This window comes from Amblyomma mixtum, chromosome 4 (assembly GCF_055824585.1).
Source record: "Amblyomma mixtum isolate Tamu chromosome 4, ASM5582458v1, whole genome shotgun sequence".
Taxonomy (NCBI): domain Eukaryota; kingdom Metazoa; phylum Arthropoda; class Arachnida; order Ixodida; family Ixodidae; genus Amblyomma; species Amblyomma mixtum.
The window spans coordinates 123866070-123937383 of record NC_143015.1 but is presented as its reverse complement, the minus strand read 5'-3'; the positions used below and the strand labels follow the sequence as shown (position 1 = coordinate 123937383).

The window sequence follows — 71314 nt, the reverse complement described above, 5'->3', positions numbered from 1 at the left end:
GTAATCCGCTGCTTAAGCGTTTCTTGTGACCAAAACAAGAAGCTCATCACAAGAAAAAGATTATAAGCTCTAGGATTTTGACATGGGGATTGTTTGAGATAGTCAATCATTAAAAAGCTGATTTCGTTTACAGTTGCGGTTGGCCAGCGGAGTAATACAAGACGCCGCGAACCGCGGCCCAGTGTTAGCAACTGCTGTTTTTTTAAGTGGTATCCTACTATATAGTCGGATACAACTTAAGTCTGCAGTGAAGCTCCGCCCACATTCAGCCTACGCGCGCAGAATTCCTCCACGACGAAAAAGTAGTCTGTGGCTGAAACGTTTCTTGTTACGTAAACAAGAAGCTTAGCACAAGAATAAAGTTACGAGCTCTACAGTTTTGATACGTCGATTGTTTGATACAGTCAAGCATTAAAAAATTGATTTCGTTTACAGTTGCGATTGGCCAGCGGAGTAATACAAGACGCCGCGGACCGCGGCCCAGTGTTAGCAACTGCTGTTTTTATAAGTTGTATCCTACTATAGTAATATGCTTCGCATAAAACCAGCAGCGCGCGTCGATACTGTCGGAGAAGCACGGCGGTCCGCAGTACGGGGGAACTGCACTGACCTTGCAAACTCTGTCGAGGCGCAGGCGGCCATGGTCACTGCGCCGCGTGACATCGTTCAGCGGATCCAGTGCCATAGTATCGGCGAAGTTATTGGCGAGGTTTGGCCCCTTTCGCGTACACCAGGGCAGCAATGGCTACGCGCGGACTCGGCACCGCTATTTGCATGGCAACACACTTCGAAACTACAGCGGGGCTGGCAAATATAGAAAGGCCGCACTCCGCCTGCCACGATCGCCTAACGCGAACATTCATGCAATGTCACTCGTTTAAGCGCTGAGCAAGAGGGAAAAGGATATGCGGTGTAATGCCCAGAAACTGCTGTGGGAGATGCCGCGGTAGACGCCCTCGGACGGGCTTTGATCTCATTCCCCTCGACATGCGACGACAGCGACCGGGATTTAGCTTCGTGCTGATCAGAACAACGCTTTAACTGAGCTACCGTAGCGGGCATGGTTGGTCTGGGTACCACCAGTCCTTGCAGCCTCCTTAACCATGCAAGTATGTGATTAAGCGACGCTGCATACTAAACACGACAAACTGTCCGCGGTCGTTGGGTGCAATTCTTATCCTAGCCAACAGGCTTTGACAGGACAACTAGAGGTGGTGGTGGTGAAAACATTTATTGCCAAGCAATGCAGAGGGGGGGGGGGGGGGGGGGCAAGCTATCCGCTTCAAGGCGTCGGTAATTATCCGGCGCTGGTCAGCAGCAGCGGAGCTGGCCAGGAGAGTCTCCCAGAAAGACTCCGCCGTGGTTGGGGATGGGGGGTGTGGGAAGGTAGGGCATGTGAGGAGGACGTGAATGAAGTCTCCCGGTTTCCTGCAGAGCTTACAGGAGGAGAGGAACTGGTTGGGGTAGCGAGCATGAAGAATAGCCCAACAAACGCAAAACCTCCTCAAAATCTCCCAAAAATGACCCATCGGGACATCTGGAATCTCCACAGGAGGTGCTCATTTTTCCCGAACACATCTAAAAAACGTCCCCACAACTAGCAATGTCCAAAAAGTTGTGCATCCCATGGAAAGCCCCAAAAGGTTAATGCTCGATTTCTCGGCTCTGGTTCAATAAAATTATTCCTCCTTTTTCATACAGCCTGCAGGCATCCAAGCGCACATAGGTGCCGAATTTCAGGCGCATACGTATACGTTACAGGTGGTGTAATACACCTTTTCACTCGTGTGAATGCGTGCTGGCTCGGCTGTTCTGCACTTATCCGTTTACGTGAAATGTCCTAGCATTGTACACACTGTAAAGACGAAGACGAACATTCTGTGCAGCGGCGGCAGTGCCATCGCTGCGCGTGCTTTGGGCTCGCTTTGGCTGACCGCAGACTGTTGCCGCCCTGCTCCTTCAATAAGGTCCCAGTGCCTTTAATAAACCCCCGTCTTATATTTGGTGGAGGTGCTGGGTAACTATATCGGCTCTGGAGCTCCGTAACCGCACTCTTCCAACACCTGCTATGCCTGTGGACACCCCAAATCAAGCCGTGCAAGCAGGCCCACCGACTGTCATCTGTGCCGGCTCCCTTCGCCAGCGGGACCCGGCTGTCTTCAGCGGAACAGATGAGCAGGACGTGGAAGATTGGATCACGTCTTACGAACGTGTGAGTCTCTATAACAAATGGGACGACGAGACTAAGCTAAACAATGTCATTTTTTATCTTACCGGTGTCGCCAATTTATGGTACCGCAACCATGAAGGGGACGTTGGAACTTGGTCGGCCTTCAAGACGAAGTTTCCCGAAGTGTTTGGTCGCCCAGCCGTCAGACAACTCCGCGCCGAACAGCGCTTGCGTGAACGGTCGCAGCAGGTCGGCGAAAGCTTCACTAGCTACATAGAAGATGTAATCGCCCTCTGCAACCGAGTGAACGTCAGCATGCCGGAAGCTGACAAGATAAAGCAGATCCTGAAAGGTATTGATGATGACGCCTTTCAAATGCTGCTAGCGCGGGACTTGCGCACCGTTTCAGAAGTCATCACGCTGTGCGAGAGCTTCGAGGAGCTGCGGAAGCAAAGGGTCCTGACTCGTCAGCATACAGCTCATGTAGAGTCACTTGCTGGACTGACACCCGCAGCTGATAACTCCTCTCTGCTGCAGCAAGTCAAAGACTTTGTGCGTGAGGAGGTTGCCCGTCAGCTTTCTCTTTTGCCTAGCCCTCAGGGGTCGCCACCATATTTGGCCCCGGCTCTCCAACATGCTATTCGCGAGCAGGTTGCTGAGGCGCTTCCGTCCGCCCATTCGCCATCACATGTCGCTGCTCCACTGACGTACGCTGACGCCGCTCGCAGACCTGTTGCCACGCCTCTGAGTTATGCCAACGTCGCCCCAAGACCTGCCGCCCGTCCACTGACTTACGCCGAGGTCGTTGCTCAAACTCAGCCGCCTACGTACCCTACAGTGTCAGTGCCCGTACCAGCGCCGGCACCTTATATGCGACCCTCTCCACGAGGCCGAGACCCCTGGCGCACGACGGATAACCGGCCTATTTGCTACACCTGCGGATTGCATGGGCACGTAGCCCGCTATTGTCGTCGCCGTCTCCCAGTCACGACACCGCCGGCCGGGTACTGGCCTCCAGCGCATCAGTACTCTGCGTCTGCTGAGCCCCGTCCGTCGACTCGTCCGTTCTCCCCCGACCGCTCACCACTTGCCGATCGCCGTTCCCCTTCGCCGCGACGCCGCTCCATCTCTCCGATGCGTCGTCGACCTAATAATTCTCAAGAGGAAAACTAGATGCCGCAGTTCCTGAGGCAAGAACTGCGCATCCCCATCGAACTACCAAAGACCTCAGCTGTCACCTGCGAACCTTATTGACGTTTCGGTCGAGGGAATTTCTGTCATGGCCCTTGTCGACACTGGCGCCGCAATTTCAGTGATAGACGCACAACTTTGTCGCCGCTTGAAGAAAGTTAAGATGCCAATTGCCGGTCTCTCGCTGCGCACGGCCAGCGCTCAGTACATCAAGCCGTCAGCAGCTTGCACAGCACGAGTTTTGATTCAGGACGTCCTATATACAATCGAGTTCGTCGTCCTGCCGTTTTGTTCCCACGATGTTATTTTGGGCCGTGGCGAATGTGTGGGCAGTGTCCAACCCATCGCGTCTATTATAACCCGTGAGGAGACTGACGAAACATCGCACATCAATCTCACTGCGCTCAGCCCACCATCTTCTACGCCCACTCCTTCCTCTACAAAACTGTTTCTCCGCTCCATCGACGCAGATCTTCCTCCGCCGCAGCGCAAGCAGCTTCTCCACTTGCTCCACCAGTTCAGCGCCTCCTTCGACTGCCAATATCACAGCTCCCTTGGCCAAACCTCGACTGTCACACATCGCATCGACACAGGTACCCACGCTCCTCTACGGCAGCGCCCCTATCGTGTGTCGACAACCGAGCGCCAAGTCATTGAAGATCAAGTCGACCAAATGCTCAAGAGCGGCGTCATTCAGCCCTCAAGCAGTCCTTGGGCTTCGCCAGTTGTGCTTGTCAAAAAGAAAGACGGCTCCATCCGTTTCTGTGTAGACTACCGCCGCCTTAACAAGATCACGCGCAAGGACATATATCCCCTGCCTCGCATCGATGATGCGCTAGACTGCTTGCAAGGTGCCGAAATATTTTCTTCTTTAGATTTACGCTCCGGGTACTGGCAGGTACCCATGGAAGAGGCCGATCGCCCCAAAACAGCCTTTGTAACCCCTGACGGCCTATATGAATTTACTGTGATGCCTTTCGGCCTTTGTAATGCTCCTGCCACCTTTGAGCGGATGATGGATACCATTCTGCGTGGGCTGAAGTGGAAGACCTGCCTCTGTTACCTCGACGACATCGTCGTGTTTTCGCCTGACTTTGACACTCACCTCTCCCGACTGAAGCATGTTTTGACCTGCCTCTCTGACGCCGGCCTTCAGCTCAACTTAAAGAAGTGTCATTTTGCCGCCCGCCAACTTACCATTTTAGGCCATGTTGTCTCTAAGGACGGTGTCCGTCCGGACCCGGCTAAACTTCGTGCTGTGGCTGCGTTTCCTCGACCTACTTCTATCAAAGATCTGCGCAGCTTCCTGGGTCTGTGCTCCTACTTCCGTAGGTTTATACGCAACTTTGCCTCAATTGCTGCACCTTTGACACAACTTCTGTCCTGCAGTTCCGATCTTTCTCAGTGGTCCCAAGTTTGTGACGACGCCTTCGATTCTTTGCGCCGTATCCTCACCGCACCGCCGATACTGCGCCATTTCGACCCAAACGCACCTACCGAGGTCCATGCTGACGCCAGTGGGGTAGGCATCGGCGCCGTACTCGCACAACGCAAATCTGGCTTCATCGAATACGTCGTTGCTTATGCCAGCCACACGATAACAAAGGCTGAACCTAACTACTCAGTCACTGAAAAAGAGTGTCTGGCGATAGTTTGGGCCCTTACCAAGTTCCGCCCTTACCTCTACGGCCGCCCGTTTGAAGTCGTGACCGACCACCATGCGCTATGCTGGCTTTCCTCTCTGAAAGATCCATCCGGTCGCCTCGCGAGGTGGGCCCTTCACCTCCAGGAGTACGATATCCGCGTCGTGTATCGTACTGGTCGCAAACATCGAGACGCCGATGCTCTATCCCGCTGCCCACTTCCAGCCAATATTTCCAGCCTTTCCGCCTTCGACGCCTCCTCACCTATGCTTCACATCAGCGCCATGCCTTCCTCGCAGCGTGCCGACCCATGGATCTCTTCTCTTATTGACTTCCTCACCAACCCTACGGCTGCTTCGCCTTCGCGCGCTCTTCGCCGCCATGCTTCCCATTTCTCAATACGTGATAACCTATCGCCGCAACTACACCTCAGACGGCCGCAAGTGGTTGCTAGTTATTCCTCGTCACCTTCGCTCGGAAGTCTGCGCCCATTTTCATGCTGACCCGGAGTGTGGTCATGTCGGAGTGTTCAAGACCTACGATCGCATCCGACTACGATATTATTGGCGTGGCATGTACACATTCATCCGCAAATACGTGCGGTCATGCCTTACCTGTCAACGTCGCAAGCCACCTCCTCATCGTTCTGCTGGAGAATTGCAGCCGCTACCTTGCCCGCCACGCCCATTTGACTGCGTCGGCATTGACTTATACGGTCCCCTCCCGTACACTTCGGCCGGCAACCGTTGGGCTATCGTCGCGGTTGATCATTTGACAAGGTATGCCGAAACCGCAGCCCTTCCAGCCGCCACAGCCTCAGAGGTGGCCTCGTTTATTTTAAACCGATTCATCCTTCGTCACGGCGCCCCTCGCGAACTGCTGAGCGACAGAGGCCGCGCCTTTCTGTCGGATGTTGTGAAAGCACTGCTCACCAAGTGCAATATAATTCATCGAACCAGCTCCGCATATCATCCGCAAACCAACGGTCTCACCGAGCGCTTTAATCGTACGCTCGGTGACATGTTGTCTATGTATGCCTCTTCAGATCAGTCAAACTGGGATCTTGTCCTTCCATACGTAACCTACGCGTACAACACCGCAACGCAGTCCACTACCGGATTTTCTCCCTTCTTTCTCCTTTACGGCCGTCACCCTTCTGCTACCATCGACACCATTCTCCCGTACCAACCCGATGCTTCCGAGTATACGCCTCTATCTGAAGCCGCCCAGCACGCCGAAGACTGTCGCCGCATCGCCCGTGCTCTCACGACTGACGCCCAGTGCAGAGAGAAATCCCGCCACGATCTCAGCCAAACAACACCACACTTCGCCAACGGCTCCCTTGTGTGGCTCTGGATTCCGACGAATACTCCGGGTTTGTCATCAAAATTTCTTGCCAAGTACCATGGCCCATACCGCGTACTGGAGCGCACATCTCCAGTTAATTACACTGTAGAACCTCTCAACCCATCTTCTGATCGCCGCCGCCGTGGACGCGAGACTGTTCACGTCCAGCGCCTCAAGCCATTCTACGACCCAGCCGTCCTGCCTGCGCCCTGAGTCGCCAGGTTGGCTCCTTTTCTCCCCGGGGGCAATTGTAAAGACGAAGACGAACATTCTGTGCAGCGGCGGCAGTGCCATCGCTGCGCGTGCTTTGGGCTCGCTTTGGCTGACCGCAGACTGTTGCCGCCCTGCTCCTTCAATAAGGTCCCAGTGCCTTTAATAAACCCCCGTCTTACAACACAAAGGAAATATGAATTCAAAAAGTCACCCGATTTGGCCCATATAAGAGCAAATAGCAGTTTACTAGCTGTGCTCTTAGCACGAATTGCATCCTGTCGTCCATATCGGCTACCGCACCATACGCCACCACAATCAAATTGCAGTCATGTTTCAGAGAAAGAAAAGCAATACAGACCGAATTGAAAGTCCGTGTCGAACAAAACTTGCGCGTAACGGCGCAAATCTCAATGAATACAAACAGCAGACGCAAACGTATGCACCATTTAATACACAGTGTATACATAGCACTACGGCACCATGCATATAATGATGGCCACTTTTTTTCTCCAGCACTGAGAAATCTGCGAAATGAAGCAAGTAAAACAGAATACAGGCTGAAAGTTGATGCACCTTAAACGAGCAATCTAAGGGCTACAAAAGCAGATATGCACACGCAAAAGCAAACGTATGTAAAGAGCAACTTGCGTGACAAAAGAAAAGACGAGATGGGCGTACGCTGCAGACACGCAGTTTCAGGTCACAGATTTACTGCAAGTTGAAACCCCCCTCACGCTTAGAGACTCGGAGCAAGCTTCAGCGCCGTATTATCAAAAGAGAAAAAAATATTAGTTCTACTAGGCGAAAATAAAAAAAGTGCGAAAAGGGCCTAATAAATAAAATAAATAAATAAAATAAACCATTATACCTTCCCAGTAAACCATAAAACGTACCATAGACATCAGCAAGATATTTACGCTGGACATTAGACACCTCCATTAGACATCCATATTAGTACCGTTTACGAAAAATCTACGTACCTACAACATGAAAATTGGGGTCCAGTTCACGTTGTAGGTACGTACTGCAGACATCACGCTCTACATTTATCAGATATTTGTGAACATGTAAGTACGCCCAGTCTACGTAGCCTAGACGTCTATATAAAGAGAATATGACTATGCATAGATCAATATCCAGGTGAAAATTTCTAACTGGTTCCAGTCCTACTGTTTTAAGAGACACATTTCCAGACTGGAACCAGCTGCAATACGAGATGCAGCTGACACCTGTTACAATTCCAGATGGAATGGAGACCTACTGCAGCCCAGCCACAGACTTCCCTATGGAGTCGTCGGGACGTCCAAGCACTCCAGCTAGCTCAAATACAGTTGAGTAAGCGAGTACATGGCCATCATGGGAGCCCAAAACACTGCAGATGACTTCCTAGTGCGTCAGTATTTTATTGCGCTCGGCGCTTTTACTGAATCTTCTCGTTGAGCATAATCGTCAGGTTAACAGCTGCGGTGGCATCAATACTCTTCAGCCGAGCCCAATAGGCCAGGGTTGCTGCAAAAGAAAGCATAATTGTTCACTTTTACAGGTGACAAGAGAATGGCACAGCAACCACAACAAACAAACCCAGTAATTTACGCCACTTTTACCGACGCAAGTCTATGAAGCGTGAAAGGTTGCCCTTGCAGCACTAAAAGGCAGTCGTGCTGAGCGGAGTGTGCTTGCACACGCACTTCGGCACACCATCCGAACGCATGCCCATATTTCGGTAGTAGAGGCCAGTTGCATACATCACCAGCCTTTGTTTCAATACACAGCGAGTTTGGCAAAACAGCCAAACGAGTGAGCATAAAAATATAACGTGCCGATAAATGCGTTAGAATTTCTTCATTACGAACGCAAAAATAGCATAAAATACACTTCAATGAGTAAATTGAGACTGAGTACGCACCAAGAAAGGTCACGATCCCAGCCGGTGAAAACGACTTGTAGTCCTAATTCGTACTGACGGGTCCACTTCGCCGAGTAGTAAAAGCAAGCAAACTGTCTTCCTTCAGCTCCATCAAGGAAAGAACGGTTGAACAATCTCGCCAGCAATAATAAGGGAATAATTAATTCTGTGTCGAGGTTCTTCAAACACAATGTTCCCACGGAACACGATTGAAATCGCACACGCGCTGCGCTCTACCACTGCCGCCATGGCTGAGCCTAGCCTCGTGCGGATGTGCGAAACTGTCACATATTTTGTATCGTCTCTTTTTTGTACTTAGTAGCAGGCTTGGTGTGGCATGAAAAATAAGTTAATTATTTTTAAATTGTAGCATATTACTTTTTTCACAGCTGCAATCGCCATGCGCAGTTTGCGCTATTATTGATAAAATACGATACGAACTACAACGCGATGGCGGCTTAGACAATTCACCACACTTTCCCCGCCGCCGCCTGTCCGCAGCATAGAACAGGCATATGGGCAGCGCATGTAGCATGAAGGCAAGATGACCAATTATCATTAGGGTAACGGGCTGGATTCAGAGAGAATGCAAGCACAGCAGAGAGGATCAGGGCAGGTGGGCAGATGAGGTTCGGAAGTTTGCTGGGATAAGGGGGCCGCCGCTGGCACAGGGTTAACGGAGAAATTTTTGGCCGGCAGTGGACATGATTACAGTGTTGACATGATGATAAAAAGCGGGACTCAAGAAGTTTATTCTCAAGAAATATGAGGTCACACATTCAGCAACACAAATGCCTAAGCTTTCCTCAGCTCACCATTCCAATAGTTATCATTGCTAGCGCGATTAGCAGATTTAAGACATTTTTGAAAAAAAAAACTCCCAAAAATTGAACTGAACCAATTCTTGTATCTTAAATAGTTGGATAAGTTGAATAAAACATGCTTAATCAGAAAAAATGGTTATTATATAGTCCTGGCTGCTAAATAACATCTTGTAATAAAAACAGCGCAAGGACACAGGACGAGAACGGAGAGTAGACACACACGGAGAGTAGACACGTGTGTGTCTACTCTCCGTTCTCGTCCTGTGTCCTTGCGCTGTTTTTATTACAAGATGCTTAACCAACTCGCCCAAACTGCCATTTTGGTTTGGTTTGGTTTATGGGGTTTAACGTCCCAAAGCGACTAAGGCTATGAGAGACGCCGTAGTGGAGGGCTCCGGAAATTTCGACCACCTGGGGTTCTTTAACGTGCACTGACATCGCACAGTACACGGGCCTCGAATTTCTCCTCCAAAGAAATTCAGCCGCCGCGACCGGGATCGAACCCGCGTCTTTCGGGCCAGCAGCCGAGCACCATAGCCACTGAGCCACCGCGGCGGCCCAAACTGCCATTTTACTACTGCTAAATAACAAACAAGTTTTTTAGTGTGTCCTCACTTTTCAGTGTGGTTGAGATAGCTTGCAGGCTGTAGCACAAGGTATAAATTGAATGTAAGAATAGTAATGAAATAACAACGCGAATCCTGACCAAAGTGACTGGCATTTCAAACCAACTGCGTACAGTTGAGTCAGAAACCTGATGCATGTGCATTCAGATTTGTCTTTACTACTTCCCGTATTTTTCTTCTTTCTAGGCAGGATAATGTTGCCGTGAAGCGAGCACGAAAAAACACAAAAACACAGGCAGCGCTGGTCATGCCTCCAATTTGTAGTCAACAGCGATTTCAAACTTTAAATGCAGTAAGGCAACACGAAATATCGAACGATTGAAAAATATGGAATTCTTAAATTATATATCTCGCTTACATACCCAGGACGTGACAAGTAATATCTACGAGAAGTCTAGGTTAAGGCAGATATGATGTCGTGGGTACGTCTGCAGCTTTTCCACGAAAAAAGGTTGGTAGATAAGACGTCTGAGAGATTTTGGTTTGGTACATAGACGTTCAGACTTAATCTGGACATCTATGGGAGGTTTGTGGTTTGCTGGGTTGACGACGTTGCCTACGGAAACGCAGGGATGAAACAGGCTGCAACAGCTTTAACCATGAATTAAACGCAGCCTTCTGTCCTGCGCCTTCTCACAGCACAGCAAACGCTCAAACATACGCGTTACACCCCCGTAACGATCCTGGGAGCTTTATTTTCTTGTGACTAAGTGTGGGGATAAGACTGCTTGGAGCCAGGCGGGAAGATGAACGTGCTCAGGTACGTGCGGTGGCGCGCTGCATCCATGGTGCGGCAGACCGCGCATGCGGCACAGTCCAGCGTGGGAGTCGAGATCAAGGCACGTTTAATCCGGCGGGGGGGAGAGTCAATACAACCACTCGAATACTGCACAAACTATACCGCTGCAACAGAATGGCTAGGCGGTGGCGAAGTAGGTAGAGCAGGCTAATCCATGGGCACTCGCAGAAAGAGAGTGGTGGGTCTCCGAAGGTCCTTCCCGCCTCAGACCGTAGTAGACGGCCACGCTGCCGCCACCAACGCGCTGCAGTCGTCGAAGGCGCTGAGGAATGCAGGGTGCGAACGAGGAGTCGCCTATTGCCACGAACTCCGCTGCCGCGAACGTCGCCTCGAACAGCGGCATCAGTAGGGCCGTGAAGCTGCGCAAAGGACTTGCGATGCGCCGCCGCGGCATCAGTTCCAAAAGGAATGGTATGGGCCCGCCGAGGTGCGTGGGAAAACTGCCGTGAATCCGTAGCTACGATGTCCACGACAGCCCAGTTGGCGCAGTGACGAGAGCAAGAACTGCCGCGCTCTGGGGCTTGTGCTCGAACGTCTGGGGCAGCGCGAATAAACGCGCGCAAAATGGCTTCCGTCCAGCGAGGAAGCCGGGCGAGCGACGGGAGGCCATTACTGCACTTCTGGTAGACAGCGGCGCAGCGAGGAGTGCCGATAGTCGGAGACGCCTGGAGGGACCACCACACAATGTTGAAGTTCGGCGAAAGCTGGGAAAACGCTAGAAGACGGGAAAGCTGGTGACCGCCGCTGCCGGCGGCGCGATGAAAATGCAGACCGCCGTCGCCTGCCTGCAGCATGGAGCCGACGGCCACGTGCGAGAAACGCATGCGCCGAAAGAGATGCGGGGTTTACCGTTTCCTTCGGCTGTTCGAATGAAACTGCTGTTTCATCTCTCAAAGCCACGAGTGCAAGATCAAAACCTCTCCCCGCAGCTTGTGGCGAGAGGGAGAGAGAAAAGAGAGCGAGGAGTCGATTTTTTTTTTGTTTCTTGTTGAAAACCATTGGTCCTGAAAACGTTATACCCAGTTGCCTTTCTGGGACCAAAATGCATTAATTCGTTTTTGTTGCTGCTTAAAACTGTCGAAAAAACGTTTCTAGACCTTTAGTGGGAGCACTGCCTTTTTGCTTGTTTCTATGTCTTGCCTCTATTGTCTGGAAACGTTTGATAAATGCTGTACTGGGACTGGGACATTCCATCCTTTTTTGGAGTTTGTGAGGAGGTTTTGCGTTTGTTGGGAGGGTAGGGAGCAGTGCGGGTCTGGAGTCGGCGCCAGTATCCTGTGGTGCGTAAACGCGCCGGGTATCTCGGTGGTGGGTAAGGATATCTCTGACGGTAAGCAGACCCGCCTGGGATGGCGGAGGGGGTCAGAGGGAATACGCGAACGAGTCGCTGTGTATAGTACGCCACTGGGGCGCACAAAATTATCTGACCATTTTAGGGTGCGTCGATGCCCATTACCATCGATGTTCATCTCTACTGGTCACATGCAGTGGTGCAGATTGCTCGCGCGCAAAAGGCAGTCGCAAAGGGCTTGGCATCGCAAAAGGTGATGCCAAGCCCTTACCAAAGCTGCAGGTTACGCGTCGCCATGGTTACGATCATCCAAGCATGCGCAGTACGCCCAACCGAAAGCGCGCGATTAGCTCCCGTTTTGTTCAGATCAAGGTTTCCCTGACCTTCCTATAACACGTGAAATATGCAAGAAGGAACTGCCTGAACAAGGGTGCATTTTGGAGAGAGCGCTCTGACGCTTTTCTTACGAGTCCTGGCGAGCTACAGGCTTGGATGAAAATTTCGCGCCTTAATTCGACCGTTGAAAAGTCAATTAATCGTCCACGCAATGTTCTTAATTTCTCCTGAAGTATGATGACGGCGACACGCCTTGCACGATGCATATGGAAAAAATTGGCGGGGGCTTAATTAGCTTTCGTTAAGCTTTGGTTAAGAGCGCCGCGCGCCGTGGCAAGTGGCCGCCGTTACCCGACGAGCCGAGTTAGTAGCCCGTCTCTCGCTCCTGGTATGACGTCACGTTGTGGCGTCACTAGGCATGGTATGACGTCAGGGGTCATTTTAAAGGTCAAAAGTGCCAAGTGGCCGCCGCTACGCGAAAAGCCGTTCTTGGGAGTAGTATTGATTTTGCAATAAAATGCGCTGCCCAACCGGCCATGTAACCAGCCAATAGCCTCCTAGGCATAGCGCTTAGGTGCCGTGCGCAAAAATTCCTGCCACGGCACCGCACATCGGTGTTGGTGGTGGTGGTGAAGAGCATTTATTTAGTAATTTACAGAGAGGTGCTCGGGGAGAGGCCCCTAATGGGTCTCACCCCTTACAATACTAGGCGGAGTCCCTCATTCCGGGATCCCGTTGGTCGAGACCGCTACACAAGTCCGCCGAACCAGGGCCTGTTGGGCCGATAGTTCCTGGCAGCTGAGCAGGGCCGCCTCCCAGTCCTCTCGGGTAGGGGAAGGGGTGATTGGGGGGAGAGAAGGATTTTTTCTGCATGCCCAAACCATGTGGAAGGTGTCGGCCACCTCCCCACAGAATGAGCAGCGGCCGTCAAAAGAAGGATTAACGTGCTTGAGAACCGCCGGGCACAGCAGGGTGTTTGTAAAGAGCCTGAGGAAAATTCGTTCGCCAGCTTTACCCAGTCCATTCATAGGAACTGGGTATCGCCGGTGTTCGGCACGATAGTGCTCAGTAATTTCTTTAAAATAAAGGAGAGGGCTGTGATCTGGGTTAAGCTCCTCCCAAGGGACGCCTGGTGCCCGGTGAGTGAGTGCGCGGGCTGCCTCATGGGCGGCTTCGTTACCTGGCATGCCTTGGTGACCGCGGACCCATATGATTGAGCGATGAGTTGGATCGCCGTCGCGAGTACTGCGGTGTAAAATTTGTTGAGCGAGTGGAGTGATCCAACCGAACTCAAAGTTACGACAGGCTCCGCGAGAGTCTGTGAGGATGAATTTAGAGTCGGGATGGGAGGCTGCGAGGACGATCGCCACCTCCTCCGCATGCGTTGAGTTGGGCGCTCTGAACGAGAGGCCGTCCACATGTTTTCCTTCGTGTATGACTGCAGCCATGTACCATTCCCCCCTGGAGCTGTAGGGGCCTGCAATGTCGACGTAGAAGACGTGTTTCTTTGAGCCATAGTGGCGGTGCAGGGCAATCGCCCGCGCCTGGCGCCGGCCATCATGGTCCTCCTTGTTCATCTTAGTCGGAAGGGGTCGAACGTAGAGGGCGCTTCTCCACAGTTGTGGCACTCGAACCCGTTCCATGGTATGGTGATCATGTCTGATATGTAACCGGTCCAAGAGGCGGCGACCGGACACGGTCTGGGCGAGACGCGTGTATTGGTTAACGAGATGCGCCTCGCGGAGTTCTCGATAGGTGTTCACCACCCCCAACGCGAGGAGTCGCGCGTTGGAAGTGGCGCCAGGGCACCGCCTTAAAGGGCAACTGACCACCCCCTGGTCGCAAACACTCTCTACCTCTCTTTGAGGGAGCCTCCTCTCCTTCCGTTCCCTCCTCGAATTTTTTCTCTCCCGCTCCTCGTTGAGTAGGCTCGGCAAGGCAAAATCACGCCTTCTTTCTCCGGTGTAAGCCGGAGGCGTGGTGTCTGTGGAGTGCGTCACATCTCTACGTCATGGCCCCGCCTTCAATAGAATTCTTTTCTTGGTTTTTACTGCTGGGTCTGTTCGAGGGGAGGGGCGGGGGGCGCAGCGGGTTTCCTAACACCCTCTCTACTGGACTTGTTAGCGAGCGCTGTTGTGTCTTCCTTTTTTTTCTTCTTGAGGAACGGGGAGTGTGCGTCTTCCAAGAACGGCGTCGTTTACACGTGCCTGTGTTTCTCGTCGCCCGTGTGCCCTCCTTTGCGCTTGTGTGTGTGTGTGTGTGTGGGGGGGGGGGCGAACCAACTCACTCAGTTTTACTATATTTTACTTTTTATGGCTAGGGTTCAAGGCTGTCGCCGCACGCTCCCTCCCCAGTTTTTTTTTGTTCCTTCATGCGGGGTTGTAGGCATGTGCCAGAATAGAAGGCGCTGCGGAAAGCGCTGTACAGACGACGCGACGCCAAGGCTACGCCCAACCTTCCCCCGTCAGTCAGAACGATGCACCAATGGAGTGCCTTTAGCGAAAGTAACCCCCCATGACGTCAACGGGGTTCAGAGTAGTGGGGCGGGGCCGTTTTTGTTGAAGGAAAGAACGAGCGGCCTTTGATTTGAATTTTCGCAGCTTTTCGGGGCGCGCATGGCTCTAGTATTTTGCAGAGGTTATCTTCGATGCCTCATCTATGCAGTGGGCTTGTTTTTCAAAAAATGTCCAGACCCTGGTCAGTGGCCCTTTAAGTCAGCGCCGCCCTCCTGTCATCTCTGCCCCCTCCCCCTCTTCGAGGCCGGCCGTGCCTCCGGTTGGTGGAGTTGAGAGGAGGAAGAAAAAAAAAAGAGCTGAGAAGTGAGCCTCTCAGCGTGGGAGTTTTGAACAGTCTTAGCCATAGCGTGCTCTGTAGTACCGCGGCCGTCAGGTATCGACTTCATCAGCGTAATCACTACAAATCATGATCGTTCTCAGGCATGGGCATCCGGAAGGGGGGGCAAGGGGGGCGGTTGCCCCCCCCCCCCCCCCCCCCTGGAATTACGGATATTATTTATGCCCTAGTAGAAAACAACTACAAACCTACCGCCTCCCCCATCCCCGGACATCGGGTGCCCCCCCCCCCCCCCCCCCCTGGAAAAAGTTCTGCGGACGCCCTTGTTCTCAGGTAAAGCAGGTTTGTCATATCGATTGCAAGATTTTCGCTTTATTTAAGTCAAATTTCACATACATTCATTTCAACGGCAAATCCATGGGGAATTCTCATCATCATCATCAGCCTGACTAGGCCCACTGCAGGGCAAAGGCCTCTTCCATATCTCTCTAATTAACCCTGTCCTTCGCCAGTTGCGGCCACCGTATCCCCGCAAATTTCTTAATCTCATCCGTCCACCTAATTTTCTGCCGCCCCCTGCTACGCTTGCCTTCTCTTGCAATCCACTCCGTTACGCGGTTATCTCAATTGCCTTCGCATTACATGCCCTGCCCAAGCCCATTTCTTCCCCTTGATTTCGACCAGGATGTCATTAACTCGCATTTGTTCCCTCACCCACTCCGCCCGCTTCCGCCTATCGTTTTTCTTTCCATAGCTCGCTGCGTTGTCCTTAAGCTGAACCTTCTTTGTTAGCTTCCACGTTGAGTACCGGTAAGATACAACTGTTCTATACTTTTCCCTTGAGTTCGACTGTACCTCAAGTACTGAGATTATCAACAGCTACGCTAAAAACCTTAAAAAAAGCAAAAGGACGAGTTCATGTTAAGTGAATATCTATAATCGCTTGCTGTGTTGACTGTCATAATACCGGGAAAATGATTCAAGTAGGCCTGCAGGGATACAACGCAAAACGGAAATCTCTCTTCTCACTGAAGTTCACCACGAGAATCGGAGCATCCGGATGGGTCAGCACTGATCATGCATATTGTGATACTTACTGATTTTTGGGTTTCTGCAATTTTAGCATCTTATTACTGAACAGCAAGAAAGCCACAAACACTCAGGCTTTTGATTGCTCACAAGCACAATAGTGAACGCGCAGAGGCTTTAATTAAACACGACAGCGTTAATTAAGCGAACCCGGCAGCACGCGGGAAAACGCAGATTGATCGAAAAGGTGGTGACGTCACACGTGGAGCGGCAGATTTGAAAAAATGATTAAAACATCACATGAAATGTTTATGGTTTATGGGATTTAAGCGTCCCAAAGCGACTCAGGCTATACGAGGGACGCCGTAGTGAAGGGCTCCGAAAATTTCGTCCACCCAGGGTTCTTTAATGTGCACTGACATTACACAGTACACGGGCCTCTAGCATTCCACTTCCATCGAAATTCGACCGCCGCTGCCGGGATCGAACCCGCGTCTTTCGGGTCAGCAGCCGAGCGCCATAATCATGGAGCCACCGCGTCGGCCATCACATAAAATGTGAATATAAAGTCACAACATGACTCAAATGTCATTATGACACGTGAGAACGTGTTTTTATACTCAACTGCACTGAAAAGAAAAGCGAAGCGACAATTTACACTATATTCTTAAAAAATTAGCGCTTCCACGCCTTGCGGCGACCTGCGGTGCCAAGCTTTCGCACGAATCCGCGCGCAACGCGTCACGCAGCGCTCGCTACGTCAGCAACGAAGGGCTGTCATTGGTTCGCCGTGACGTCTCTTTCTGATGTCACGCAGCTACCATGGCCGCCGCCGTAAGCTCCGCCCCCTCCCCCTCCTCCCACGCGCTTCGGCAGCCGGCGGAGGCACCAGGTGGGTGGGGCCAACACCCTGTGGGGCCGGCTGAAAACTGGCGAGGAGAGAGATAAGCGCGAAGACGCGTAAATTCAAAGTCTCGCTACAGATAGCTTACACAAAATGCATTAAAAAAATTCTTGCCGGAGGATATTTGTGAAGCGGCGCACCCTTTAAAGGGACAGTGAGGAGAGCTCTATTAATATCTTTTTAAAGCAAAATCCGATAGTTCGGAATTTCATGGCTTTGTTGACACTTGGCCGGCAGCAAAAGATGCATTTATTTCTAAGAATATTGAATTCGAAGTTGAAAAAAGTTGTCCAGGCTTAGCTTGGTTAAGCCAAGAATGCGTTGCATATTGCGCGATCTTTATGCGCGAGGTATTGCTTGGCGGCACTCGATTTTCTCAGCAGCTTTTCCTCCGTGACGTATGGATGGATAGGAGCGCCCCCCTTTGAAACGGGGCGGTGGCAACCTCCACCATGCTCAGCGTTTTCTTTTTTCTTTATTTTTTTCCTTTTATTTCTCGGGGCCCAGCTTTTCCTCCGGCTGTCGTGACGTCACGTCACGTGGTTTGGTGGCTGCCCGGCCCCGCCCAAGGGCTGAACTGAGTGATTGCAATATGCTATGCATAAAAGTTTTTCCCGCCGCTCTGATTCAAACTTGGGATTCTCTTATGGCGACACAGGACTAAGTGACGTGAAACATGTTGTGCACATGACGTAACACAGACTCCGTGATTTCTGGTGGCCAGCAGTGCGGCCTAGCAGCAGCCGAAAAGAAAGATACCGCCGGCCGCACGTTGAAGGCATCTATCGGCTATTTCGGCCGTCGCTTCGTTTACGTTTGCACCGGCTTTTGACCAGCCTTACGATGGATCCCGTTCTCGAAGTCGTCAACGAAGTTCTCGTAAATAGACACCTTTAGCATACCGTGTACCTTGTTACCGTTAGCGGAATACCGGGAGCCCGCCTACCGCCGGTGAGCAGGCGCTGATTGGTCCCGATGCTGCAGGCGCGCGCGTAGCTGCCGGCTACGTGGCGCAATCTGGCGACGTCAAGGAGATTTGCGCATGCATTTGATTCGTGGCTTCTCGTGTACTAGTGTTGCTAGAACCATTGGTTCTAGCAGCGCTGTTTTGTCCTATGACGTCATCACGCTTGTACTTGTGAGTTTGGCCTGTGGCGGCGATACCTGTATTTTGGTTCTTGCTCTTTTCTGCATTAAATGAGCTCTGTTGTCAGTATGAGTAGCGTTTTTGTAATCAGGAACTGGTATTCTGTTGATACAAGCCAACTTCAATTTCTCCTCAGTGTCCCTTTAACATGCCAGGCATACCGTAACTTTATTTGCAGCCCCTTTAAGTGTCCCCCAAATTTTTTTTATATATCTGTTATTTGTGCACAACATGTGCAAGCACACTGATAAGCAAGCCTAGAAAGGAATGTATTTAATTGACATTACTTAATTAAAAAGTAAAAGCACCCACCCCCCCACCCAGCACAGAGAGTCATCAAAGCCTCTCTAAAAAGACTACAGTGTTACACTCTATACTGTTATTTCTAGCATTCATACAGATTCCAGGCATTGGTGCAACTGCATAATGCAAAGATTTTGCACTAAAGATGCCCCACAACCATACATCACAGGAAAACCAACTTAGAATGTGAATTTAAAGTAACAGTCGCTGTTCTTTGAATACACAGTAAGAAGTAAAGAAAAACTTATTTTAAAACCTCCAGAACATGTACAACAAATATTTAAAAACTACTCCGGCTTACCTCGCTATCATGAAATTGGAACCGTGGGTTTTTTTTAGTACTCATACTTAACAGTAATGTGTGACATCTAGACAGATGCTGCATTGGTATGAAAACCACAATGCAGCTACAATGTCATGGGTATATGTGCCTGTAACAAAGCATGTATTATAACCTGTGTAATCAATTATGCATTTGATTTGCATGTTTACCAGCATCTACAAAAGCAGACGCAACTCTCAAGAGACTGACCAATGCACTAAAATAAAGCTGTTACCATGAATACACAAACTGTTGTTCTGAAAACAATCTTTATTAGACAAAGCGGCAGCTAATGTAGCGGAGACATGCTGCAGCTAACGGTGCACATCTCCTTGTTTTAAGCACCCCCATCATAACTTTCACAGCATCCTACTCAAATCCACTGTTATTGTTCACAACAGAAAGCGACCTTCATGTTTGCGTTCTTTTAAAAATATTCCGTAGAGTATTCTTTACAAAATTATGCTGACTATATGAGCCCAGTTGCGAGCCATAACGCAACGTGGCTTCAAGAAAAGTGGACAGCGGCCATGTCACAAAATAAATTAAGGTATCCTAGCTGCAATCATTTTTTCAGCCTCTCGCATACAGCACGTCTTTTGCAATGAAATTTCACCATTCAAAAACATGTTGCTCACAAGTATTTACCCCTCGCACTGTGAAATGAAAAATCAACAAAACCATTCAAAAACATGTTGCTCAAAGGTATTTACCCCTAACACCATGAAATGAAAAATCAACACAAATGCCTGCAAAAAAAACAAAAAACACTGGTACTGCATGGTCAACTACAGAGGTCACTGTGCATTTGTCCCTTTTTTGAAGCATCATCAAACATACACATTAAAAAATATACACGATTGATGCCCTTGTCATACACTTCCCAAACTCATCTATGCACTCATCCACAGCAAGCAAACACTCTGATAACTTCTGACAATCTCCCTTCCCGATTCTAAGAGGCGTTTGGTGAAAAAGAAAACAATGCTTGAGCCAACAGAAATGCCCGACAGTTGTGCATCCAATTTGACTAAACTGAGCAATAGCTGAGCATTTGCGAATATTGAGTCTTCTGACAAGATTGCATCCAAAATGGCATTTCCACCATTAAAATGCACTGAGACACCATGGTATTCAAGCTAGCACAACACGTTCACTGCATTTAGAGTAATGTCGTGCACTCATGCTCTGCAGCCACGAATACAAAGACAAGTGACGTAGCCATCGGGCAGCTCACATTTTTCAAATAGCCAGCAAAAGGCACGCATGCCAGGTCGGTATCTCCATATGCTGGCGGTTCAAACAAGATGGCTTTGCCAGTGGCTCCAAGGTGGATCATGCCATGGTGGGCCACAACTACAAAAACTGTTACTGCAGTAAAATCTTTCCGAGCTCAACTGGTTTATGGAACAATTCCCAGCTGGTTCCAGTTGGAACCAACTGGAACCCAGTTGGTTCCAACTGGAACCAGCTGGGAATTGTTCCATAAACCAGTTGAGCTGGGAAAGATTTCTTGTTAAAAGTAAACATTGAGCAAAATCATCAGCATTACTTTGAATGAGTGCTCAAAGTTCACACTAGTTCAGTAAGCCTGAGTTCATAAACGCTGTTTGTCTTGCTTTCATCTGGCAACTAAAGCTCACTCCAGAGAGCTCTGCTATAAGCTGGAATTTTAATGCAAACAGTGCTTTGGTACAGCTAGTCTTTGGCCAACACATCAAAAACCTCTTTAATGTGCATACCATTTTTATAGCAACATTTCATGAAGTGCTGCACCTATGGCACTGCAGAATCGGCTAACTACATGCTCACAAAATCACATTTATACATAGTACACCGCTGACGACCATGAATCATTGACATGATCAATCTTTCGCTGAGGCTCTAAACCAGACTAGGTATGACTTGCTGGCCTCGGTCAAACCGCTGATCAATAAAGACGCCTAGCAGCACATTGTAAACCAAGTTACCAGCCAGTAACGGCTTTCAGCTACAGCTCAATCTTTCGACCAGCAGATTCAGCTTTCGCCATGTTAACCCCACAGGTTAATACCCGTGCCACACGGACAGATTTAATGCCACTAAGTACTTACTGCCTTAAGTTTTAATGGCATTCGTGCGGTGCCACAAGCCTAAATTTAATGGCATTAGTCTTATTGCCATTCGCGACCTACAGAGTTCGCCACAACTCATTCGGCCGCGCATTGTGTACTCTCGTTCCCATTCCACACGCAGAAAAGCATGCAGCTTTGTTAGTAACAACTTCCTAACCAGTAGGAAATGGTTAATTCTTAACTTTCAGTCAGATGAGGCATCTATACCGCATTTTTGATGCGAAAAGCGCCATTTTAACCAGCCTTATTGATGGGTACTCTCGACTTGTGTGCTGACATGCAAGTTTATGGCTACTTTTTCGACTTGTAAAGCAGAAACAGCCGTATTTTCTGAAAAATCGTTTTTACATTAAATTTGACCAACATTCCCGATATATTGTGCTCATTAGGAATGTTTATATTCAGATGTAACTTTTGACTACCTTGCAAGCGTTATCGTCATTGTAACTTTCGATAATGGCATTAAATGTGGACGTTTAGCACCAACTCCGAAAAAAATGGCATTAACAAACTTAAGGCCTTAAGCATTTACTGCCATTTCTTTTGCGCGTGTGGCACGGGTATAACTTGGCTAAGTTCTAAGTGAAAGCGCCAGACATTCAATTACAGCATTATGAGCAATCATGGTACTGTAAATCTGAGCTTAGTCCATATGCTCAGAAGACCTATATCTACACACGGTGTCCAAGAAGACCACAACATCACTCTTAATATTTTCCTTTTTTTTTTTGTGAAATACAGGTAGCAGAAAAAGCATCAAAGAAAGCAAATGAAAGTACAGACACACATGTACACACACACCAAAAAAACTTGCAGAACTACATCCAACAAAGCAGGCACTGTCATGTTCTGAATATTTCAGTTGCAAAATTATCTTATTCAACTCTACACATCTTTTTTTTTTCTCTGGGCACAAATTGGCAACCAATACAAGAATGGCTGCTTCACTTCAGCCAGCAACAAGTCGCTATTTCATACATACATTTCCCAAAAGGAAGGTGGTGGCCTTGTCAAGCCTCTTGCACGGTCTCTGTTTGTCCCAAACCCTGGCACATCAACATACAGTATCGTACATACTTAGAGGAAACACCTAACCAGTACTACAACACTAATTGTAGCTGGAATGTGACACAAAGTGCTGGAGACAAATATTGCGGCAGTAGATGCCAGCCTAACATGTCACAGTGAGTGCTTTTTCTGCAGTGAATGAGAATGAACGTTCCCGTCGCTCAAGCTTTAACACGGGTTAGGCGTTCACTCTAAATGTGCACACCGCTGTATGTGATTTATTGATGAGTTCTTGTGTCACAAAGATCATTGTTGGACCAAAAGAGTGTTGTGAATTCACTGATGAACAGGGAGGTTCACCACGGGAAAGATGAAGGCTCTTAAAGGGACACTGAGGAGAGCACTATTAATATTTTTTTTATAGTAAAATCCGATAGTTCGGCATGTCATGGCTTTGTTGCCACTTGGCCGGCAGCGAAAGATGCATTTATTTCTAAGAAATTTGGATTCGAAGTTGAAAAAGTTTTTCCCGCCGCTCTGATTCAAACTTGGGATTCTCCTATGACGACACAGGACTAAGAGACGTGAAACATGACGTGCGCATGACGTAGCGCAGACTCCGTGATTTCTGGCGGCCAGCAGTGCGCCTAACAGCAGCCGAAAAGAAAGCTACCGCTGGCCGCACGTTGAAGGCATCTATCGGCTATTGCGGCCGTCGCTACCGTCGCTTCGATTACGTTTGCACTGGCGTTTTGCCAGCATTACGATGGATCTCGTTCTCGAAGTCGTCAACGAAGTTCTCACAAATAGACACCTTTAGCATACCGTGTACCTTTTTACCGCTAGCGGAATACCGGGAGCCCGCCTACCGCCGGAAAACAGGCGCTGATTTGTCCCGATGCTTCAGGAGCGTGCGTAGCTGCCGGACACGTGGCGCCATCTGGCGACGTCAAGGAGATTTGCGCATGCATTGGCTGCGCCTCAGTGATTCATGGCTTCTCGGTTCCTGGTGTTGCTAGAACCATTCGTTCTAGCAACACTGTTTTGTCCTATGACGTCATCACGCTTGTACTTGCGAGTTTGGCCTGTGGCGGCGATACCTGTATTTTGGTTCTTGCTCTTTTCTACGTGACAAGAGCTTTGTTGTCAGTATGAGTGGCGTTTTTGTAATCAGGAGCTGGTATTCTGTCGATACAAGCCAACTTCAATTTCTCCTCAGTGTCCCTTTAACTCCCGTTCTCAGCAGCAAAAATTCGAGCTCACTTCATGAGCTACCTTACGTATGGCTCAGTAACAGCCAGACAGTGTACTGAGATAGTTGTTCTGCACTCTGCACATGAACAATGTTGTTCCTGATTCTGTTGGTTTGTGCTGTGTTTGCTTTTATGCTGAACCGCTTGTTCGATCAGACAATGCATGCATTCAAGAAGGCAAACACCTCCTATTGATGGATACACAATGGACCTCCTGTCCCTACTACCAAGGTCTGCATCTCCAGTTCTAACACTGATTGGATGAGAGCCTAAAGCAGGTAAATAAGTATATAAAACAGCAATTTTGACAACAGCTTACAGATAGTCTGTTGCACTTCTTCAAGCCTCTGCTTGACATCCTATCAAGATATCTTGTGCCCTACTCCTCTCACAGCCTCGTTGATTGTGTTGCAAGTCTTCCCACGAAAGAACTGCAATCTATAAATCCAGTAGACTGGTGCATCGGTAGGTGCGACAGCAAATTAAATAACTATTCATTAACGCAGAGTCTGCTGCAACCCTTGAGGCAGCAACTGCGTGTTGAAACATGGTACAAGGCGCACATAGCGCCACTCTCAATGAGCTTTGGTGGTGACCTGACAAGGCTGCCAAAAGAAGGCTTGCAACATATAAATAAGCAGGGAGCAGACACAGACTATCTGCACATAGGTGTTTTTGCCTTGAAAGATGCCTACTGGCCGAGCAATCACGAAAGCCAAGGCGGAAGGTGACTGATCACAAGCCATTTTTTTACCATCGCTTTCCATTTCGGTCAATGCCAGCACTTGGTTTCTATATGTGACGTTGCTTTCAACCCAGCTGCTGTATCAGTTCTCATGTCAGGAGGAATTCGTCTGCTTCCGACTCCAGACGTGGCTGGCGAGCAGCGTCTCAGGCTCTCCACAACCATTCTTGGACGGACACAAGCGGCAATGTCACAATCTCTGTTCTGCTTGGATTGACATGCCACTCGATGTCGATTTCCCGGCGGATGGAAACGTCACAGCTGCTTGGCAGCAAATATTGAGGGTCACGTTAAATGATGCTCCGCTTGATGCCTGTGACTAAAACTTGCTGTGCTGCATCCCTATCTGCTGAGGAGACAAACTATATCATCAGTCGATCGTCGAAATTCCATGCCTGTGCCCCTTTACGTCAATAGATCGAACTGCAGATAAAAAAAACACAATGCTTCACTATACACTGCACTCTTGGCAAATCCCTTGAGCTCACAGATGCTTAGAAGCGCCCACATTCTATAAGCAAGTGGGCTGGTGAGTGAGTAGGCCCAAAAGCAAATGAGACGGCCACTCATCAACAGACAGTCTGTCGCACTTCACCAGACAAGCGGCTCCGGCAGAAAAATAGCGGACAGCTTTTTTTGCTCCTACAATTCAACTACCACGGCAGCAAAATATCATCAAACAGACCGGTTAAATCATTACATCAAAAAGCAGATTAAAAAAAAAAACAAACTAATCCTAGATAGTCCATCGCACTCTTGACACATGCCTCAAACTCACACACACTTAAGCAGCATTTATACTCCGACGTCCTCGGAGTGCCAATGGGCGCCGGTGGTGGCCAGTTATGTCAGGCTGACGACGCTCCATCAGCTAGTGAGCTTCGTGCGAAATAGAGACACGCTCCATTCTGCGCCGGAAGCCGCCGAACGCAACGGTGGTCGAGCGCCTCTGGAGTGTAGAGGGTCACGCTTTTGCCAACATGACGTCGCTATGCCGCACGCGCTACGTCGGAGTATAAACGCGCCTTCAGGAGCTCCCATGCTCTCACCAACAAGCAAAGCAGCCTTGATGACACAACAGGCCCGTAATCTATAGCAGGGGTTCTCAAACTGTGTTCCTTGAAGCACTTTTTTTGGTTCCCCAAACACCTAAATCCATGCATGCCTTAAACCACACCTTTCTGTTACGTTACCCACGTTATTTTACGACTGATCAGACAGTAACTAGTCATAGCAGACTGTTTTACTAAGAAGTCTGGCATTATTGATCGAATTTGGGCATCTTTCGAGCAGCCGTACATCTCCAGGCCATTGTTTGCATGCATATCGGGCAGGAAGGAACGGTAGCCAATAAACAGAGGGTTTTTTTGGTCCCTCTGAAAGCCAGTGAGGTTCTCCCCTGGCGAAAATCTTTCCCAGCCCAAATGGTTTATGGAACAATTCCCAGTTGGTTCCAGTTGGAACCAACTGGGTTCCAGATGGTTCCAACCAGCTGGGAATTGTTCCATAAACCAGTTGAGCTGGGAAAGACCGGGCTAAAACAGTTGAGAACCCCCGATCTATAGGCCAGTGGAGTGGCTGATCGGTAGACCCAAAAGCAAATTAGGTGGCCATTCACGGAGAGCTTTTCGCATTCCACCAGGCAAGAGCCTCCAATTGAAAAACAGCAGATGGTTTCCGTGCACCTACAGGTGAATGACCTCGACCGCGTCACGTGGCTGCCAATGGGAGACCCGTGCAATCTAAGACTGGGGCCGCTCGTCACTGGAGGCCCACCACTTTTGGGACGTCGTCCAGCGTGTGGTACTGGTGCTCGATCTTGTCTTCGCGCACCTTCACGATGCGGAACCCGTGGCCATCGTTTCCCAGCTGTGCCCCGATGGCCGAGGTAACGACCAGCTCCATGTCCTTGTAGAAGCCGCCAGCGTTGCGGTGGTAGTGGCCGCAGAAGATGGCCCGCACACCTGGTCATGCGGTTCAGGCGAAGGCAGCAAAGCAGAGAAGATATACCATTTATTCACTTATTCATCTGTCCATTCATTTAATGATTCATTTCCTCACTCGCTCATTTTTAAAGGTGCAGTGAAGAGCAATCTGAACTCGTCTTCTTGCCGCGAGAACTCGATCTACACATTCCGAGCATTCTTAGAAACTTCCAATTTATTGCCCTGTGTGGCCGATTTCCCTAATTAAATCGAATTAACCTCCGGCTCCCGCCTTTTTTTTTTAATTCTCCCCGTACGGTGGGCGGAGTCGACCAACGCGTGGAGTGCCTTTCACCCAGTCCCGTGGCGGCTTGCCACTCTGCCATCGGCCAAGTAATACGTAGTAATCCGTAGTAGCAAATAGTCCGCGCGTATTTTTATTTCTGAGGGTTTATTTTGCGGCTATATTATCTGCGAATGAAACTACTTATTCATGGAAACCTAAGAAACAAAATAAAGTGAAAGCAAAGCCTCCACGGAGCTGGCTGAAAGGCACTTCATGCGTTGGTCGACTCCGCGCGCTCACCGTACGGGGGAGAATTAAAAAAATAAAGTGGAGGCCGGACGTTAATCCGATTTAATTAGGGAAATCAGCCACAGAGGGCAATAAGTCGAGGTTTCTAAGAATGCTCGGAACGTGTAGATCGAGCTCCCGCGGCAAAAAGACGAGTTCAGATTCCTCTTCACTGCACCTTTAATACTCACATATTCACTCACTTACTCAAATTCAATAATACCATGTACTAAGCCAGTTGGGAGGTCTGTAGGGTGGATGCCAGCCAAAAGACCGGCACAACAGAGAAAAGATGAAAAAGTGTTAGTTACAACGTGTCCTGCCTGTCATCTTTCTCTGCCGTACCGTCCTTCTGGCTAGCTTCCACCTCGCAGACTCAAGTTCAGTAAGTGGGAAGTGAGTACCAATGCATGAGTGACATTCATAATGTCACAAACACAATAATATTGCCTGTAGAAACATGAAAGTGGAGCTCTTTAAAACTGATCTATGCAGAAATTAAGCACTACGTGCACCAAATGCAATGAAAATGACCAGCATGGACAGGAAGACCTAGAGTAAATATTTCATAAAATAATTGAACTGCAAAAAAAAATCAAATTTTCCAAAAAAAAAAGAAACCCCAGCAGGTAAAAGTTCACCTACAGCCCTTCGTTGTGACACATCTCACAGCTTACACTGTGGCTCTAGCATGTAAATATCATTAAGCAATCAATTATCCTTTTTCAAAGCCAATTTCTCATCAATATTACGTGCTGATCTACTCAATTAACTAAGTTACTGATGTACATATGCAGGAAGCCAACAGTTGCCGAAACCAAGGAGCACAAGGGAATGTTTCTATCTTTCTTTTTAACTGGGCAGTATTGGTAAATAGTAACTTAATAGTGTAACTATTATACCACTTAAAGATAACTGATTAAAAGGCAAAAGGAAAAACAACGGCATGCAGCCAGTGGGACCTGAACCCACGAGCACCGAATTTCGCATTCGGTGCTTTACGAACTCAGCTTAGTTGGTAGAGCACCGGACTTTAGATTCAGATGTTGTGGGTTAGGATCCCAATGGCGACATGCTGTTGTTTTTTCTTGCGATTTCTACCTTTGGGTTCCTAGAAAGCTTTTTGGCTTCCCTAGGCACTAAAAATTCAGGCGGGCACTTTGTTGACCTAAAGTGCGGTGAGGCGAAAGCCTTAAGTGCGGTGTTGCTGCTTGTGTCACTGATGCGTTGTTAAGATGTTAGGCTTCGCCTCTAAGAGTGAAACGCGACAGCGTCTTGCAATGCTGCCAGGGAGTCCACAGAACGCCATCCCCGTTTGGCTCTACCCTTTGCTCATAGGTAAATTGGTTTTTGAGGAAAGGAAATGCATCTGTCTCCCATGCCTCGGTGGACACCTGAACCTCCCTGTAATGGGAAGGGAGGAAGACCATATTCACTAGACGCACCTTTGTTTATTCCAAACCATTGAGCTGGCATGGCGGAGTGGTTAGCATGCTTAGCATGCTCGTCTCGCACTCCAGAGACCGGGGTTCGATTCCCGAACTCGACCAATTTCCTACTCGGTTTTATTTGTTTATATGGCCTGATTAGAAAAGTTAATTAGGCTAATTGGGTGATTAAGCAATTAAATAAACTAATTCCCACTTACTTGGAGCATCACTATATGATCCCTTTAAGTGGTTTAATGGTTACTATCCAAAGTACAATTTGACCCGTTTGAAATTCGCGCACTGTGACATCAAGAGTGTTTCGCCCAAATGAAAAGCGTGACATATCTGTCGACAACTCCTGCTTGCAACGATGAGGCATTAAAGGCTTCTGCCTTAATAAGCTAGTGACGTGTTACGTTTATTTCTTAGAAGTATAATTCTTTCTCCTGTTATGATGTCTCGCGGATGAGACAGCAGTGTTTAAAGGTGCACTGAAGAGAAATCTGAACTCGTCTTTTTGCCGCGGGAACTCAATCTACACGTTCCGAGCTTTCTTAGAAACCTCGATTTATTGCTCTGTGTGGCCGATTTCCCTAATTAAATCGAATTAACGTCCGGCTCCCGCCTTTTTTTTTTGAATTCCGCCTCGTACGGTGGGCGGAGTCGACCAACGCTGGGAGTGCCTTTCAGCCAGTCCCGTGGCGGCTTGCCGCTCTGCCATCGGCGGAGTAATACGTAGTAGTCCGTAGAAGGAAATAGTCCGCGCCTATTTTTATTTCTGCGGGCTTATTTTGCGGTTATATTATCTGCAAATGAAACTATTTATTCACGGAAACCTAAAAAACAAAATGAAGCGAAAGCAAAGCCTCCACGGAGCTGGCTGAAAGGCACTCCACGCGTTGGTCGACTCCGCCCACCGTACGAGGCAGAATTAAAAAAAAAAGGCGGGAGCCGAACGTTAATTCGATTTAATTAGGGAAATCGGCCACACAGGGCAATAAGTCGCAGTTTCTAAGAAAGCTCGGAACGTGTAGATCGAGTTCCCGCAGCAAAAAGACGAGTTCAGATTCCTCTTCAGTGCACCTTTAAGAGAGCGCACTCCAAGGGCTGAGCACAGTGATGCGAGCGCAGCGTGGGAGGCATGGCTGTACCGGCTTTGTAGAACTTGTCGAGCATGCGCAGCCTGAGGTCGAGCACAATGTTGAAGTACTCCTTCCCCTCGTCGAACTTCCTGAGAAACCAAGGGATGTGCTGGAAGACCACCACGTGCTTGGCCCCACTGCGCTGCGCTTCCTCCAGCTGCTGGTCCAGCCAGCACTCCTGCTCTCGGGCCAGCTCTTGCACCTGTCCAGGACACGGGACGGACTTCTTTAGACAAAGTCCAAACGGACTGTCTCCATTTTAATTCCAAAGCATTGTACGGCTCATCGGCAACAAAACCTGGCGTCGGCATTGACCAGCACCACTGGTGCCAAAAATCCCAGATGACATCACCGTGGTACCAAAGAGAAATAAAAATTCAAGGGGGAACTTTGTTGACCTAAAGTGCAGTGAGGCGGAAGTCTTAAGCGCGGTGTTGCTGCTTGTGTCACTGATGTGTGGTTAAGATGTTAAGCTTCGCCTCTAAGTGTGGAACGCGAAAGCGTCTTGCAACGCTGCCAGGGGCGATGGCGTTCTGTGGACTCCCTGACAGCGTCTTGCAACGCTGCCAGGGAGTCCACAGAACGCCATCGCCCGTTCGGCTCTACACCTTGCTCGTCAGTAAATTGGTTTTTGAGGGAAGGAAATGTATCTGTCTCGTTTATCTCGGTGGACACCTGAACCTCGCCGTAACAGGAAGGGAGGAAGATGGGAGTGAACGAAGACACCGTATTGACTAGATGCACCTTTGTTCATTCCAGATCATCGAGCTGGCATGGCGGAGTGTAGCGTGCTCATCTCGCACTCTGGAGGCCGTGGTTCGATTCCCAACTCGACCAATTTTGTACTCGGTTTTATTTATTTATCTTGTCTGACTACAAAGGTTAATTAGGGTAAATGGTTAATTTAGTAATTAACTGAACACAGTCCCACTTACTTGGAGCATCACTATACCATCTCTTTAATTGGTTGCATGATTACTAGCCGAAGTACAATTAGCCCCATTTGAAATTCGCGCGCTGTGATGTCACGACCATTTCGACCAACTGAAAAGCGCGACATTTCTGTCGACAACTCCTGCTTACAACAGCTTCCGCCTTCTTCCAACTTCTTCCAAAGGCAAATGGGGACAAGGAACCATAGGCTGAAAATCACACTCGCGAGTGCATTCACTTCACCTCACTCACAGTCACACCTGTGAGAGTGAGCGCCCACATCAGTGCTAGTGTAAGTGAGTGGATGTGCGTGTGGGTGAGTGAGCCATTGAGCAAAAATGTTTGTGAGCGTACATGAGTGGGGCCCCTCTGAAGATGTGGAGGTATGCCAGGGACACAAGGAAGCACAGGTCCTGTTCATATGTGCTCCTTGTCCTCTCCTGAGGGCTAGGCTACAGTTAAAGGTGCACTGAAGAGGATTCTGAACTGAATCGGCCACACAGGGCAATAAATCGGAATTTCTAAGAATGCTCGGAACGTGTAGATCGAGTTCCCGCGGCAAAAAGACAAGTTCAGATTCCTCTTCAGTGCACCTTTAACATAAATACTAGAAAGTAAAAGAGGGGACAGCATTTGCCACAGCTCAGCAGGTACAGCACAGCATGTCACGTGTGGAGGTCGCGGGTTCAGCCCCCTTAGCTTTAACTTTACTGGAATATCTCCCATCTACACCCATCTAAATTGATTGCACCAAAGGAGAAAAAAACCCCTGAGAGAAGGTGACGTCACGCGGTCAGCCTTCCCTAAGGCAAGTGCTCTTGAAGTTGTTCCCTCCCCCAGTTTTTCACTCTCCGAGTCAGTCCCTACTGTTCCCATGTCTGTACGTTTTAGTGTGCGTGTCTGCTCGGCCCGTGCTGTAGGCATCTACAGCAAGGAAGATGGCCTACAGTCAGTGTCCCGCACGCTATCACGTGGTCCCGCACGCTATCACGTGGTCCCGCACGCTATCACGTTGTCCAGCACGCTATCACGTGGTCCCGCATGCTATCACGTGGTGTGAAAATGCAGGGACCGACTGTCTCCTTTTTACTTTTTATGACTACCCTTCAAGGTTATCGGACGCGCCCTCCTGCGTTTTTTTTTCTTTCCTTCCATGACTGCACCTCTGCTTCCCCTCTTTACCGTGTCACTTCAAACTCCCGTGTCACTTCAAACTCGCGAACTATCCTCAACCTTGTTCTTATCTCTGAAGCTGTCAGTGAAACAGGATTTACTGTAGAAGTTTTACCAGGCATATCAGATCATGGTGCGGTCCTCTTTAGAAGCAATCTACCGCAAAAAACGATACGTTGTCCAGACAAAGAATTCATGGATTTTAGGAAAGCGGCAGATGAAAGTGTACTAGACTACTTGGAACAAGATTTCGACATTTTTTTTCAAAAATTTATCCAGGGTGAATTCAATGTTAATGATTTATGGTTGCATTTTAAACACGCAGCCCAGGAATGTATGCACAAGTACATTCCAACAAAACGCAAGAGAATGGCTCGCAACAACCCTTGGACCACTCGTGACATATTGCAACTAAAGCGCCGCTTAAAACGCCTGCCACGTTCCAATTCATCTGTCGACCGTTCTCTGCTACAGTCAATGCGCACAGAACTTAGGAACAAAATAAAAGACTTAAAGTATCATTTTTTCAATGTTAAGCTGCACCATTTTTTTACTAATGCTCCAAGGAAGTTTTGGACGCACATAACGGAAAAAAAGGATCCGGTCACCAAAGTTCGAGTGAATGACATCGAGTCAAGTGATAACAAGAATAATTGCCGAAGCGTTCAACGAGTACTTTGCCTCGGTATTTCTATGCGGTAGTGATGATAACAATCCAGAATTTTAAGGTTCTGGCTGTGAACTTTTGTTTCTGAAGAAGGTATTGGTCAAATGTTTAGGGGAATCCCCCCAAGGTGGAGTAGAGTTGTCATAAGGGAGTAATTACTCATTGACATCCACCCAAGCGTAGCCATACGGCTACAAAGGAAAGCTATACAGCTTTCTCAGAAACTTCGCAGTTAAAGAAAAATTAGTTCTGGTCCGGGGTTCGAACCCTACTAGGTATAGATATAAAGAAATCTGCTGGTCCCGATGACATACCAAATAATTTTCTTTTTAGGTACGCGGAGTGCTGCAAAATATCTGTTTATAATATTTAATGAAAGTCTAAAGCAAGGTGTCCATCCTAATGATTGGAAAACAGCAAAGGTAATTCCCATTTATAAGTCCGGAGATAAACTCAGTATTGCTAATTATAGACCCGTCCCTCTTCTGTGCACCGCTAGTAAGGTGATGGAGCACTTTGTTTTTAAGCACGTGAGTAGCTTTCTGGAAAATAATAGCTTCTTTTCTGAAAAACAACATGGATTTCGGCGTGGTCTATCCGCAGTTACACAGCTTCTACACATTACCAATGAGGTCATGGCAGCGCTAGACCGGGGCGGGCAAATAGACGTGCTTTTTCTCGATTTTCGGAAAGCGTTCGATCGTGTCTGCCACAATAGACTAAAACTGAAGCTACAATGTGTGCTAAAAAAATGAGCAAATTCTCCGCTGGCTTGACTCCTATTTATCTAACCGAACACAATACGTCCGTATAGGAAACTCAATTTCTCCACCTGCTCCCGTACTTTCCGGTGTATCGCAAGGTTCAGTACTTGGACCCCTTCTCTTTTTGATTTATCTAAATTATTTGACCGTTGATTCCCGGTCCGATGCCAGTTCTTCGCAGATGATTGCATTGTGTATCATAACATTCAATCATTGCACGACCAGACTGCCATACATGATTACCTAACAGCAATCAATAATTGGTGTCAGTCCTGGCGCATGAACTTAAACGCCTCAAAATGCACACACATGGTCACTACAAGGAAGAAAACACCATTAATTTGTACGCATAAAATCAACAATGTAGCAATTAAGCCGGTTGACAAATTTAGTACTTGTAGTAGGTGTTTTATGGTTATATGGGGTTTAACGTCCCAAAGCGACTCAGGCTATGAGAGACGCCGTAGTGGAGGGCTCCGGAAATTTCGACCACCTGGGGTTCTTTAACGTGCACTGACATCGCACAGTACAATTTCTCGTCCAAAGAAATTCAACCGCCGCGGCCGAGATCGAACCCGCGTCTTTCGGGTCAGCATCCCAGCACCATAACCACTGAGCCACCGCGGCGGCTGTAGTAGGTGTAGTAACTGACTTGAAGCTAACCTGGAGCGCTCATGTTCAATACGTCGTTTCGGCGTCGCTAAGAAGGCTACGGCTACTTAAACACCGGCTGAAACATTGCACTAGTAGGACTAAACTCGCTGCCTACACGACACTCATTAGACCATTGCTCGATTATGCCGATGTTGTGTGGGATCCCCACACAAAAACTGACATCAATAACATTGAAAACGTGCAAAAGAAAGCCCTTAGGTTTATTTATAATACTTACAGTAGAAGAGCCTCGATCACTGATCTCAGAACACGGTCCGGCCTCCCAACATTAGAATTTCGGCGCAGACTCCATCGCCTACAAACTTTGTTTAATATAGTTAATCAACAAACAAAAATGGATTCCGACATCTACATCAACTTTAATAAGAGAAGAGAAACAAGAGGCAAGCAAAACAATTGTGATGCCACAGGCTAAGACTAGCGCGTATCGCTTCTCGTTCTTCCCTCGAACCATAGCAGAGTGGAATGCTCTACCGCATGAAGTCGCCAATATGCCCTCGGTCGAATACTTTGCGTCTGCCGTGCACTCTTTGCAATGAAGCGCGTTAATTTTAGAGTGTCCAGTTTCCTGTTTTTGCAGTTTGCAGATGTGTCTTTTTTGTTCTTTTTAATGACGTCAGTGTCCGTTTTTTTGTAATTTTGTATAAGCTGCTTTTGCTCACGCAATAGTCTGTATTGCAAGCCATTTCCTTATGCTTTCTTGTCACTCACATTCTTGTTTAGCTTGATTTGTAGTGCCGACTTTGACTTGTCTTTCCTGTACTTACTCACTCCTGCCTGGACTGCCAAGAGGCAGTGTCAAATAAATAAATAAATAAATAAATAAATAAATAAATAAATAAATAAATAAATAAAAGGAAAAACAATACTTTCCAGTGCTTTGCATGGCTTGACTGCTTGCTTTTTCCTTATACACATCCCAGCATGCCCCTCATGTTCTGTGTTCCTGTCTGTTTATTGCCCACGTCTGTGCGGCAATTCGCAAACTATGGTCAACCAAGCACCATTTCTGTTGCACCAGGTTAACCACTGCACCAGCTTAAGTGCAAGACAAATGAAGCAGATGAATGAATGAAGAAGTGCAGATGAATGAAAAAAAAAGGCGAAGAAAAAGAAACCATAACCCTGACGAAGGGTGATTCGAGGCCCCCCCCCCCCCCCCTCGTTCCTTGCTCACCAGGGAAGGGTCCTGGTAGAACTGTGAGTTGAGCACAGCTTAAGTGCAAGACAAATGAAGCAGATGAATGAATGAAGAAGTGCAGATGAATGAAAAAAAAGGCAAAGAAAAAGAAACCCTAACCCTGACGAAGGGTGATTCGAGGCCCCCCCCCCCCCCCCCCACCTTGTTCCTTGCTCACCAGGGAAGGGTCCTGGTAGAACTGTGAGTTGAGCACAGCTTAAGTGCAAGACAAATGAAACAGATGAATGAATGAAGAAGTGCAGATGAATGAAAAAAAAAGGCGAAGAAAAAGAAACCATAACCCTGATGAAGGGTGATTCGAGGCCCCCCCCCACCTTGTTCCTTGCTCACCAGGGAAGGGTCCTAGTAGAACTGTGAGTTGAGCACAGCTTAAGTGCAAGACAAATGAAACAGATGAATGAATGAAGAAGTGCAGATGAATGAAAAAAAGGCAAAGAAAAAGAAACCATAACCCTGATGAAGGGTGATTTGAGGGCCCCCCCCCACCTTGTTCCTTGCTCACCAGGGAAGGGTCCTAGTAGAACTGCGAGTTGAGCACAGCTTAAGTGCAAGACAAATGAAACAGATGAATGAATGAAGAAGTGCAGATGAATGAAAAAAAAGGCAAAGAAAAAGAAACCATAACCCTGATGAAGGGTGATTCGAGGCCCCCCCCCCCCCCCTCGTTCCTTGCTCACCAGGGAAGGGTCCTGGTAGAACTGTGAGTTGAGCACAGCTTAAGTGCAAGACAAATGAAACAGATGAGTGAATGAAGAAGTGCAGATGAATGAAAAAAAAGGCGAAGAAAAAGAAACCATAACCCTGACGAAGGGTGATTCGAGGCCCCCCCCCCCCCTCGTTCCTTGCTCACCAGGGAAGGGTTCTCGTAGAACTGTGAGTTGAGCACAATGCACATGATGCCGCCACACCAGAAGGTGAAGTAGTCGTCGCCAAAGCTGGCCCTGTAACCAGCGACGCTGGCAGGTGTTGGCTGGTCGCCAATGTCATGGTTGCCACACACACAGACGAGCGGCACATCACTGCTCATCTTTGAGAAGACCCGCCTGAAGTCCTCCTCCTGGGCTGCCTTGTCTGGGTTCCCTGGAGACAAACGGGCAGCAGGAAGCCATGTGAGCAACGGCCGCAAGCAAGAGATTTCGCTCAATGCATTCAAACTGGCTGCAAAAACTGCGGGGCAACTCTGGGGGGATTCTTCGACATTTCAAGTTGATGAGTGCATTAGTATAATCCTAGGAGTTCCTTTGTCATGATCACAACAAACTCATGCTGAGTAGTTGGATGCTACAGCGACTGAGCAACTAGCTGCAATTACATGAATGAGACAGGCGGCACGTCTCATCACATTGCATCAACTACCTATCTAGTGCACTGAATTCATGTAAACAAGTGTAATGTGTTGGAAAACATGCCACATTCATGTGTCAGACGGGGGTGGATTCAGATGAAGTCGAATCTCAGAGTGCATGTAAATGAGACTGGATTAGAAACTAACGGAGAAATTTGCTTCAGGTCTGAAGCAAATGCAATGGCGAACGCAATACTGCACTTGAAAACTTGTTCCACAGAATCAGGAGTATGACACTACAGCAGTCAACAAGCCCGGCAGAAAGCGCAGAAAAAAGCAACAAAAAAAACGGAAGCCAGTCGTGGCGGAAGCGCAGCTTTGCCTTCAACATAGAACATCATGCAATACCACCGTTGCACCAGAGACATTCATGTAAATGCAGCTAGCGTGGCCATATTCAAGGTACAAATTTCAGTGCTTGTTTCGTCTTAAGCACTCATCCCATGGCAACATTTTTATTTCTTTTTCGTCTGCTCAAACTAATTTATGTTACTGATTTTGCCTGCGCTAAGCCCTCTATACAGGGAGCTTGTCTGATGAAGTGCTGACCTGAAATTACACAGAGTGAGAACTGGGAAGGAGGTAACTAAAGAAAAGGTATCCGGCCTGTACTGGCGAAAATCTTTCCCAGCCCAAATGGTTTATGGAACAATTTCCAGTTGGTTCCAGTTGGTACCATCTGGGTTCCAGTTGGTTCCGACTGGAACCAACTGGAAATTGTTTTATAAACCAGTTGAGCTGGGAAAGATTTTCACTTCAGCTTGAAACTTGGAAGCACTCAAAATAAGAGCTGGCCTCGATAGAGACCAGCTATGTATGAAAATAGGATCGTTTAGTCACATACACTGCTCTATAATCGTGAGGTTTCGGTGCTCGAGCTGGGTTCATTACATTGTTATTCATTGTGCGCTAACCAGGCATGGCATCCACCAGGTCTCCGCAGACGACGAAGAAGCGTGGTTTGGGCTCCATCTGGTTGACTGCCTCGACAGCCTTCTCGGTCAGTGCTATCTCTTTGTCCCATCGGGGGTTCGCCTTCTTCTCCAGGTAGCTCTCGATCATGCCAAACTGCGTGTCTGATGCCTGAATGAAGAAGAACGGGCCTTTCCACTGGCCCTCCGTCTCTGCGACAGCGAACAGGAGTTTAGAACATCCTCACCCGCACTCTCTTTCTTGAAAGAAATGCACAAAACCAGTACAGGAAATACAAAACAATAAACACCTGATTGGTACAAAACTCTGCAAGGATTCTAATGATGCAGCCGTAATGTAGCATTGACACATTTACATCATGAGAGAAGCCAACAGCCACAGAAAACCAAGGGAAACGAGGAATTTTTAATTTATTTATTTTGTGCTGTTGTTCGATTAAGAAGATTACTGAATATGTTACCGCTTAAAGCTAATTGATTAGAAAAGCAGAAGAAAAAACAACCACATGCCGCCGGTGGGATCCAAACCCACGACCTCCGAATTATACGTCCGGTGCTCTACCGCTGAGCTACGGCGACGCCTGTCAATTCTTCTGCTTTCGGGGGTATGTATGTTTACAAATAACCTAACCTTTAGAGTGTTCACCAGCGCCACCCACGCTCTTAAGCGGCGGACGTGGCACGTCCTGAGTTACCGCTGATGTGAAGTAGAACGTCATCGAACGGCGAGAGTGGAAGCTGTGTGAGAACCCTCTTATGCTTCCTATGGCATCAAGGCTGCCAGAACCGAGGCCCTCGCTAAGCAATTAAGCAAACAAGAGAGGGGGGATGAGGGGCTCGGTATAAATATGAGAGAAGCCAACAGCCACAGAAAACCAAGGGAAACGAGGGATTTTTAATTAATTTATTTATTTTGTGCTGTTGTTCGATTAAGAAGATTACTGAAGATCCCAACGGCGGCATGTGGTTGTTTTTTCTTCTGCTTTTCTAATCAATTAGCTTTAAGCGGTAACATATTCAGTAATCTTCTTAATCGAACAACAGCACAAAATAAATAAATAAATTAAAAATCCCTCGTTTCCCTTGGTTTTCTTTGGCTGTTGGCTTCTCTCATATTTATAATGAGCCCCTCATCCCCCCCTCTCTTGTTTCCACATTTACATCATCTCAGTTACTAAGCTCTCATCAGGGTCTATTCCCACTGGTACTGTGAGAGCGTTTTTATTTCCGCCACCTGCTGTTGCTTCTATGGTGACCCTGCCAGTACAGCCTTCAAAATTGAAGAAAGCCCAGACAAAACCAAATGTCCTAAGGATGTCTTCATCCTGAACTGGACACGCTGAGTATTTTGGTGTGCATCACTGCCAAATATCATCATGAGGACGTTCGCATGCTGGACGACTCAAGGATGAAAATTCCTCACATGTTCTACGAACTTCCCAGCACAGGTCAATACTGTGGCTTTGAACTAAGATAAAACCAACTTCATCTCTCGTACTTCGCTTTCATACTTTCAACTACAGTTTTTTTAAAAGGTATTTGTGCCCCGTCGCGATGGCTCAGTGGTTATGGTGCTCGGCTGCTGGCCCGAAAGACGTGGGTTCGATCCCGGCAGCGGTGGCTGAATTTCGATGAAGGCGAAATTCTAGAGGTCTGTGTACTGTGCGATGTCAGTGCACGTAAAAGAACCCCAGGTGGTCGAAATTTCCGGAGCCCTTCACTACGGCGTCCCTCATAGCCCGAGTTGCTTTGGGACGTTAAACCCCAATAAACCAATAAACCAAACCTAGAAGGTATTTGTGTACAATAGTGATATAATGCAGGAAACCATTGTCATTTAAAAATTTATATGCCTTGAGAAAATATGTAATGATTTTTTTGCTTTTTAATTTGTTCTAATGTACTGCGTACTTCGATGGGGTTGCACTTTTCAGGTTTTCGGGCCACTCCTCTGAATGACTTTTCTATTCAGGAGGTCGAAGTAAACTCCAGAGAGAGTTATAATATATAGTCATTGCTGTATGAAAGATTGCACGAAGAACAACCTGTAGGCACCAACAAACGTGGTGAACGAAACAGTCAGCCGTTGAAAAAGGCGAAACTTTTGCAAAGTTCTTCTGTCAGAGAGTCCAAGACAAAACAAGCAAAAAGAAAGCTGTTTCACAACCCCTGTGAACACTGTCTATAGCATTTAAGCAAATAATACAGCCCATTCTCTCGGACAAATTGTAATCTAACATCCCGAAAACAGACTATATAAGAAGGTCCTTCAGAGGATATTTGAGGACGTCCTGAGGACATACTGAGGCCGGACAACAGAACTAGGTGACGACTAGTTGAGGATCAGTAGAGGACATCCTCAGGACAATTTAATGTCATCAAAAATTAATCGTCAGGATGTCCCGAGGATGCAGTTGTGCTGTCTGGGAGAATGAAAAGAAAAAGTTACAGACAATCAATGCGACTCATCGAGCAGAGTATGCATTAGCATTACTGTTACCCCTGGAGGTGGTGGGATCCAGTCCATCAATCACCGTGTGACACATCATACCCCCTCTACATTCACCCGATCCAATTCAGCAACTACAATGTGCGGTATCCCTCTCGCCACTCTTCCCACCTTTTGACTACGATTGGTGGTTAGGGTTCCTTCTTGCCATCAGTCGCCTCTCACTGACTTATACCCGTGCCACACGGACAGATTTAATGCCATTAAGTGTTTACTGCCTTAAGTTTTAATGGCATTCGTGCGGTGCCACACGCGTAAAATTAATGGCATTAGCCTCACTGCCATTCGCGACCTACTGAGTGCGCCACAACTCATTCGCCCATGCAATGCGTACTCTCGTTCCCATTCCACACGCAGAAAAGCATGCAGGTTTGTTATACCCGTGCCACACGCGCACAAGAAATGGCAGTAAATGCTTAAGGCCTTAAGTTTATTAAAGCCATTATTTTTGAAGTTGGTGCTACACGTCCACTTTTAATGCCATTATCGAAAGTGACGATGACAATAACACTTGCAAGGTAGTCAAAAGTTTCATCTTAATATAAACATTCCTAATGAGCAGAATATATCGGGAATGGTGTTCAAATGTAATGTAAAAACGATTTTCCAGAAAATACGGCTGTTCCTGCTTTACAAGTCGAAAAAGTAGCCATAAACTCGCATGTCAGCACAGAAGTCGAGAGTACCAGTCAATAACGCTGGTTAAAATGGCGCTCTTCGCATCGAAAATACGGTTTAGGTGCCTCATCTGGCTGAAAGTTAAGAATTAACCATTTTATAGTGGGCTAGGCAGTTGTAACTGACAAAGCTGCATGCTTTTCTGCGTGTGGAATGGGAACGAGAGTACACATAGCACGGGCGAATGAGTTGTGGCGAACTCAGTAGGTCGCGAATGGCAGTAAGGCTAATGCCATTAAATTTATGCATGTGGCACCGCACGAATGCCATTAAAACTTAAGGCAGTAAGCACTTAATGGCATTAAATCTGTCCGTGTGGCACGGGTATTAGTAACAACTTCCTAACCAGTAGGAAATGGTTAATTCTTTACTTTCAGTCAGATGAGGCATCTATACAGCATTTTCGGTGCGAAGAGCGCCATTTTGACCAGCTTTATTGACAGGTACTCTCAACTTATGTGCTGACATGATAGTTTATGGCTACTTTATCGACTTGTAAAGCAGGAACAGCCGTATTTTCTGGGAAATCGTTTTTACATAACATTTGAACAACATTCCCGATCTATTGTGCTCATTAGGAATGTTTATATTCAGAGGAAACTTTTGACTACCTTGCAAGCGTTATAATGGCTCCAAAAATAATGGCATTAACAAACTTAAGAGCTTAAGCATTTACTGCCATTTCTTGTGCGCGTGTGGCACGGGTATTACCCTTTCTCCACTTTGCCTCCTCTCCCACAGGCTTCACACGCTGCCAACGCCGAAAACGTTTTGTGCTGAGGGGAGCTCTAATACCAGTGCATTAAAAACAGGCACCAATGCAGCATTATTGGTTTTGGCTGACCTATTTTTGTATCAGAGAACCCAGCACCACACCAGATTTTGATCTGGCATTCACTGCTGAATAACTATGGCACTAATGAGGAAAAGCAAAGGCGCAATGGGGAAGTAATCAATGTAAAAGAGAAACATACTTAAAACCAATAATGCCAACACAGATTTGTTGCATTGTGTCACATATGAGTGCCTGTGCATTTTTCTGTTAATTTTTTAGTCATAGAAACACAGGCACGAGGGGCATTACCAGAAAATCTTCTGAGCAGGGGTCTTGAGAAGGCGACTCCTCGCAAGAGACATCTTTTTTTTTTTTTTATGACAACTGAGTCTGCACTTTGTGTCATTCCTTGACTGGAAGAAGTCAATCAAAAGCTCTTATTTATTTCCTGGATTCTCCTCTATCTAGCCTGCTCAAGAAGCCCCTTCTCTTGCATAGATGATGCAAAACGAAACCTAGCAGGACTAACCAACACACAGCTGCTAGCTAATGGTCAAATTAATATTCGGTGTAAAAAATGATATTAAATCAATGTAGAGTACTGCAGGAGGTATAGCCTATTTCTGGCAATCTCCCGAAGAACTGCATATGGTTTGCGAAGACCATACACGCAGCTGTTTGCACTGCCATTATACTCAGAAAGTTGTAGGAGAAGGTTCGTTTTAATTAGCTCAGGCTACGATCACTATATGTGCACAACGATCACTACGTACGGCTGCTCCAACGTACGGTCTGCAAGGCGTTCAAGAGCCGAAAGTTTTCCTGACCGAACTTGCGATCGGCAACGCACGCGTTCCGAAACAACATGCGGGGCAACGCGAGAGTATCTCAATACCCAGAAAACGGTATCACAACACGCAAATGAACAAATACACGAGAAAATGCAAAGTCGGCACGAAACGCTCCCTCTCACCTTTCGTGAGACCCTCGTAGGTCCTGTTACGAGCGCGAAACCTGAAATCGGCGGTCGCAGTCATCGCTGGCTCCTCCTCGGTGATGTGGTAAGGCTGGAACGATTTCTGAACGGTACTCGGCATAGCAGGCAGGGAAAATCGCGGAAACGAGCGGAAACCACACCTGACGGCAAGCTTGGTGCAGTGCGCAAAGGACATACACGTGAAGAATTAAAAGCTGCACGGTGGGGTCACGGTACGCCTAGAGCAGATAAGTGCGCCCGAGAATAAAAGCAAAATTGCCACCCAAGAAGAAAAAAAAAGATACCGAGACAACCGTGCGGCGCAGCTGTGGATCTTGCGTCACATGCTGCCGGTCAAACTTTTTTTCCAAGCGTCGCGGCGGAAGCGAAACGCTGACACTGTCCCCTTCTATGGCGTTTACGACGGTTGCCTCCCTTTGAACACTTTTGCGGCACAAGTGGCGGCCGATTTCTCGCAACACAACACGCGATTAGCTCTTCAACTCAACTGAGCTCTAAACAAGAACTAAACGCGCACTACAACGGCTGCCTATGCGCAAAAGCGGCTCGAATTCGCACTTTCGTTGGTCACAAATGTGGTATCTATCCAGAAAGAAAGTAACTAGAAGTTAATATAATTAACATTTCAAAACTTTTCATTTTTAGACAAACTGCTCCCTGAATAAAATCATTGAAGTGTCGCGAAAGAAAGTAACTAGAAGTTAATATAATTAACATTTCAAAACTTTTCATTTTTAGACAAACTGCTCCCTGAATAAAATCATTGAAGTGTCGCATTAGAGTACTCGCTTTAAGAGGCAATAAAATAAAGTGGACAGCTAATTAACGAAGTACATGCACTGTCGCCATATTAAAATGGCATTCACAAAAAAAATATATTAAAAGGGGATATAGGATGAATCCTCAGTTGGAGTTCAACGCATAGGAGCAGTAGCATTTGGTGGGCGTTATTACATGTCAGCGGATTGATAGCTTACTGGAATATTGTAACGAACCCGTTAGAAACAACCAACAAATAGGCCAGGCGGCTCAGCCATTTTGTGAAAGACGCGTGCGCGTAGGTGCGTTGCGTGCGTGCGTGCGTCTGTGCGTAGCGCGTTCGTGCCGCCTACTGCTGCTATGGCCCCACTGGTGGGCCTTCTCGACGACTACTACGCCAGCTCCGGGATCATGTCAGCTAATCTGTAGCGCGGAAACCCGGAAAAACAGAGCGCCCGCACCTCCGAGGCCTGTTCACGTCGTCCTAAGGAGACAGTCCGAAGAGCGTGCGCTCCTGAAGCCTGTTTTCCATGCATCCGTGATCCGAACGAAGCGGCAGTCAGTGGTAAAATGGCGGATCAGCAACGCGGGATTTCGCGGATAAATCCCTGTAAGTACGGCCGGGAGCGATGAATACGGGCGTTTTCGGGCGCGCGGGTCCGCTCGGATGGTTCTGCATTATTGACGAAGTGTTCGGGGCTGTAGCTCGTCCCGCCTTCGCTGTTCGATTGTTTCGATCGCTCTCCGAAGAGGGCCGTACCGTTTCTCCGTGCACAACGGAATGCGTCGAATCATTCGGGGATGTGCGCGTGCTTTTACTTTTACTGTGAACGCGCTCTGAAAAACGGAAGAGTTATCGCATACTGAAGAGAAAAACTTCCGTAACCATGTCGTCTACAGCCAGCCTGGTGCTTGTTGGAAATAATCTCGGTTAAATGAAGGATATCGCGGCAGATGTCTCCGATCGCGTGAGTGGGTGAAGCATTTATCTCATTTCGGTTTCTGCTAACCTTCTACTTAAAGCGAAAAGGAGACGTGCTTGCTTACGAGTGTTTGAACATTTGTGTTAGAGGCGCCATAAGTCGATCTGTCCTTTGAGGATTAAGGTGTGTGCGAAGGAAAGCGATACAGATGTCTCATCTCGTTGTGTGGAACGGTACTTTTAAGTTGTGTGTTCGGTTGCTGCGCGCGCGTGTGCCTTCTCAGGTGTCACTCGTGCCGTTTAAAAAAAAGTAATAATTATGCGGAGACAAGGACAAAAAAGCGGCCTCAAATGCGCTTTCTTGACCTTATCTTTGTTCCTGCGCTGCAATTACTTGCGTCGCAAAGCACCGACTGGTCTAGCGTCGTGTTTTTCACCGTGTCGTGCACGTCGTGTTTTGTCTCGGCAGCCCGCGATCTGCACAGTCGTTCCACGGGGCGGGATCAACTTAGGCTGTCCTTTGGAAGTGGTTCCAAGAAACACCTGGGCAATACCAGCAAGCTTCCCTCTGGCATACCGGGATTCAATTACCCCGTGCGAACGTGAGTGCAACTCGAGGAAGCTTTTGTGCGCTTGTAACGGACACCGTCTTTTTCCTGGCAGCAGTTAGCGCAGCGCGGTGTCCTGTACTTTGTTGCGCGATGGTAGTCTCGAATCGCCGTGATTCGATCCTTTCTTGTACCTGTTCTTTTTATGAGTGTAACCTCTCCATAAAGCGTAACCTTGCAGTTCAAGCAATGCACTGAACAGCAATATGTGGGCATCAGGCACCAGTCTGAGGTGGTTATTGAAGATAGAAGTGTAGTTGGTTATAAATTTGAAAGAGACGGTATGTTTCGTAAAGAATAAAAACCATAATGTGAACCCTTGCTAGTAACGCTAAAATAACAGCCAGGGCATCAACCAGATATAGCACGGCTTGCTCATTCATTTGAGCTAGAAGTGTTTGTTTCTGTACGGGAATGTATGTGATGCGGTTGTATCTCTTTGGCGAAAAAAAGGCAGTTTTGAATGTTCAGAACCGTGTGCACTTGATCAGAACATGATAATAGTGTGTGATTCCATGCCTGACTTATTTTATATTGTGTGTGCACTGTGTTCTCAATTGCCTGAGCTTTTAAATGCGTTCTTTGCCCATCATAACTGTACACACATTTGGAAGTGGCACTTTCATTTTCTGGGATTTTATACTTTTCTTGCCATAATATACTGTAAACTGAGCGATACAGCAAGTTTTCGTGTGATTGTTACTGTTGAACTGGCGGAGACATCATATAGCTTTTGGGAGGATGAACCTTGTATCTAGATGTTTCACAGAGCAGCGCAATCTGACCCTTCCAAAGTGCTCAGGAATGTGCACTTCACCTCTGTCACAGTGATGAGATAACTCTTATCTTGTGCTCTTAAAGGGGCCCAGAAACACTATCTTAGTTGACTATTTTGTCTGTTGATCGCATACAGTAAGTTACAATGGTGCTATTAGCGTCGGTAATACCGTGTATATTCCGTTTTTTAATACTATTTTAATGTCCTCCCAAAAACAAATTCATGGCTCTTATGGTGTCTCCACACAGTGGCGGGTTTCAGCAGCGCATATGACATCACCTGGTGCGAGCTTGATGATTGTACGAACAGTAAATATACTGCAAATTGTGTAAATAAATAGAGAAACATTTTGTCACCTGTCTGCGTTTTATATTAGATCAATAAAAACAACTTGTTTGTCTTAGATAAAAGCCCTGCAAAGCAAGTAAAATAAAAAATACACCACCAGGGGCTCTGGCATGGAAACGACGCTGCCAGTTTCAGCAAGAACGAGTTACAGAGAGCAGGCAACCATGGAGTACAAGCTTCCGCGACGTGCTCTGGCTGGCTGTTTTGATTGGTTGCGCCAGGTGCCGTCATCGGGAGAGCGAAATAGGCGCGGGAAGCCCCGCCAAAATCGAGTTGAGGGCAGCGTTTTGTTTGCTTGTATTTTGAAATTTCTTCATTGAATAACTCCCGTTCCTGTGCATCGATTCCTGTAATTCTTTTTTAGTCAGCATCTGTGTGACATAAAGAATCCACCTGAAGTATAGCCGGTATCCCCTCAAGCAGTGTTTCGCAGCCCCTTTAAGTGCTAACAGAGAATTGGCCTTGTGCAGTGAGAAGGTCACTTTAACCAAATAAAGATTTCTGTGCTTGTATGACACACTCAAAACGAGAATGCGAAATATAGGATTGAAGTATGGATCATTTGGACCTGTAAGCTGTGTCTGCTGAATGGTATAGTCTCGCACAACTTTGCATGACAGGGAACTCGTGAGGTGGGGAATGGTCACTATGTAAATTTCTCTTTTTTGTGATCATGGTTATCTGGGGCTGTTGCGCTGAATGCATTGTTGCTTGCTGAGGGCTTGCCCGCAAGCTCTTGACAGTTTAAATTCTCATAAATGCCAATTTTTCAAATTTTGTTTTTGACACAGTGAACGCGCGTGGCTACCGCCCAAGATTCACTCATCAGGAAAGCTCAAGATATCGCCCCAGGAGGTGAGCGGTTCACTGATTATTGATTGGGGCCCCCAGTTTTCATCATACTGCATTTACCCCACTTTATTTTCACGAAAACTGAGTCAAGACCTTGGGAGTCTGCGTATTTTTGTAGATGTTCGGCCCAAATACTTCGCTGTGCTCTTTGCTGTTTTCCCGTGATGCATTTCCGGTATTATGGATCTCTTTGCTGCGGTTCTAGAGCGCAAAAATGGCTACGGTATCTGTTAAGGCCTTTAGCTATGGCAGCATACAGGATGATATGCGAAGACAGCAAAAAAGGACAGTTAGAGGGCGATGAAGACTTGACGCAAAGCAGAAAAAAAAAACGCCACTATGGGCTTGTGCACTAATTTTGCTTTTTGCCATTTTTGCAAATTCTTGCTTCAGACTTCTGCTCAAATGTTGTGTTTTCTATTTTGGCAAGCATGAAAATCGGGAGTGTGTTGCAATTGGGGGTGTGTTGGGAACCAAATGAATAAAGGGTGGCAGGTATTTCAAATATTAAGGCGGAAGCCTTTAATGCCTCATCGTTGTAAGCAGAAGTTGTCGACAGAAATGTCACGCTTTTCATTTGGTCGAAACAGTCGTGACGTCACAGTGCGCGAATTTCAAACGGGGCCAATTGTACTTTGGCTAGTAACCATGCAACCAATTAAAGGGGTGGTATAGTGATGCTCCAAGTAAGTGGGACTGAGTTTAGTTAATTGCCTAAGCACCCAATTAGTCTAACTAACCTTTCTACTTTCATTCATTCATTCATTTATTGTACCCTTAAAGGCCTTTTTCGGGCATTACATAAGGGGGGGGGGGACAGTTGAAATACAAAGTAAAGAAAATAACAATGTTAATACAGTAAAATACAACACAATGCAATGCAAGAAGAATAAATAAATAAAACTGTGTAGGAAATTGGTCGAGCTCGGGAATCGAACCCCAGTCTCCGGAGTGCGAGATGAGCATGCTAACCACTCCGCCATGCCAGCTTGATGGTTTGGAATGAAGAAAGGCCCGTCTAGTGAATACTATGTCTTCGCTCACTCCCGTCTTCCTACCTTCCCCTTATGACAAGGTCTAGGTGTCCATGGAGATATGAGAGAAAGAAACATTTCCTTTCCTCAAAAACCAATTTACCCACTCTAGGCGTAGAACTGAACGGCGATGGCGTTCTATGGACTCCCTGGCAGCGTTGCAAAACACTGTCGCCTTCCACTCTTAGAGGCGAAGCATAAGATCTTAACCACACATCAGTGACATAATCCGCAACACTGCGCTTAAGGCTTTCGCCTCACTGCACTTTAGGTCAGCAAAGTGCCCCTCGGAATTTTACATTACAAGGAGTGCCTTCAATCATTGGATTTTGTGATGTGCTGCAGAGGAATTTGTTCACTCGAATTGATTTTTCTTGCAGATATACGATTTCACTGCAGATGACTTGACTGATCTCGGCGAGATCGGACGTGGCGCTTTTGGTACCGTCAACAAAATGGTCCACCAGAAAAGCAAGCTGGAGATGGCCGTCAAGGTTGGCCTGGCGTTTCGTTTCCGTTGTGCGTGTGCCAGAGCTGATAAAAGCAAAACACCCGGGTGTAGGTGCTTTGCATTGTACCTAGCTACAATTTACTAAGATGCTTCCCAAAAGTTTCTAGTGCTGATTATTTTTCTAGGAATTTCTGGAATATTTCTGGGGAGCTTCGAATGTCTTGGAACAAATAAATGGCAGCGCAAGGAGACGGGGACTAGACGAGACAACAAGGACGGCGCTGAACTTCCAACTTTTATTGCCAACAAATCGTGTGAACTTGTATGCACTCTGAACAATCCGGCGTTATCGTCAGTGCATGCGCAAATATGTCAGCTCTTTATCAGAGAGAGTGATGGAAGCGGAGCTAACACATGCTTCTCCCCGTTTATATATCAACTCCGATTCAATGTTTTCGCGTGTTACTCGTTGAAAAAAAAAAAAAATCAACGTGTAACACGCGAAATCATTGAATCGGAGTTGATATATAAACGGGGAGAAGCATGTGTTAGCTCCGCTTCCATCACTCTCTCTGATAAAGAGCTGACATATTTGCGCGTGCACTGACGATGACGCCAGATTGTTCAGAGTGCATATATGTTCGCACGATTTGTTGGCAATAAAAGTTGGAAGTTCAGCGTCATCCTTGTTGTCTCGTCTAGTCCTCGTCTCCTTGCGCTGCCATTTATTTGTTGAAGACATGTACCAACACGCCCAATTTTGCCACGTTAGACTCGAATGCTTTCTCAACTTGAGAAAGGCTTCTCAACTTTCCCTGCTGTAACCAAAGTGAAGCACATTGGCTCTGAATCTTCGTTTTCTGCCGGGAAGCATTTTTTTTTTTTAAATGCGTTTTCGGTGAACGCATTCACTAAATATATATGTTTAACAAATAGTGACTGTTCTGACTGGCTACATTTTAATTTTTTATATTAACCCGAAGAGCTTGTGAAAGGCTTCAAGAGAGCGGTGGGTGCTTTGAAAGTGTCATATTTGTTCTGTCACAAACCTTGCAGCTTGCCAACACTGTGCATGATTTTCAGAAGTTTGTTTCTTGATTTCAGAAAGAGAAATATAGTTTTACAAAATCTCATGCAGATGAACTTGAGAATTGTTTAAAGTGGGAACGCTGCTCAAAAATGGTTATACAACTTGTACAAACAGGGGCTAGTCTATTTGAGAAGCAAAACATACCAGGATGACACTGGTATGCTGTGCTGGTATGTGGGGTTTAATGTCTTGAGGCAGCATGTGGGTTATGGGGTACTTTGTAGTGGACGGCACCTGGTTTATTTAAACCACGGGAAGGTTCTTTAACCACAGCAACGTTAATCGGCATGTGCTTTTTTGTATTTTGTCTCCATCAAAATGTCACCACCTTGGGCTGAGTGGGCAAATTTCAGAGTGACTGAGCCACTGTGGCGAAAGATTAGGAAGGCATTCAAAGGTGATTAGGCATCATGTGTAAACAACACGCAAGCTACCGCATTTAAAAATTGAGCATACCCAGGCGACACAAACGAGACCACTTGGAAAGTGATGACATTTGCAGCTGCAGTGTTCAGTTCAGTTCAGTGCATTTATTTAAGTCATGTACAATGGCTGAGGAGAAAGGAAAAAAAGCCGCGCACGCGGCTTGACAAAGCTCCCATCTCCCGTAGCGGCTTGGCACGGCGATGACAGACAGCAGTAAAACAATAACAAGAGAATGCATGAAATAACAAATAGTATGTACAATATCTTCATAACAGATCACCAGAATAGTCTCGGTACTGTTACACACACGCAAATGATAGTTTAATCACAGCACATGGATACTTTGTTTATTTTACAGTTGGATATGATTCATTCTTTTGTAAGAACATATTTCTGACAGCGTTATATGAAACGGAAAGAATGGATTGATTAGTGAAAGCGTTACTATTAAGGAAAGATGGCAACACATACCTGAGAGTTTGAAAACCGTAATTTGTGCGTGGACAAGGTACATACCAATATTCGTAGTGTCTTGTGTTGTGAACAGCGGTATTTTCCCGTAGATTCGCAAGGTCAGCAAAAAATGTGGTGTCACTATGTACCTGAGATTTGTACTGCTGAATTACACGGTACTGATGAATAACCCTTGCATCCATAATGCGGCATTTTGCAAATAGAGCACTCGTAGGTGCTAAGTATGTGGCACCCGCAATTGCTCCGACTGCATTTTTTTGTAATGTCAGAACCTTCTGAATGTTAGTTTGCGTCGTTGTACCCCAGACCAAATGGCAATATTTAACATGAGAGTCAAAGAGGATTAACATGAGTGTTTGTCCCGACTACACTGAGACTGCATTTCTGGGTTGAGGCGCAATACTGTGCTGACAGCTTATGGGTGATGCTCCGCGCAGCGCATCCGTTCCACGGTGGATGAGAGGGAGCAGAAGGAGTTGTTGATGGATCTCGAGGTTGTGATGAAGAGCAACGACTGCCCCTACATCGTCCAGTTCTATGGGGCCATCTTCAAGGAGGTACGGTGTAGTTCGGTTTGTTCATTTTTTCCCTTCTTGGTGCGGACGTATGAAAAGCCAGGGGGAAATGCAGAAGGCCAAAGCCTGTTTTGGGCTTTTTGGAGTTTACCCGGAGAACATCTCTGAAACAGCCCTATGAAAAAAAGGGCATATTGTGAGCGGGAACTCCTTGAGTCATATTTGTCTAGTTGGCAAGTTTCTGCTGACATTCATCACAAATACTATTAAGGGGCCATTCAATTTTGGTGTAACGTGTACTAAGGATCCCATGCTTTCAGCTGAGCTAGAATGCTAAGACTAGAGTTGGTAGTGTACTTAATAGTGCTGCAAGTCTACCACAAGCACGCTTAGTAGTTTTTGTTTGACAGCATAATATTACTGGTCTGTTCACTTTAATGTTAAACTGCTGCTTAAAGATGCGACGGCGTTAGTTTGTAGCTGCGAAATTTAAACTGGTTTAGGAAGAGCAACCTTTTTAGCATCATAAGCAACATAGTAGTGTTAAGTCGATATATTAAATTTATTTTTCTCTTTATAGGGTGACTGTTGGATCTGCATGGAAATAATGGACACATCCCTGGACAAGTTCTACAAATTTGTCTATGAGAAGCAGCACCAACGCATACCCGAGGCTATCCTTGGGAAGATCACAGTTGCTGTGAGCATTGGTTTTATCCTTATTATTCTCTGGAGCACACAAGGGTAGGATAATGTGGGGCTCATTATGATATCCATATTAAAGAAGTCAGCAGTCATCGAAACCAAGGAAAGCATAGAGGAAAGTTTTTTTTTTAGTTTGTGGTGTTTTAATGGGGAATTAATGGTGTAATCTCTTAATAGCTTAAAAGTAATTGATAAGAAAAATGGCATGCCACCAATGGGATAAAAACCCATGACCTCCGTATTTCATGTATGGTGCTCTAACAACTGAGCTACAGTAGCGGCTGTCCAGTCTTCTATTCCCAGGGGTACTGTATTTTCCGGTGTATAAGACGCACCCTTGTATAGGATGCACCCCCCATATATGTAGGCCGTCATTGAAACATTTGGTATATAAGACGCACCCGTGTATAAGACGCACCCCAGATAGGCTATTGAAGCTTAATTAAACATGCTTGCATGACCATCGCGAAATGCACCGTACCTGTGAGAGTGATTGAAAAAGGCAACACTCGCACCATACCCACCCACGTTTTAGCAAAAAAAGAAAGAAAAACGAAGGTACTCTCCTTATGTCTATAACAACATTTTATATTAATTTAAAACCTTCGAAGACTTCATCTTCGGATGCGCTATCAGAAAGTTCGCCCATTTCTGGAGGCAACGCAGCTGAAACATTCTCTTCGCACTACGTACACGGAGCAAACAAAGTTGCAAAGGGTGACTAAAAAAGAACGCCGGCTTGTCTTGACAATGGCGAGAAGCGCGATTGTCGTCGTCGTTTGGCATTTCACATTACTTTTGCTTGGGGCCTCCGATACGGCCATGTGTTTGTGATCCCAGAAGTCGTCATCCCCGTTTCATGATAAAGTTCACCTAAAAATGTTGTGCACGGCGGTCCCGGTTACAACCGCGTTATTGGTATTGATATTTTTTCGGTGAAAAAAGCTTGAACATGAACCTCAGTAATTTATGAGCACGAAAAAAAAAACGAAAAATTCGCATATAAGACGCACCCTTATATAGGACGCACCAGCAAGATTTTTGAAAAAAAGGCGCGCCTTATACACCGGAAAATACGGTATTTATGTTGCTTGTAACATAACCTCAAGACTGTCCTCCAGTACCACCCTCGTCCGTAGCGGCGGACATAGAATGTCCCGTATAGCTGTGAATGTCGCGTGGAACATGACGGTGCTCATAGCATTTGGGCTGGTCGTTTCTTCTGGCTTCCTGTGTTGCTTGTAGAACACTGGGAGGTGCGAGGATTTCACAGTGTTGCCATGCACCGTGCTTGCCTGTTGTTGCTGAGTTTAGAATTCAAGACTGCTAACTGTCGCTTGAAGTACTGCACTCTTTTTGGTGACTTGTTACAGTCTTTCCAGCAAAGAAAGTTGGCATATCTGTATCCACCTCTCACAGAAGACTCTTCCCTTGTTTTCTTGTGCAGACTGTGAAGGCTCTGGATTACCTCAAAGACAAACTAAACATCATACACAGAGGTATGCGCTGCTTTCTACGCTCTTTTGTGCTAGGAAGAATGTTTTAAGTTATCGGGAAAAAACCCTGGAGCAATTCTTTGTCTACAAAGAATGGTGCAAAAGCATCATGGTTGGTCTTCCACATTTCAGTTCAATTCAAGGTTTATTTTCCAGTTTACACTGGAAGGCTTTCAGGGACAAAAGCTGCTCTGGGCAGCTTGACGTGGCCACTGAAACCTTCACTTGGCTTTTACAAAACGACAAACAGTGGAAACGCAATAAATAGATTACAAAAACAATAGCAGATATAATACAATACAAGATATGTATAACTGAAAAGCAGATGATTTGAATCACTGTTTATAATGAGAAATAGATTTTTAACGTTGAAGAACCTATTCTGACAACACATAATAGATTGAACGATGTCGTACTCTTGTATTTGTATTACTCTTTATTTATTTATTTGTGTATTTATTTGTAGTACTCTTGATTTGTATTACTAACCATTGGCATTACAATTCTGATTCCTCCAGTGTCGAATGAAAAGTTTTAGTCTCAGTTGTGAGAATAGAAGGAAATAGCGTCTTGCATTTTAGCTTCTTTTCATCGTGATTGTAGAGGAAGCAGCTAACTACACCAGTCAGTCAAAGAACCCCTATTATGAACGGACGCTGGGAAACAGCCTAGGGATGTACAGTAGAACCTGGATTACATGAATTTCAGGGGACTTCGCGAAACCGTCGGATAATTGGAAATCTCATGCAGTGGACGATTTGCGTAATAAACACACTTGCTATTCTGGGTGTTAGAATTTTTTTTTCTCGAGCATTATAAAAACGTTCCTGTTTTGTGTACTGTGAAAATTCAGGCTAAATTGGTGCTGCCAAGACACATTTTGGCATGAGAGATTGATATTTAATTTAATTTTATTTAGTTTAGAAATTGATATTTAATAGTTTCGATATTTAATAGTTTCTAAGTATCCAAAAGCTCCTGAACATTAGAAAATTTCTGAAATTTTCGATAGCAATAAACCTGCAGTGATACAGTCGTAAAGGCAGCAGTCGGAGGCAAATGTAGTTAAAAGGCGCTAAAACAGCACCTTCACGTGTAGCCCGGCTGAGTAGTGGCAAACCAAACAGTGAATGGTCCGGCAGTTTCGGATCCTGGCATGATCCGGAGGCTACTGGAAGTTTGCTCTGGCAATTTTTTGTCCAGGAAAGCGTCCGCCAACACATGCGAGCTGGGTAAACATCGCGCAGTTCCTCCTCTCACTGCTGACACCTTTTTTTAAACATGGGTGACAAATTAGGGGTGCGCAAATTACGCATATAAATGCGGCATTAGCCTGTTTGTCATTCTCTTAAATATTTCTTCCATACTGAACAGATATTTAATTCATATTTGAAAATTCGAATATTTGCATACCCGTATTTATTAGAGCTCCTACCGGTCCTGTCAGGACCAAGATAGGAGTGGTGTTACAAGCGAAATACAAAAACAGCGAAAAGTCAAACATAATAAACTCGAAGACAAGCACCATCTGTTTGGTACTAATTTTTAAAGTTGAATGGATCGGTTGCATAACATTGCCAAAATTGGCAGCCTTGTGGTAGAGCATCCGCCTCTCATTTCACATTTGAGAGGTGTTGGGTTCGATTCCCAATGCTGCTGGATGCCCACTGACTTTCTAATGGGTGCAAGGTTTGCCCCAGCCCGGTGCTTGACTTTTATGCTTGGCAAAAGGGTCCCAGACCAAAGTAATACCCCTGTCAAGCGGGCAAGTTAAGTGCACTTAAGGAGAGTGTACTTCGCTGTAAGTACACTTTGCCGCATCTAAACGACGCAAGTGGAGTGTCACTTGCAGAAGAGTGCACTCCGCTGAGAGTGCGTTCACGGACCACACTTTGCTGGTCGAGTGCGTAGCCTCGACGCCAGCAGCTCCAATGTACAAAATTTATAGTGCATAAAAAGTACTTACAACTTTATTTTACGTGCTATAACACTGTTTTCAGAAAAAAAGTTCCTTGGTTATAGCTACAAGCGAAGCAACAAAACAAGTAAACGTGATCAGATGCAACATTGCTGCCTGCCGCCATCTTGTTTGTTGCCAAAATTCTGGATAGTCTTGGCTTTTCTTCTATTTTAATTTTTTTCATCGCTAAAAAGTGTTGAACCTTGTTTTATTTGCGCTATCACGTTAAGCAATCAAATATTATGAGTCTTTTTTTCTTTTCCATCGTCCTGTTCAGAAATTCCGCTCATTTTCTGTCGCCATTTTTTTTTTTACTACGAGTGCACTTTGCTTTCCCGTTTAGCACCGCGTAGCCCAAAGTGTCACTCGGGATGCCGAAGCGCACTCCCCGTAAGTGCACTTAACTTGCCCGCTTGACAGGGGTATAAGCACGCAGCAATGTGAGAACACTGCGTGTTCATCTGAAAATGCATCAGACACTGGACTTCAACATTTGTTGACTCTGGGGAGTTTCCTCTGGTCATTGTGGTGCAGACGTGAAGCCCAGCAACATCCTCTTGGACCGGCGGGGCAACATCAAGCTCTGCGACTTTGGCATCAGTGGCCAGCTGGTCGACTCCATCGCCAAGACGCGGGACGCCGGCTGTCGACCATACATGGCGGTCAGTGGCACCCTCCCATGCTTTGTCTATAAATACATAGTACTCTGTGGCATTGGCTTTGTGGTGTGGACGTGTAGGAAGAATGCTTTAGTAGTGGAGGGAATCCCTGTTGATACGGGAACAAAGAGGTGATTGGTTAGCGCCGTGATGGTCAGTGGCTACCTGGGCTCATCAGCCTGTCTTTCTCACAGCCCAGGCAGCGGATTAAACTTTCTGGCATGTAAAAGTACAATGGATTGAATTCTCTGCATGACTAAATAAGTAATATTGTTACTATCAATTTAATGCCCTTATTTTAGAAAAAGCGGAAAACTCATAAACTAATCGCCCAACATAACATCCGAGTATCACTGCGGAATCTTGTTAATTCAAACTTGCTTACTTTAAAGGGTCAGTCTACTGAATTTTATCGGCCATATTTTCTTTGCGGCAACCGATAGCTCTTTACTCAAATTACCGTTTAGCCAGCTGTGGTGCCAAGGAGTGTGGTAGAACATTTTGAAATAAAATTTATTAATGTGGGAACACATCTGTATGAGATGGTAGTCTCATCTGGCAACCATCTGGATTTCCGCCGCGCCGCGACAAACATGGCGGCACCCGTCGAAGCCGGACCTCTCGCTTCGGACTGAATTCTCGTTGTTGCTGCCTTTTTCAGTGCGTTCACTGGCCAAAAATGGGGCGCCTGTCTTTCGCTTCGTCTCATCTCGCCTATAAGAAAACATATAAGAGATGAATTTGCTTTATTATAATAATTAGAGTGACGATTCTGCCGCTCCTAGGCTTAAGTGGAGAGTCGGTTTGTTTACAGCAATGGTTCCCGTCCTGACAACCAGATGGCGCCACTATAGGCTGAGTTTATTTTTGCGTCTCTGCTAGCATACGCTGAACTAAAAGTGGGAATGCGCCTGCGTTTTGCGTACGTGTAGCTATAAATGTTCATGTGATTTACGGAAAAAGCGAGCGGTACGCCTTCTACAGTTTACTAGAACAAAACGTGCGTTTCTCTCACATTGGGGCATACAAATGATACGTAGTATATTCACTTATGCTTCTACAAAAAAAGACTACCACTTTCTTGAACAAAATGAACGTTTGGGGTCGCCACCTTGCATTTTTACGCGACTTTTAACGCCAAAATAAAATATAAATTCCTGCCTAAACCGGGAGCAGTTTCCTTGTTATTGATGTTATAGGGTGCCAACTACCAGAATATGCCATTATTTATACACTCATCTCGGTGAGTCGACTGACCCTTTAAACGACCAGTTTATTCAAACTGATGCTTCCCTGCCATCAACAGGTGTATTCATGATCGTATTCATGATCGTGATCGGGGCAACTCTGTGTGATGATGTGAACACTTTCTCGGTCCCATCTATGTTTTAATTCCTGAGATTTGATTGTAATGTCTTCAAAATAGCCAAGCGTTGATCTGGCACGTGCTGAAAATGAAGCGAACAGATTTTTCATTTGCAACCGAGGGCTCTGAAAGCGCAGTGAAGCAGATTGGAATGTCATATGAATGGCTGCCTGAGCAACGCACTGGATGACAGGAGACCCGACACAACATTTCTCAATATGTGACGCACATATTTTCATGGCTTTTTAGGCAGACATCAAGTCAGAAACGTTCCGGGCCAAACAGAGTTATCTTTAAAGGTGCACTGAAGAGGATTCTGAACTTGTCTTTTTGCTGCGGGAACTCGATCTACACGCTCCTAGCATTCTTAGAAACTGCGACTTATTGCCCTGTGTGGCCAATTTCCCTAATTAAATCGAATTAACGTCCGGCTCCCGCCTTTTTTTTAAATTCTCCCTCATACAGTGGGCGGAGTCGACTGACGCGTGAAGTGCCTTTCAGCCAGCTCCGTGGAGGCTTTGCTTTCGCTTTATTTTGTTTTTTAGGTTTCCATGAATAAAAGTTTCATTCGCAGATAATATAGCCGCAAAACAAGCCCGCAGAAATAAAAATATGTGCGGACTATTTGCTACTACGGACTACTACGTATTACTCCGCCGATGGCAGAGCGGCAAGCCGCCACGGGACTGGGTGAAAGGCACTCCACGCGTTGGTCGACTCCGCCCACCGTACGAGGGAGAATTAAAAAATAAAGGCAGGAGCTGTCGTTAATTCAATTTAATTACAGAAATCAGCCACACAGGGCAATAACTCACAGCTTCTAAGAAAGCTCGGAACGTGTAGATCGAGTTCCCGCGGCAAAAAGACAAGTTCAGATTCCTCTTCAGTGTACCTTTAATGATATGATTTGCTGCCCTGTTGAAACTGCAGTAAATAGTAAGGCGGGATGGTTCATAACTCGTTAGGGCATTGTCACTTTTAGTTAATATGTTCTTGGCTCTTCACCACTGTTGAGAGAGACATGCATCATTTTGATTGGAACTTCCCACACTTGCAGCCCGAGCGCATCGATCCTTCCAGTGCCATAGGCTATGACGTCCGGTCCGATGTATGGAGCCTAGGAATAACCTTGGTGAGTGCCGTCATTGTGTGCCGTGCTGAGCTGCGAAGCACGACTGTCATTGACACAATCAGTCTGTTCAGTATGGTGGTGGCATAGGGCTAGGACTTGCAAATTTGCAACTGGCCATTTCATTTCATTTATTTATACCCCAAGGTACTCAGCATTGTAAAGGAGAGTGGGTTAAGCAATATTTGATATATCACATTTGGAACAGAGAAAAGAGTAATAAACAGTTTATTTATTTATTGGTTTATTTATTTATTAGTTACCTGCATCGCCCCGCAGGGCATTACAGCAGGGGGGAGGGGGGGTACAGGCTTCATTATAGGTATAAAACAGTTATTGCAGTGCATGGAAAAATGCATCATTAGATGTGATACACACAATGCTCGACGGCAAACTGTTCCAGTCCCGAACAGTTCTAACAAAAAAAGAAAAACGCAAGAAAGAAAATTTTCTGACCTTCAAGCAGTGGTCCAGTCGCTTTGAGATATAATGAGGTGCCTGGATATATTGTTCGCGGTTTATGCCAGTTTTCGAATAATAAATCTCGTGAAAAAATTTCAGTCTGATGTACCTTCTACGGTCCTTCAACTCTTGCCAGTTAAGTTTTCGTTTGCTTTCCGTCATACTAACTTGCCGATTATAATTACCAAGAACAAATCTAACAGCCCTATTCTGAATTTTCTCTAATTTGCCTACACACTCAGATGTGTGTGGGTCCCAGCAAACACATCCATATTCAAGTGTGGAGCGTACTTGACTGAAATACAGCTGTGTTTTTAAGTTACTTGGTAAATGGCTAAAATTCCGCCGTAGGAAACCCAAACGTGATGCTGCCTTATTCGCAATATAATTAATGTGCTTATTCCATCGTAAGTCCGATGTAAAAAAGACGCCTAGATATTTAAATGACTTGCCTATGTTTGGAGTAAAATCATGAATTCTATACCTATGGAAACATGCAGATATTGAGGCTTGTTAGTCTGTTACATTGCATACAGCATCTGAAAAGTTTGTAATCAGTTGAGGAAGGAAGGCAGTTATACTTTGTTGACGTCGGGGCGATGCATTCATTTGGAAAAGGTGTCACTGTGACGTGTGAGCATGATGGTACCTCTCAGTTGTGCACCCAAGCCATGAAGAAATTAGGTTTCTTACACTGATTCATGAGCTTCTGTGACAGCTTATACTTACGAGAGGAAGGAGTTTCCTTATCAGTATGAAATGGATATATTCAGGATGGTGAAAGAGAACATAGCACAGTTGTCGTCTGAGGAATGAAACCAATGCATTGATTGGTGTGCCGGCATTTGACTGGTGCCGTGTTTGCCCCCCATACAGATAGAGGTGGCCACGGGGCGGTTCCCGTACCCAAAGTGGAACAGCGTTTTTGAGCAGCTGACCCAAGTTGTGCAGGGGGACCCGCCGCAGCTCAGCCCCAACGAGAACGGAAATTGCTTCACCGCCGAGTTCGTCGACTTCGTCAACACCTGGTAAAGAACTAGCCTTCGCCCCCCCCCCCCCCTCTCCTCCCGTTCTGCTGGGGTTGTTGAACCACCCCCTCCAAGACAAATCCAGATAGTACTAGTAGTGTTGTTATTGTAGAATTCAAACTTTTTCATTTCTTTTCAAAGTGGAAACTCGAGTCACGTGCGAACAGGAGAGGATGTGTTCATTGTGTCCGCAGTGGTTTTGTTAGTCGGGGAGACTGTTCAGAATCAGAATCTTTATTTGATTTCTTGTTTTTGCAAGCAACTAAAAATGCTAGCAGTGCGGTCTGCAGTTGGTGACCGTATTTGGATGTCTTGTATTGGTAACCAAAGGAATTCATTTTCAGCAGCAGAGCAGTGAAGAAGTAGAAGGAAACGGCAGTAGGTTAAAAAATGCATGGAATTTGCTATGAAAGCAATTGTGATGAAGTGAACAAAGTAACTAGCAAGAAGCTGTAATATAGGACTGGAACAGCGAAACTTGTACAAAGAAGTAATGAGACATTGAGTAGGAAAGTGAGGGCAGTCTTCTAGATTATCATGCCGATCAACATGGTGTGCAAAATTCAGTGACTGCTGTGATATGAGGGAAGTTTCCGGATATGCCAATGGTATCAGGTGTGCCCTGCTTTTAAGCTGATTTTCAGTATGATGAAGTAAAGGTAGTCCCTAGCCACTACTCCAAAGCTGCCATTCTTTCAGCAGGGATAGCAAATAAGGGGGAAAAACAGTCTTCTCTTTGTTGCAATTAATGGATTGTTTTTGTCCTTCTGATAGGAGTTCTTTTGTCTGAAAAATGGTTTCTTTTATTCCGTTTTTGCAGTCTCACCAAGACCGCCCACACACGCCCCAAGTACAAGCAGCTGCTGGTAAGAGCTTGTCTAGCAGACTGATAATCACGTTTAGAGCATGTGTCTAATTGCTAACTACTGTTCTAATGTTTTCAACTTCCCAAAATCTTTCAGAGAAGTGTTGCTGGTGTGGTTGATTCAATGGGTATCCGTTGAATAGCCACTTCTAATGTAAACTCAGCACCTGACTCAGTCCTGATGCAGCAGAGCTGTGGAGTAAATTTCTTAGTCATGTTTTTCGTTAATAGCAGCAACTTCTTGTTCACTGTGTGCCAGTCTGTAATGTTTCTTAAGCATATTTTTGCTTTCTGTGCCATTAGCTTCCACGTGACGGTATTTGAAGGCTGTATCTGCAATTGTTATCACATGATTTGTCCATTGTTTACAACAGTGCCTCATGTTTTAACTTTTAGCGTGTAGTATTTGCATTTTCTTCAGTCAGCATGCCTTCCCTACCATGAATCTCAAGCGTGGGTCAGCAGCACGATTGAACGAGTAAATCAAACCTGACTTGAACCTTGCAGGAGCATGACTTCATAAAGCGTGCCGAGCGAGACACGGTGGACGTTGCTTTCTACATCAGCAGCATCTTCAGCAACATGAATGGTATGTCTCCCTGATGAGAGAGCGAATGCGAGCGTCGTCCTCGAGGGCTTCCCCCCCCCCAGACCGAGAAGAAAGAAACAGCTGCTCACTACTACAGTTCCTGCCCCGCAGCGCCGTCACCATCACGACCTCATCACCGTTTGTGACGTCCCGTATGGGCGGGCAGGGTCTCTCTCTCTTTTTTTTTTCGTCCCGTATAGAAGAAGCTTGCTGTGATGACGATGGTACAGCGTGCATTCTAGCTCTTGTGTGTGTTCCGAGTTGCGAAACGTGTCATCGACCACCCGTTGTTCAATTGCAGGCCTGATTGATTGAGAGTGGTGCGAATTGGTGGTTGTGCTACGCATAATACGATCCTTGCAAGAGCTCCTGAGAGCAATGAAATGGTTGAAAGCTGCAGGAACTAGCATTCTAGTGGATGCAGGCGAAGTTTCACTACAACTGATGTCGTGAAGAACCCCAAAACACTGCAGCTGCGCTTGAAATTGAATTTTTTTTTATTTGCAAAGTTCCCCGATGCCATTACATCCAGTCACTGCTACCATAGTGGTGAATGCATTTGAGTGCAACTGCATGGTGTGACGTCGCTGAGCTGTGCAGAGGAGTTCCGAAAGTGTAGCGTTTGTCAGCGGCTTTCCAGGGGCATGTTGAGTGGCTGTCGGATTGTGGAGTAAGTGTTTCTTTCACAGCCTCCGTTTTCCTGTTTATAAATGCGCTCTTGTGTTGTTCACGAGGGTTCAGAACTGAAGTCTTTCATTTCCAGTTTCGTCTAAGGATTTCCCTTTCTTAAGCACCTTTTTTTTTGTGTGTGTGTGTGGTATAGTTGATGTCCGAGCCCTTGATCTTGTGATTGTCCTGTCGTGCGAGTCCACTGCACTGTGTGCCACTTTGCTTAATCAAGGTTTTGACCAGTTTTGCTACTTGTATTCTCTTTTTTTATTTAGTTTTTTTTTGGTCTGCTTTTTATACGGTCTAAGACACTGGGCGTTTTTCCACTGTGCTGTGCCGGCAAGTCTTAGATGACTGGAAGCGGAAGCGGCTTTTTGCTCAGTTTTCATTTTGTGATTTTGTTTTCCCTGTTTGTGTCTTTATAGCTTGACTGAGCCAGTTGTACAGCTTCTGGCTTCTGATTCCACGCGTGCTGCATGCGGGCTTGTGTTCTTATTTTTTCTCTCGTGCTGTCTGGTTTTGTATGGAAAGAGAAAAGGACTAAGAAACGACATAGCAGCAGCCATTCTGTACATAATGTACATAGAAACACTCTCAAACTAGCCTTCCGCACTTCTTCTCACGTCCTCACGCGATTTTACAGGTATGTAGCAACCTCTCTCTCTCGCTCTCCCCTTTCAAGCCCTTGCCGTGAATTTTTGGCGGATTAGGCTTAGGTGAAAAAAAAAAGCGTCGTAGATTTCGGCAAGCTTTAGCACTTTTACGATGTGATCGCACAACAGTGTAGTCATCGTTAAACGCCTATGGGTGTGCCAGCAAGAACTCCCATCCTCACTTTTTGACTCGAGCAAGGTGTGGTGTTCTCCCAAAGTGCATAAAGTGATTTTTCCCGGAAGGATTCTATCGCCTCTTCCGAATGTGCAGAAGGTTTTTTAGGGGTACCACCAGATTTGTTTGGTTTTCGCACTTGTTTTGCACTTAAGTTTAAAAATGATGACCTGAAACATGTATTTTATATAACAATAATTTTTTTTTTATGAGAATGCGAGAGTGAATGGATCGTAATCTACTTGCACCGTTTTTAAAATGCAAGAGTTAAAAAACTGGAAGCCGTGGTTTACAGCTATTATTAGCATCAATTGCTTAACTCTTGCTGATGTCTGGTGTGTGTTAACAACTTCTTGGGCATCGGAGGTACTTTTCCACTTAAGAACTAGTAAAACAGTGTGAGCACAGTTGCATAATGAATTGAAAATGTGTTACCCAAAGATCTTGTTGTCCGTCTGTGTTTCCAGTTATACTTAGGCTGATCAAAGTGGCTGTCTTTACCACCGCCTGCAAAACACCACATTGTTAGTGGTGCGCACTCTTGCACATTGCCACTAATAAGAAACAGAAAAGGATTAACAGATTTGCATAATGGGTTAAACGTGCAATTTACTCAAAAACATTGCTGCCTACCCATGTTATTGAATCACTCCACAAGATGGCTGGATGCTCATTACCTACCGAGTGCTGTGGTTTTGATGTGCAAATGCACATGCGTCACCTTGCCTGGGCTTATTATTATGGAATACGGAATACAGAAAATATTACGGAAGTGTGCTATTATTGTGGAATACGGAATATTATTACGTAAGTGTGTTGACATTCTGTGGATTTCTTTCAATAGACTTTCCATTGAATTTCAGCAAAAATTTCCAAAGGGTAACAAAACATGTGCTACAAGTTTTCCTTTGCCGCATCAAGTAGTTGTTCTCTTCCACCGCCACATGCAAAGTATATGTGCCAGCAGAGACTCCTCTTTAATGGGCAAACGGTGTTTTCGTGTCATTCTTCTAGACAAGACTACCACTACCACCACCGGTCCTGCCCCCTTTTCCAAGCTCATACAGTGATCTTTTTTTGTTTTATTGCAAACTTGTTTTATGAAATGAATGCAAGAATAAAGGAAAGATCTAGTCTCAGTTTGTGTCTGAAAATTTGTGGTGCCATGCGTTCTATGACATGCCTCTTCATGAGTGTTGGCTAAATGCTATCCAATATTGTTCCTAGATTTCATATAGCAGTGCAAGTCAACACATCTTTGAACTAACTAAACTAGAATCACATATTGCTTAGAGGGGAACGCAGCTTTGAAATACCAAAGGATGGCCAAAAAGCTGATTTTCTGATAATTGTGTCCGCTTGTATGCCTGTGGCACACGTGCAGGCTGAACTCTGTTGAATGCCGCGATAATTGAACCGTAAAGCTGCTAAAAAGCTTTTCTGCAAAGTATTATGTAGCTGAAGAACAAAATTGAACCAGTAATGTGATTGTGCTATAGTAGGATGCAACTCTACAGCGAAGCTCTGCTCACATATAGAACTGCCACACACAATTCCTCCTGGATAAAAAAAGTAGTCTGTTGCCCAAGTTTTTCTTGTTGCTTAAAAAGGAGGTAATCACGAAATGAAATTATAAGCTCAAGAATATTGATGCCTCTGGCTTTTTTGTTGTTTGCAAGCAATGAAAAGCTTATATCCTTTCCTTTTGTGATAGGTCAGCAGAATAGTGCAAGGCAATGGCGATAAGGCTGTACCCTTTTGAACGGGCAATCCCACTGGGGGATGTAATTAAAAAATTAAATATGAACATAAACACTCGGAGAAAGCTCCTCAAGAAGGTCTTGTCCGCAAAGTCAATGAACCCATCTGCTCACTCCACGTTCATCAAGGCCCACCCTCCCCCACTTCCCGACGGCACCCGGGGACTCTACTCCACTCACACCTTCGGATGGCTCAGTCTCGCCCTCCGCTGCAGCTGCATTGATGCTACCTGCTGTTTAGTTCAGTTGTGTCCTACTATAGTTGCAATAACCTTAATGAATACGCCTTCATAATGTAGGAATAATTATACTTCATAATGAAATATACTGAATTTAAAGCTTTGAAAGCCCAATACACTGTAGCGCAGCAAAAGACGACACAAGAGACGAGAGACGGAACACCACGAGCGCTAACTTCCAACAAATTTTATTCTCCTGAAGCATCGCATTTATATGCCAGAAAACGGTAATCACGTGCGAACAGTATCAACTCCTCAGAAAAACAAGCTCTTTATCTGAGAGGAGAATGGAAGGTGTGCTTACACACGAGCATCCTGACCTATGCCTGTCAAAAACCTGTAAGCCTTTCTTTGATAAAAGTGTCGTAATAGGAAAAAGCAGGGAAAGAGTAACACGCGAAATCATTGACGCTGAAAAGATAAATAGGTCAGGATGCTCGTGTGTAAGCACACCTTCCATTCTCCTCTCAGATAAAGAGCTTGTTTTTCTGAGGAATTGATACTTTTCGCACATGTGATTACCGTTTTCTGTGCGTATAAATGTGATGCTTCAGGAGAATAAAATTTGTTGGAAGTTAGCGCTCGTGGTGTTCGTCTCTCGTCTTTTGCTGCGCTACAGTGTATTGGAACTATGTACCAACAAGCCCAAAAAGCCACGCTTTGAAAGCCATTTTTCTCGTTTTGGGAGGAGCTTCTAACCAGATGAATGTTCCATGAATACGAGCACGGAGTAAGCCTATCTGAATTACAGTCATTGGGATGTAGATGTGTTGTGTTGGGTTTATTGGCGCATAAGCAGCTAAGGCTATCATGCGCCAAGAACAAGGTATGGAAAAAATATGCTTGAGCAGAGTTTGAAAACAAAGTGGATAAAAACGTTGGTGTAAAGGGCCTAAAAGTTATTTTACTAACTAGCCTCCGCAGCCATCCTTGGCTCGGCAAGGATTTCGAGGCTCCCAACAACTCAGATATAGACCTCAGCCTCCTTCTCATGATTGAGAAAGTGGCTGAGGTGTATAACTGTGTGTAGTGAAGCACAGGGTGAGTAAATTAGAGTTGATGAAGAATACTGGCTTCCCTTAAAAAGCTAAAAATACAGGGTATACTGACAAGTGCATCTTCGCCTAAAATCAATGCTGGATGAAAAGGAATGTGTTCTTTGTAAAAGGTACTGAAATGTTTTTTCCTTAGTGATTCAAGTTCTGTACATGAGAATAATATGTGGTTTATTGTTAGATCATCTCCGCACTTTTCACAAACAGGTTTGTGTTCTTTTGTAAGTAGGAAGTTGTGTGTGAGATGTGTGTGTCCAATACGGAGACGGCATAAAATAACTTCGATGAAACATTCTTGGTGGGAGCATGACTTCCATTCTTCTATAAATGGTTTTACTAAGTGGAGCTTATTTTTACCTTCAATATTCCATTCAGACTGCCAGAAGCAGATGAATGTGCTGGTAAAGCTCGGAACAAAGAAACAAAGAAAGTGAACATTCCCTACAGAGATGGCATGAAGTTAGTACAGTTTAAACTCAGAGATAAATGGCAGTCTGAATGGAATATTGAAGGATGTAGATGAATGCAGCTTATTTTAAATTGCGTGCTTTTCAGATAAGATGTCGCAAACCCTGGACAGATCTTGCACTCCTATTGCTGCAAAAATAATAAAGCTTGAAGGCCAACGTGTCTCATGGCTGGACTATGGGTACACATTGCACTATCCTTGTAGGAGCTCCCATAGAAGCCCATGCGTTCTTCAGACATCAGTGCGTGCTATTAACGTAGGCTATGTAAGTGGTGTATGCATGCAGTTACATGGATGCTGCTCCATTATTCACGTCAGGTGGATTCTTACTTAAGCCAATGCATGCATTGCACTGGGGCTACCTTTTCTTGAGTGGATAACCTATCCTCCCAGCTGTGCAACCATACACGTAGTGTATGCGGCCAGTGAACATGTATCGGGCACAGTTTTATCAAGACAGTGCTGTCTAGGTTATCCGTGGATGGACCGAAAAATTTGCAGATACAGCAAAAAGTAATTACATGCATTGAAGGAGTACAGACACCCAATTTTTATGGCATTTCTTCTTTGCAATGATGTACATTACATTCCTATACATAGATCACCACTTAGTATTTGCCTACGGACACTAAATAATTTACAACTTAATTTTTCTGTCACCCCGTTTCAGTTTTAGCAGCTTTGTACCATCACAGTTGCTTTCAGGTCACATGAGGCATGCAAAAACTTCTATTGCTGCTTCATTCGTTGTCATTCCAGCTACTGAGGCAGGGTGGCTTTAGCATTGCAGCGAATTAAGCAACGAAGCAGTGATTACATCGCAGATTTTTCATGCCTCATGTGACCTATACGCAACTTTGACGCCGCAGCCATTTCAGCTGTTGAAACTGAAACAACACAGCTGTAATGCCTTATCATTACAAAGAACACATGCACCCAAAAATGAGGTGCCTTTAAAGATACTTCCAACAATGCATTCGTTTTCTTAGCTAGCCATGTTTTCTGACGAGTGTTTTTATATTTTTCTCTGCAAACAAGGGAATGTAAGTTTATCTTCACAAATAACAGACGTAGTGAAAAGTGACCACATGCTTGTAACACAATAGGAGATATTCAAAATTCCGCAAGTGCGCTTTCTCGCATAACAAAGTTGTCCCAAACAAGATGGCTGACCATGCGTTTCCAGCTGAAACAAAGCAAGAAAGACTGGTTTTTATGTTTGATTCTTCCAAAATACGTTTCTTACATTCCATCCACACCTTTAGCGCCTGTCCTGCAGCCCACGTAGTTCTTTTATAGCGAAGTTGGCCATCTTGTTTGGGGCAACATAGTTCCGTGGGAAAGCGCACTTGCGGAATTTTGAATATCCCCTATTGGGTCTAACTTAAAGGGGCCCAGAAACACAATCTTAGTTGACTCTTTTGCCTGTTGATTGCATACAGTGAGTTATAATGGTGTTATTAGTGTCAGTAACACTGCATATATTCCGTTTTTAAATATTTTAATGTCCTCCCAAAAACAAATTCATGGCTCTGATGGTGTCCCCACAGAGTGGCGGGTTCTAGCAGCGGATATGACATCACCTGGCACGAGCTTGATGATCGGACAAACAGTAAATATACTGCAAATTGTGTGAATAAATAGAGACACATTTTGTCACCTGTCTGCGTTTTATATTAGATCAACAAAAACAACTTTTGTCTTAGATAAAAGCCCTGCAAAGCAAGTAAAATAAAAATACACCACCAAGGGTGCTCTGGCATGGAAACGACGCTGCCAGTCTCACCAAGAACGAGTTACAGACAGCAGGCAACCATGGAGTGCAAACTTCCGCGACGTACTCTGGCAGGCTGTTTTGATTGGTTGCGCCAGGTGCAGTCATTGGGGGAGCGAAATAGGAGTGGGAAGCCCCGCCAAAATCGAGGCGAGGGCAGAGTTTTGTTTGCTTGTATTTTCAAATTTCTTCATTGAATAACTCCCGTTCCTGTAGTTCTTTTTAAGTCAGCATCTGTATGACATAAAGAATCTGCCCGAAGTATAGCCGGTATCCCCCCAAGCAGTGTTTCTCAGCCCCTTTAACACTTCGCTTAGCGTGCCTCAGAGTTGCGCTCTTGAGATCCAACTGCCCCAACCAGTCCCAACTGCACAAGCTCCGTTGACCTGGCACGCAAGTCACACCAGTTGGAAGAAAGAGGAGCCAGTGGGGCAAACAAGCAACGGGGGGCGTTGTTTATTCTCATGGTCGTGGTGGAGAGTTGATGGAAGGGCGTGGCTGCACACAGCCTAGTCGTCATCCTCTTCCTCCTGTGCGGTGCCGCCCTGCGCCTTGCGCATGTTCTTCCTCTTGACACGTCCGGGGCGGCCGCCGCCGAAGGGCGACTTCAGTGAGAAGTCGATGTGCTTCTCAGAGTCGAGTCGCACCACAAAGGATGGCACGTTCACCACCTGCTTGCGCACCCTGCATCCACGGAACGCACAAATGAGGACACCACGCTGAAATACACCCTGCATGTGCCAACAAGGGCTGCTTCCTCAACACACAACCAAAAAAAAAAGCTGCAGTTATGCGTACAGTACTGAAGCCTGACACAGCCTACTCCAGCCACGAAAAGTAGTAACCATTCGCTGATAGTAACGGGGAAATGGAAGGCAACTTTTCTATTTTTTGACTTAGAGTGATGAAATTTGGCAGACTGGCTTAAAACAGCATCAGACAAACAGATATACAGTTTCACAATGACAGCTTCAGTAGGTTCCCTTTTATCATTGTTTATATGGTGTCCCCATGTTGCTTGCTTGTGGAAAGCCAAGCATGACAAAAGAACAGGCTACAGGTATGTAAATGCTCCTAATATTTACTAAGAAGTGTGGTGTACATCAAGACTCAATTTTTTTTAAAAATTTCTCTGCTGTTTTTTTTAAAGGACACAATACGCACCTTCTTTTATGATTAGGATGTATCATACTCTAATTACCATGTAATAAAAACATGCGGGCCTAAATGGTAAATCTGAGACTGTCTTGACGCAGACCACATTTCACTGATCACAACAAAACAAACGGGGTAAAAATCCACGCACCCATTGCTGTGCTATGCTTTCCACGAGCAAGGTATTAAGCTCAAAACAAACTTTCAAGAAAACAAGCCTGAAAGTTCTAAGCTAGCACACACACACTATCTATGTGTAGATGCCAACAAATATATTTATTTGGAGTGCTTGAAGTTTATTTTTGGGTGAAATATTTCAGTACAACATAGAAATAGTGTTGGAGATGCCAAAAAGTGTACTTTTCGAAAATCGACTTTTTTTTCGCGATTTTTGCTATTTGATCCCCACATTCCCCCTTAATCAGGCAACAAGCGCTTTGCATCTATGTCGCGGCTCCTTGAAATCACACGAAAGCTTCTACAGGTTCAGCACAGGTAGCCTTCAATGACTTCCTTGAAGTCAAACTTCAAGGGACCATGAAAGTTTGTCCCTTTTCAATCTTATCCTCATGGAGCTCCATGTCCTGGCTTCCATCCCTTCCTAACATGCACACAAAACACCTAAAAAAAAAAGCCTGGATTCAGTTAATAAAAAGTAGCTGCACTGAAACAGTCTGCCCAGTACAGTGGAGTCATCCTCAAATAAGGCAGGTGAAGGCAAGGCAGGGATGGAGGCATGCAGAGTTCTTGAAGCTTAGGAACCCAAAGGTACTTAAGAACCCAAGGGTTCCCGTGGACCCCGGTTTGCAGAACTGTACTGTACGGATAAAAAATGCATCTGGTGGCTTCAGAGCTCCCACAACCCACACATCTATGCCCAAGCAAGGGATCCCCCACAGCCCATCTCTGTGTGCACTGCGTCATTTAAAAACAAAGTCCGGGAGAGGCGTGCCATGCCACCCACCGGATGTGCCTCTGGCGGATGAGCACACGGGCGTGGTGGATGCTCTTGGCGAGTCCGTGCTTGAACACCTGCGTCTGCAGGCGCCGCTCCAGGAAGTCCTCAATGCGCAGGCCCAACACGTAATCGAGCTTCATCTTGCTCTCCTCCAGGACACCGATGCGCACCAGCCGACGGAGCAGCGCATTGCCTGCACATTACGCCCCCACAACATTGGTCTAATTTGATAGAACGCAAAACAAAAATGCAAATAGGCACTGTGCCACACAGACCTTCACGCGCGTGCGACTTGTATATATTTATATTTATCATGTATATATGTAAATAGATCTATTGTCAGTGTACTCCTCCCCCTGTCCTTTCTACTATCCCCTACCCTCTTTCTTTTCACTTCTACACACTGTCTGCTATCCTTTATTTCCGCTGCCCCAGCTCAGGTGCTTCCAGCCGCGATAGCAGATGCCGGGGTAGAAAAAAAATTATTTTACTTTCCATATTCAATGCAAAATAAAAACCACTACAACAACTGTGCCACACTCCTGTGAGGGCACCTCTTACACGTGAGCATGTAAACAGCAGCTAGTTAAAGTATGCCACATGGCACAATAACCTAACCACCATTAGTTCTATACCACAGTACACCAAAACAGCTACAGTGAAACCCCACCATAGTAATCCCTCACATGCAGCATAATCACACTGCAACAGACCCTGACAGTTGCGCCGGTTTGTTTTTTGTTGCCTAGATTCCAGACAGCATTCATCATCAGCCTGACTATGCCCACTGCAGGGCAAAGACAATGGTAGTTAGATTATTGTGGCAAGTAGCACACATTCATTGGCTGCTGCCACAGCATTACGCCGCTGCTAAAGAAAATACAAAACATCTGCGCTGGGTCTGCCGTTTGTGGTGTGAAACAGCATTTGCTCGAGTTTTGTCATGAAAATAAAGCAGCGCAGATGTTTTCATTTTCTGCCTGGACAATGTCTGTGAAATCTCCGGCACTGTGCAACTACAGCGACTGAAAATATGCTATTCTGTAGCACCAGATTTGAAATGGGGTTATTCTCCACAATGCGTCCCGCATGAGTAGCACAGTTAACTGATATGGAAAGCTGCATGTCATGTTGCGTGCGATGCAGCCAGCCAGTTTTCCTGTCGGGCTGCAGCACAAAGCCAGGGTGGCTACCTAACTGCAACACTGAGCAGGCAGTGTGGTTATATCACTGTGCAGAAGAGTACCACTGCACCGTCCACGTGCACAGAGCACCCCCCCAAGAAATGTGGGCGTGTTAACATTCTATAATGCTACAGAATGCTTCTAGCAAATTTCACCCAGTGCAAGCCGATGCCATTGATGGTAAGGAGCCACCACAGACATGGTGCACTAGCCGTGAGGATGCTTGCACCGTGTGGTAGCATGGCCTTGGTAAATGCCGCCTATAAAATAGAGATACCTTAGGCTTTGCACAGACTGCTCCCTGCTTTAAAGCCCGTGGGTGGGTCAGGCAGTCCCCTAACTAAATTCACTAGTGACAAGACTACACCCAAGGTTTGGTTTATTGGGGTTTAACGTCCCAAAGCGACTCAGGCTATGAGGGACGCCGTATAGTGAAGGGCTCCGGAAATTTCGACCACCTGGGGTTCTTTAACGTGCACTGACATCGCACAGCACACGAGCCTCTAGAATTTTGCCTCAATCGAAATCCGACTGCCACGGCTGCGATCTAACCCGCGTCTTTCGGGTCAGCAGTGGAGCGCCGTAACCACTCAGCAACCGCGGTGGGGCAAGACTACACCCAAAGTGGTGCTATCGCTTCCTCCACAGAGGTTATAACATGTTAAATTTAAAGTAAATTTAATCAATAAAAAACAATTTGGCAGACATGCATGCAGCCTATCCCAACTGAAACCATAGATGAGAGAGTACATAAAAAAAAGGGTTAGTTATGAGGTTTAACGTCCCGAAGCAAGACATGGGCTATGGGGACGCCGTAGAACTGGGCTAAGGATTAATTTGGACCACATGGGGTTCTCTAATATGCACCGACATGGCACAGCAACCAGGTGCCTTTTGTGTTTCGCCTCGCACCGTGGGAGGAAATTAAAAGGAAATAGTTCCAGACTGAAACCTCCAGCTGGAATGACTACTCTGTCCAACTGGATTATTGAACCGGAAATCGCATCCAACTACAACAGTTCT

The 71314-nt window shown here is 46.2% G+C and overlaps 3 protein-coding genes and 1 non-coding gene across 5 annotated transcripts in view; 1 reads left to right on the top strand and 3 right to left on the bottom strand.

The window, feature by feature from the left end:
- Positions 1–19094: 19094 nt before the first annotated feature.
- LOC149348141 (serine/threonine-protein phosphatase CPPED1-like) lies at positions 19095–42293 on the bottom strand. The gene is made up of 5 exons (XM_089587951.1): positions 41661–42293; positions 36708–36917; positions 35299–35528; positions 29045–29237; positions 19095–25928 (listed from the first exon to the last, which is right to left on the bottom strand). Exons 1-5 carry the CDS (start codon positions 41857–41859, stop codon positions 25726–25728), a joined length of 1035 nt encoding a protein of 344 aa, XP_089444077.1. The 5' UTR covers positions 41860–42293; the 3' UTR covers positions 19095–25725.
- On the bottom strand, positions 37233–37304 carry TRNAI-UAU (transfer RNA isoleucine (anticodon UAU)). The gene has a single exon. It is a non-coding gene; the product is annotated as a tRNA-Ile (tRNA).
- A 451-nt stretch (positions 42294–42744) lies between the features above and the next one.
- Positions 42745–62836, top strand: LOC149348140 (dual specificity mitogen-activated protein kinase kinase 4-like). 2 transcript variants are annotated; one of them, XM_089587948.1, is made up of 13 exons: positions 42745–43053; positions 43835–43967; positions 45891–45954; positions 47366–47479; positions 49864–49983; positions 50522–50641; positions 52094–52145; positions 54637–54764; positions 57185–57259; positions 58595–58746; positions 59567–59612; positions 60119–60200; positions 62712–62836. In XM_089587948.1, the coding sequence occupies exons 1-13, from the start codon at positions 43014–43016 to the stop codon at positions 62765–62767; spliced, it is 1182 nt and encodes a 393-aa protein (XP_089444074.1). In that variant the 5' UTR covers positions 42745–43013; the 3' UTR covers positions 62768–62836. The 2 variants fall into 2 exon arrangements, with proteins under 2 accessions (XP_089444074.1, XP_089444075.1); XM_089587949.1 differs by having other exon boundaries at positions 42747–43053; positions 60119–62836.
- Positions 62837–67434: 4598 nt separating this feature from the next.
- The window catches only part of RpS9 (ribosomal protein S9), a 5591-nt gene continuing 1711 nt past the window's right edge, over positions 67435–71314 (bottom strand). The window contains exons 3-4 of the mRNA XM_089587947.1: positions 69114–69300; positions 67435–67678 (exon numbers count right to left, since the gene is read on the bottom strand). Of these exons, the coding sequence (XP_089444073.1) occupies positions 67504–67678; positions 69114–69300 (362 nt within the window). The 3' untranslated portion in view covers positions 67435–67503. The remainder of the gene's footprint in view (positions 67679–69113; positions 69301–71314) is intronic.

Excerpts from the sequence above, each read along its gene's own strand:
- LOC149348141 (XM_089587951.1), bottom strand. The coding sequence starts at position 41,859 with ATGTCCTTTGCGCACTGCACCAAGCTTGCCGTCAGGTGTGGTTTCCGC. Across the intron at positions 29,238-35,298 it reads TCTACGAGAACCCTTCCCTG|GTGCAAGAGCTGGCCCGAGA; the intron begins GTGAGCAAGGAA and ends TGTCCTGGACAG. Across the intron at positions 25,929-29,044 it reads CGACAAGTTCTACAAAGCCG|GTGTGCGGGCCATCTTCTGC; the intron begins GTACAGCCATGC and ends CCGCATGACCAG.
- LOC149348140 (XM_089587948.1), top strand. The coding sequence starts at position 43,014 with ATGGCGGATCAGCAACGCGGGATTTCGCGGATAAATCCCT. Across the intron at positions 52,146-54,636 it reads ACTAAACATCATACACAGAG|ACGTGAAGCCCAGCAACATC; the intron begins GTATGCGCTGCT and ends ATTGTGGTGCAG. Across the intron at positions 57,260-58,594 it reads GGAGCCTAGGAATAACCTTG|ATAGAGGTGGCCACGGGGCG; the intron begins GTGAGTGCCGTC and ends CCCCCCATACAG.